The following is a 60,948-nucleotide window of genomic DNA, read 5'->3' as shown; positions in this document are numbered from 1 at the left end:
TGCCCTGCAGCAGGAGCCCCAGGAGCAGGCAAGACCAAGCTTCTGCCCCTGCAGGAGAGAGCGGTGGGCGGGGGCGGAGAAGAGCTGGCGGGGCCTTATTGCAGCCCAAGCAGAGCAGGCTGGGCCGGGGCCCCTTTGGAGCCTCGGCCCGGTGCCATGGCACCACCCAGTACTAGTTATGGCCTCTAGCATTTGAGCCAATTTGTAAAACTAATATTAAATTATAAATAAATCATTACTGACAAAAAGTGTTGCATATACCCACTAAAGATTTTCAATAAAAGGTGGATTTATAATACAGCTTTGGGACTATGAAACAAAATAAATGCATATCAATGTTATGACATAGGTGCAAGTTTGAGTTCCATCGATGCATAAGTCTTCTTTTTATGATTGTACAAGGGTGGAAATACATAATGAGCTAGGTAGAGAGATTAAAAGATTTAAATAATATTTTCACTTAAAACAGTATAATTAAATACAACTTACATTAATATGACATTTGTTAGAATTTTAAATACAAACATTTAGATATCCACAAGTTATGATTTTCATAGTAACCTTAATCCACATTGCACGTATGGGGAATAATCCTACAGATGCTAGTTGGTCAAAACTTTCATTGTCTACACTACATACTGGGTCTGAGGGCTTGCCTTCACTATTGGGGTAAGTCGACCTAAATTATACTGCTACATGAATAACGTAGCGCAGTGGTTCTCAACTCTGGTCCACCACTTGTGCAGGGAAAGCCCCTGGCAGGCCGGGCCGGTTTGTTTACCTGCCACGTCCGCAGGTTCGGCCGATCGCCGCTCCCACTGGCTGTGGTTCGCCGCTCCAGGCCAATGGGGGCTGCAGAAACCGGCGTGGGCCGAGGGATATGCTGGTCGCCCTTCCTGCAGCCACCATCGCAGCGAACCGCGGCCAGTGGGAGCTGCAATTGGCCGAACCTGTGGATGCAACAGGTAAACAAACTGGCCCGGCGCGCCAGGGGCTTTCCCTGAACAAGCAGTGGACCACAGTTGAGAACCACTGACGTAGCTGGACTCAACATAGCTTAGGTTGACTTACCCCGGTGTCATCACGGCGCCACGTCGACGGGAGATGCTCTCCGGTCGACTTGCCTTACTCTTCGCATACCGGGGTCGACGGGAGAGGACTCTGCCATTGATTTAGCGGGTCTTCAGTTGTCCCACTAAATCGACCCCTGCTGCATCGAGTGTAGCAGCGACGATCTCCCCATAGTGAAGACCAGCCTTGATTCTCCACTGTCCTGGACTTTATGTAGTCATTTATACCTGGGCAATGTGAATGCAAACTGGATGTAAAATGCTATCATTTTGTATAGGTATCATTTTACACCCAATATGCATTCACTCTGTGCAAGTGTAAATAAATGCACCAGTTGCAAGGCAGTGGAAAATCAAATCCAGTGGTTGCTTGGTCATGTATAAAACATGACTGCTGTTTTTTCCCCCTTAATTTCTTGGCAACATGATGGTTGATTTATAATAGGTGATAGCTAGCTAGCTGATCCAGAGGACATTCCCCATCAAACTGCAGCAATTTTAAGAGCGAGTACAGTTTTGTGCGTAAACTACAACTCTTCAGCACCCCATTAATTCACTTGTAGGCTCTAGCCTATTAAAATGGAATTTCTTTGCATTCGTTATATTAAGATTTATTATGATTGAAAGTCTTCTGGATAGACTCTAGCAGCATATACCATCTTTATGCTGAAAGGTGCTATTGGATGCCATCAAACGGGTTTGAGGTGTGGTCTACGCTTAAACATTAGATTAACTAGTTGTGTTGCTCAGGCTATGAAAAATTTTGCACCGAGTGCGGTAGTTAGGTTGATCTAACCCACACTGTAGATGGTAGATTGAAGGAAGAATTATTCTGTTGACCTAGCTACCACCTCTCAGAGAGATGGATGAACTACATTGATAGAAAAACCTCTTCCATGGATGTAGGAAGCATTAGCTGCAGCACCATGGCTATGTTGCTGTCGTGGCCGTAGTGTAGACACAGCCTGAACCAAAGACTATCAAAGAGTTGTTAAAAATCAATGTGTGTGCCAAGCACTCTCGAAGGGTGTGTTTTTACAGTGAGACAATTTGTTAGCTATTCTCATAGTGAAATTCTAGTGGAGACACAGCTCTACAGTTTTTAACATAAAGTAACTAGGCAAGGTCAAACCGAAATGTGGGGTCTAGTGTTGACCTCTGCTAGCTACACTGCAGTAAAAGCTGCCCGTGCCTTGGCTCCATTGGGATTTTATAGCAAAATAGCTAGCAGGTGTCAGTGATTTCTATAAAACCCTACATTTTTTGGCTGTGAAGACATAGCTCCAGACTCAATGGAAGGAGCAACTCCACTAGAGACAGTTACAAAGAATGGAGGACTACCAAAGCACAGGGCAAGTCAGAGTGGAGCTGTATGGGCTGAGGGCATTCCCTGATTGCAAACAGAGGGGCTGGGATACTGGTTTTGCAGCCTGTGTGCGTGCTTACAGGCAAAAAGCCTGGAGAAGCAGTTGTGAGCAGGATCCTCAGAGGAAGCAGAGAGATAGCTTCTTGGACAGTTAGCTTGCTGGTGTGGCAGAATTGAAGATTTCTGAGCAAGGAAACTGCCTATTATTATTTATGTCTGCCATGTTCATGGAAATGGGACTTTGATGTAATCTTATTTACAAAAATGAACACAAAGACCATAACCTGGCTCATATTGTTGATTTTCCCCCCCTCCTAACAGAAACAGCTCTGCAACATCCCAAGTATTAGCTGCTTGGGCCGAAGGGCAACACTATATTACACATTTTTAGTGTAAAAAAATATAGTTTATAACTGAAGCTCATTCTTATACCTATCCTACAACAGTATAGACAAGCAAGGCTAGATTTTACATAATACAGTTTTACCTTTCCAAAATACCAGAAAACTAGTTTTGTGGGGATTTTTATTATGAGCCTGACTCTGTGAGCTCAACTCCTACTGCAGTCAATGCCTGCAAGATCAGATCATATGTAATTAAGCATCTTATGCTATCTGCAAACTGTACCTCTTAAAGCCAAAATTTACTTCCATTTTCCTAATTTAGCTCCCTAACTTTCCCCGCTTCACAAAATAAATAAATATTCAGGAGTGTGTCCCAAATCCCTTTTTTCCTGTCTTTGTTATTTCATTGACTTACCCTTGTTATCGAAACTAAACACATATCACTCTAGAAAATCCACAAGGGAAACAGTTGGAGGAGGTAATACAGTTAAGTTTTGGCCCTGATCTCAGCTATCCATAACAGCATCTTGTAAAAGTGTCTGTTACATGAACACAGTAGTTAATTTTGCAAGGTACATGGCAATGCAAGACCTTTTGTCTCTGAGGCTAAGATCAAATTCTTAGGCACCAGTAACAACAAAATAATATAAATCCTTCAGATAGCAATTTCCCTCAGTATAGGAAAGAACACAGCTGCATACCCTGAGTGAAGGGATTGGCAGGAAAGCAAGGCTGAAACAACGGTGACAAACTCAATAATTTCCATGGGCAGCACACTGTAAGAGGCACATGCTCTAAGGCAGGGGTTCTCAACCTTTTTCTTTCTGAAAACGTTGAGAACATGCTGTAAAAACTCCAGGGCCCATCTGTGCTACGACAACTACGGAAACAAAACTGAGCTCTAAGATGTCTGTCTGTCTGTTCGGTGGCTACACTGAACCTTATCCCAGAGCCCCATGTTTTCTGCATATAAAAGCTAGAGCCAGTGTTAGGGGGTAGCAAGCAGGGCAAATGCTCATGCTTCTGCTTCAGCCTCGGGTGGTGGGGCTCAGGGCCCTGGACTTCACTCCATTGTGACAGGTTTCAGAGTAGCAGCCGTGTTAGTCTGTATTCGCAAAAAGAAAAGGAGGACTTGTGTCACCTTAGAGACTAACAAATTTATTTGAGCATAAACTCATGTGGTGGGCTTCTGCTTTCTGCCCTGGGCCCAAGCAAGTCTAACACTGGTCCTGCTTGGCGGACCCCCTGAAACCTGCTTGCAGTCCCTGGTTGAGAACCACCACTCTAAGGCATATGGTTTAGAGGGCTGTAGGCCCAGATCCTCAGAAGTATTTAGGCTCTTAACTTCCATCAGATCCCTTAGGCTCCTAAATATCTTTAAGGATCTGGGCCTAGAAGTCAAAGCTTCTTCGTAAGGAATATTACTATGAAGAAACAACTTTTTGACCCACTCACACTTTGGCTTTTTGGTTGTTTATTAGAAACCAGTCTAAAGGAGCTTAATTAATTTTTTATTTTTAGAGAAAAAACATACTTTAAAATGTCTCAAACAATTAAGCTTTTTTCATACTTCTTGGAAGACTCTTCCATAGAGTAACCGATTTCCAAGTCAGGACATTTGTCTGATGTTCAGTCTAAATATCTCTTCTTAACTTCAGTTCATTACACCTACAGCACCCTGAACAATCCGTGTCCTTCATTGGAATTTACACCTTTCAAATGCTATGGTCACCATGCAGAGGTGGATGTAAGCTCCCCGTTCAATGGGTGCATGGCACTGCCCCCTCCTTGCCCCAGCAATGGGGCACCAACCACCTGCAGCAGCACGTTCCCTCTTGGCACTGCAACCCTGATCCAGCATCGTGCTGAAAGGAGGCCTGGGGGAGGATGGGCTGCAGAGTGAGCCCTCCCTGCGCTCACCCCACAGCGTTGGCACCTGTGCTGCTGGGCTGGGCCTGGCTCCCCACTCCAGGCATGGGGACTCTGATGGAGGATTGGTTGGGCCAACTTGAGTGGTGCTGCAACTTCAGGAACCAGGCTGCAATGCCCAGAGCAGGGAGCCAGGCCCAGCCCGACTGGACAAGAGCCACTGCTGCAGGGTTTGCTCTCCAGCATCTCCTTCGGCCCAGGGCTCCCCTCCACACTGGATTTAGGGTTGTGGTGTAGTTGGTACTGCTGTGGGTGATCAGTGCCCGCAGAGCTGGGCCCAGACCCATGGGGCAGGAGTCGCCACTGCAGGATTTCTGTGGGCACCATTGCATCTGTTAGCACCCTAATAGAGCTAAAGCCACCTGTTACCACGTCTGTCAACTTCAGATCATTATTTAGCTGAGCTATACATATCATCTCATCCTTCCCCATAATCAAATTTTCCCCTTTGTCTTTTTGGTTACTTTTCTCTAAACTCTCTCCATTTTGTTTCTGACAAGAAGCCCAGATCTGAAATCTGTATTACACATGTAGTCTCAAGAATAGCATAGGGAGATTTACCTCTTTGCTGTGTGATGTGATGCCTCTATTTATGAAGTTCAAAATTACAAAGCTGTTTTTGCACACTGTATTGCATTGCCTATTCAGACATAAAGCACTGTTAAGGCTACTTGATCTCTTGGAGAAGTCAGTAGATACATGCAACTACCCACCAAGGTTCAACTCTCAGTATTTTGCAGTTCAAGGGGACAGTAATGATCTTTAATAGCCTGAACAGTCTGGAATCCTATTAGCCGAGGACTGTCCCTCTCTCTCAGTTCATCACCTTGGTCACTCTTGCAAATGGCCGTACAGTAGAAGTCTCCAGGAATAGCAGTTTTTTTCACTACTTTGGAATTCACTACCTTTAATGGGCCAACAAAATGAGACGTGAAACTTAAGGCATGGCATAGGAATAATTTTTGTTTTGACTTTTTTTTTTTTAACTTTAATAGGAAAAAAAGGCAAAGACCATTACATTTTATGGTGCCAAATTTATAACACTGGTAGTTACTTTCAAGGGAGTACTCCAATTTAAACTGAGCAGGTTAGTTGTCCAAATCAAGTTCCTAAAACACACAGGTGGTGCCTGTAACAGTGGGTGGCAGGGCCAAGGGAGAGCTGAGCTTAAACCCCCCCAGTGACAGCGAGGGCATCAGCTGTGGCAGACAATACAGTAGTTATAGCTTCTCTGCCTCCAGCATGGGCCTCAGCCCTTCTACAGGGCTAGCTGCATTCTCCAAGCTCAGCCCATCTCCTGCCCATATAAACCTGGCCCTCTGGGCTAGGCAGCTGCTCAGAGGCTGCGCTACTCTATCAGCCTCCCTCCTACCCCAGCCAGGAACTACTACCTTCCCACCCTCCCCGCCCCTATTCTGCGCATGCGCTTCCCTTTCTGCTCGCTACACCAGGCGCATGCGCACTGCCAGCCGGGTGGCGGGAACACAGGAGCGCTTTTCCGACACCGGCTCTGTGGAAAAAACGCATGCGCACTCCGCATCTCCTCCGGGGTGGCCCGTGCGGCTTGCGGCGCATGCGCGCTACCGCGCTGTCTGGCGCGGGGCACTGTGGGAAGGAGGCGGCTCTGTCCCGGCGGAGGGTGGCGGTGAATCCTCCCGGCCGCTCACAGCAGTGTAGAGCCGCTTCCCCCACCCACCCCCGCGGCCGGAGGGAGCGCGGATTTAAAGGGGCAGAGACCCCGGCACGGGGACCATGCCGAACTTCTGCGCGGCTCCCAACTGCACCCGCAAGAGCACCCAGTCCGACCTGGCCTTCTTCCGCTTCCCCCGGGACCCGGTCAGGTGAGACCCACGGGCGGCCCCGCTCCGGCCAGGCCGCGGCCCCCGCGTGCGGGCCCGGCCCGGCCCGGCCGGGAGGAGACCCGGGGAGCGCCCAGCCGGGGCTGCCGCGCTCCCGCTCTGGGGCCGCTCCTCACCTGGGCGCCGGGCCGGGCCCTCCCCGCCAGGCCGCCGTGTGGGCAGGGACGGGCTGGCGCCTGCCCCGCTCGCCTGAGGACTCGGGAGGCCTCGCGCACTGCTCCCGGGGGGCGGGGCCCCAGGCCACCCTCCGCCGGCCTGTGGCTGGGAGGCGGACGGGCGGCTGCGCAGACCCGTGCTGGGGGGCGGGGTGTCTCGGGGCGCGCGGGGAGAGCGCGTGTCTGAAGGAGCCTGGGCGGGGGGGGGCAGAGCCGGCGAGCGGGGGAGCGCTGGGGGTGGATGGAGGGGTGAGGCGGGCAGAGGCCCGGCGTGGGAGGGTGAGGCGGGGGCATGAGAAGTGCGATAAAAACAAGGAGGAGTCCGGTGACGCCTTAAAGACTAACAGACTTACTTGGGCACAAGCTTTCGTGGGTGAAAACCCCACTTCTTTAGCTGCTTGGCGTCAGGTCGGAGGGGGAAGGTGATAGTCATGAGCTCCCACGCAAGAGCTCCCGTGTGACACAGGTAGACACAGGCTCCTTTGTGAAACACAGATACAGGCTCCCTGGAAGCATTTAACTTCATTTAACTCCATAGTCGTGGATCTTGGTACCCGTGGGCTGTGCCCTTCAAAGGCCGATGTTCTGTTTTCTCTAGTCTAAATTTTCACTGATTTGGGTTCTCTCTCTCTTCTTGGTTGCTTGCTTGGGCCTCATTTTCAGAGGAGTTGCAACTCTAGATGATTTCAGTGGGAATTATGGATGCTCAGCACTTCTGAAAATCAGTCCCAGACTGTCCCAAGTTGAGCACTCCATAACTCAAGTACTCGAAGGCAATGGCCACTTTTGAAAATGTGGTTCTAAGGGAGATTGTCAAACTTGCCCAGTTGAATATGATGCTGTCTATTTAAACTAGGGTGGTCAAAGTGCATTCCACTCGTCATATACAGACTGCAGAATTCTGTAATGCAATCTGGCAAATCTACCCTTTAATATACTGGAAGAGTTGTCTCCTTGAATCAACAGTCCTCTGCCTGCTGAGCGCGCATCATCTCTACAGTCTGCCCCTTGACTCAAGATGGAATAGTGCTTGCTGAGACCCATCATCTCTGCGGACTACACTTTCCTACTAAATTACAAAGCTGGCTGCAATTTCTGCAAAATGGAGGAGATTTGGTGCTGTCTGTTGAGTTGCACTGTTAATTTGCCAGGAGCCATTGTTGCAAGGTCTGGATGATGGCAGGTTGAAAAAGCACATGTGCAATACAGCTTTTATATATACATACATATATAGTGTGTGTGTATATCTTCCCCAAATTCACTAACTCATACACATTTTTTGATTGCTGGCTATTGAGTGGCAGTTCGATATGGATATGCTCTGTGTTGGCAGTATAGATGTTTTTGAAAAACATACAGTTTACCCTGGATAGTATGCCTGTTAGAAAGTAGTATATGTTAATGTGTTTGAATATATTTCAAATTAACAACACTACCCTTTGCAGTTTTTGTTTCACGTGAAAGTTATCAGTTGTTTGAAATCCCTTAGAAAAATAAACTATATTGTATCTCAACTGTAATGTGTCATATATCTGTTCCTGTTTAAAGCAGACACGTATAAAAATTAAATGCATTAGTTTGCTTTTAAGTTGAAAGCGTTATGTGTATCTTGGTTGCTGCACTTACATCCTTTTTGTACTCAGGTGTAGTGTAGTTATAGATATGAACGTAACTGTAGGTGTTTTGGCACATTCTGTCTTCAGTGCCATAAACTCAGTACTAACTACATTTTATTGCAAATCTGTTTGTTCTAAAATAGCTGATCTTCGTGATTTGTGCCTGTTCATCTTGGGTTGTTGTACTGTGCCTAGAAGAAAGAATAATGAGGACAGCTGTCCTCCCATTGTGCACAATTATAAGAAAAGGGGCTAAGTATTATCGTGATTGGGGGGGGATTTCCTTTGAGAACTGTGCTCTTTGGAAACAAATGTAGTAATGTAGGCCCCAAATCTGCAAAAACTCAGGCATGTGCTTAACTTGACATACTGTGTGTAATCCCACTGAGGTCAAGAAGACGACTTGCTTTGTGTAAAATTAAGCAAATATATGTTTTTTTGCATCATCAGGATAATAAGTATTTGAGCTGAGTCTTAATAGTCTAATTGAAAAGTGATAGGAAGAGGCTGGAAAAGGATTTTAGTCTAATACGTTAAAATGACACTGAGTTTTACCATATTTTTAGTGGAGTGTCTATAATTATCCCCTTCATAAGAATATTTGTTTCGTGCTTCAAATTTTCCTCTTATCTTCCACTCAATACTTTAGCACTTAAGAAAGGCATACAACAATTATGTGACCCACTCAGAAAACTGGGAGGTAGGTAGTGTGTCATGCAAGTATTACATAGAGGTACCTTTCAACAGTTTCTATTTTTTCTGAAACCTATACAGTTCTGCTTTGGTCACATTTTTCATTTTAATTATATTTAATATTTATATAGTGCTTCCAAGTCATAGAATCATAGAAATGTAGGGCTGGAAGGGACCTTAAGAGGTCATCTATAGCCCTCTTCCTGAGGCAGGACCAAGTATATCCAGACCATTCCTCTTTTGGAAGTCCTTTTTATAATTATCAAGTAATTAGAATAAATTCATTTTGTTTTATCACTCTCTCTTTTTATTGCTAAAGCAACTTTGTTCAGAGGTTCCCAGATTGGTCTTTAGAGTAGTGGTTTTCAAACTTTTTGGGGGGGGACCCAGTTGAAGAAAATTGTTGATGCCCATGACCCAGCTGAGCTGGGGATGAGAGGTTTGGCGTGTGGGAGGGGCTCAGGGCTGGAGCGGAGGATTGGGGTGTGGGGATGAGGGCTGCAGGGTGGAGCTGGGAATGAGGGGTTCAGGGTGTGGGAGGGAGCTTTGGGCTGGGGGAGGGGGTCTGGGCTTGGGGTACAGGCTCTGGGGGGAGGCTGGGGATGAGGGGTTTAGGATGCAGGAAGGGGTTCTGGGTTTGGGGGGAGCTCAGGGCTGGGACAGGGGATTGGGGCACAGACTTACCTCTGGTGGCTTCCAGTCAGTGGTGCAGCTGGGGTGCAGAAGCAGGCTTCCCGCCTGTCTTGGCACCGCGAACCGCACTGCGTCCCGGAAGCAGCCAGCAACAGGTCCGACTCCTAGGCGGAGGCTCACGAGCGGCTCCGTGCGGCTCTCGCCTGCAGGCACCACCACCCCCAGCTCCCATTGGCCGATTCCCGGCCAGTGGGAGTGCGGATCTGGTGCTCGGAGTGGGGGCAGCGCATGGAACCCTGTGGCCCCCCTGCCTAGAAGCCGGCCCCCCTGTCTAGAAGCCAGACCCGCTGCTGGCTGCTTCCGGGGCTCAGCGCGGTGTTGGAATAGGTAGGCACTAGCCTGCCTTAGCTGAGCAGCACCACCGACGGGACTTTTAACGTCCCGGTTGGCGCTGCTGACCAGAGCTGCTAGGGTCCCTGGGTGCTGAGCAAGGCAACCCAGTGCCTTACATGCAACGACCCAGTACTGAATCGCCACCCAAACTTTGAAAAACCGTGCTTTAGAGCACTTATTGGCCTCTGGCAGGATGGTTAAAAATCAATGATTTTTCTTTTTTAAAAAAAAAATTTTTTTTTAGTTTAAATTTATAATTTATTCCTTTAAACCTGTTCAAAATGAAATCTGAATTTAATACAAAATACGTTAAGGCCTAGACTTGTATTCTCTCAAAACATTTAAATAAAAAATAAATAGGCTGAATCCATGAACCTCTATCAAAAACCTTGAGTTAACAGGTGCTTTTCTATATAAAGAAAGAATTGGGGGAAAAACATTTAACAGTAGGTCATGCATTCTATTAAGGGCTTGTTTTGTTTTAATAAAAAACACAAAATAGCATATCAGATTATTTAAATTTCAGTTACCATCCTAAAGCAGTTTGATGCAAATTGTGAGTAATGCTGCGAGTTTGTCACAGACTCAGTGACTTCTGCAGTGGCCACTGTGATTGGCTTCAGGGCTGCCCAAGCAGCTCAGACAGCCCCTGGGCCAGTCGCAGTGGCCACTGCCTACCCCACCCCAACAGCGGCAGGATGAGTTTGGGTGTGGGAGGAGGTTGAGTTTGGGTGTGGGGGTTGAGGTGTGGGCAGGGGTAAAGGCTCTGGGTGGTGCTTACCTCTGGGGGGCTCCCCTGAAACAGCAATGTGTCCCTCCTTCAGCTCCTAGCTCTGTGTGCTGCTTCCACCTGCAGGCCCAGCTCCTGTTGGCTGTTGTTCCCGGCCAATGGGAGCTGGCAGAGCTGGGAGCTTAGGGAGGGACATGTTGCCGCTTCCGAGAAGCTGGATAGTGAGCCTGCCAACCCCCACCTCTGAGACTGCCCCCCTCCCAGCACCTGTGCTGCCCCTTGGGCCACCCCAGCACCCATGGCACTCCCAAGATTTAGTCAGGGGTATGGTACAAGTCATGGTCAGGTCACAGTAACGGGCCGTGAATTTGTTTACTGCCCGTGACCTGTCCATGACTTTTACTAAAAATACCCATGACTAAAACGTAGCCTTAATTATGAGTAAAAGTATAAGTAAGCAATTTATTATTCGCCATTTTCTAAGGTACTAAAAATCTACAGTTAATAAGAATCTGAAAATATTAAGCGATATCATTTTTTAAATGTGTGTATAGTTATAGTGTACCCTCTTACGTTGCAAAAAGATGTACTAAATCTAATGTAAAGGTTGTAAATGAACTTGTATTAATGGTTATATCAACCAGTGCGAATGCAACTTTTTTTAGAAAATAACTGAAGTACAAATGGAAAAGATTATTTAAATTGAGGCTTCCACTTGGTGATTTCAATCAATCATGCACCTTGTCTGTGGAGAGCTGACTTGGGAGTTACGACTAGCTCTACTCCATCTTTCCACCTGCGAGAAACAGAACAGGTGGAAAAGGGAGAAGGAATGAAAAGTGAAAGTGGGCAGTGTCCTTAATTTAAAAACCTAAGACACTTGCTACATTAAGACATTTAAAATACATATGTACTTGCTTAACATAGATGTAAGCAATGGCTGTAGTTGCTTCAGTAAGGATATTTATGTGGTTCCAAATGAGATGGGAGATGATCCATGGGACAATCTTTCTGTTTGTGACTCCTTACTGTTCTTCATAGCAGACACGCTATGGCTTTAGATGAGGTGTAAGCAATAGGAAAAGAAGAACTCCTAAATAAACGATCCTGTTTTCATGCTAATAAGGCAAGAGAAGCAGAACGGATTGATGTAAGTAAATCAGTTATTTGAATAATTGGCTTTAATCTTGTTTTTGAATTTGTATTCTTTTTAGTTATTTTCCTAAAGCAAGGTTGATTCTTGGTGGTTGGTAACTGTTAAAACACATTGTCTTGCTTCTAAATATAGCCTTTATACTAAATTTGGTACTACCACCAGTTAACCAGGAGAATAAACTATAGTTATACGTTTAAGCAATTGTATATCTTCACATAAATTTAGTCAAATTAATTCCTCAGAAAATGGCGAATAATACACTTATTTACTAGATAATTATTCTTTTTACTTATAATTTGTGTCAAGCTCTATTTGGATGGAAATTTGGAATTCGGTTGCAAACGCACACAACAAAAATTTGAAAATTGTTTTTGTTTAAATTAAAACTACCTGGGATGTGCTGGATACTTTTTTCTTATTGATCAAAACACATTTTAAATGTAAAACATATCTGTTTATTAAACAAAGAAAGTAGGCAGTGACTTTAACTGATTGTATCCTCTTACCACTTGTTCTTAGCTTGTATCCTCTCACAACTAGTTCTTATTTGAAGATTGGAATTGGGGAAAACCAAGCTTTCCTGATCTTTCAACTTCCAGTCAGCTTCTTAACTTTCAGTGACCTGGTCATTGAATTGAATTAGTTGTGTAAACTGAAATGAAGAAAATATTCTCTCTGCATCTGCAGAAGAGGCTGCTGTCAAAACCTGATTGAGCGCTTCCACAAAATTTGATACCAAGTGCTTTAGGCAAATATGTATAACTTAACACCATTTTTATTTAATTTAAATGGTTTTAATAGATTATGGTAAATTAAGACATAAACAGGTTATTAAAATTTAATTTTAAATCATTTTAAAAAGAAAATTGTTTTAATCTGATTTTTTTATCATTGATTTTTATCCACCCTGTAGAGAAATAATTTATACTTCATCCGTCAATAGAACGTTTCCTAAATAAAATGGTCTTTCACTCTTTTCTGAGATGTCATCAGATATTTAAAAACAATCCTTTTAAAGATCCATGACTGAAGAAGAGGTTCTCAAATCATAGAGCTAAAAAGACTGGTAATCAAAACAACAGTGCAGACTCTTGTGGTAAGACTGGTCTTGTTCTGTGCCAATGAAGCACTTACAAAACAAATGCTGCATGATTACAGGTGTACCAGTGACCATCTATGTTTATTTGCTGCATGAATTGTCTGGTACCACTTGGTTTAACAGATTTCTGTACTAAGCTACTGATTGTGTTCTTTTGAACTTGAAAGAAAGTTTTGCGTTTTCTGGCATCACCTAAAATGTGTGGGTTTTGCCATGTTTCCACAGTGGTATATAAATGAGCTACTTACTGAAAGTATCAGTACAAATTTTCTCCATTCTGCTAAAAGAAGCACTTTTTAAAATTAATTGCTGTTTGGGAGATACACTGTCACAGGTATGCTGTGTAGTTACTGGGTGTTTGAGTTCTAGGCTTCTGCTGTGTATTTTTCCTGTTTTGGTTCCTCAGAGTTAGCCTGTTCTACTTGAGACTAAGGTTTTCTCTCCACGGAATAGAGAATGCATCCTTTAAACCTCTTATATCTGAACCAAAAGTTACTGCAGAAGACTGACATCATTCTTCTGATTGAATACAGGACGGGAACAGGATACATTAGTGCTGAAGTGGAAGTAGGCAGTGACTGTAGGATCTGCCACTTCTGCTTCTCTTCACCCCCATACCTCCTGCAAGTCAGTTTATTAAAAGTAGTCTGTGTATAACACCACAGATTGCACATAACATTCCTTTCACATTCTTTACACCTTCCACTGGTATGTCACCAATCTATTGCACCTACAGCATGTATGGAACTTGAAACTGCTACAGACATTATGGTCCAAAAAGAGTGCAAGCCTAATTCTTTCTCATTCAGCCTAATAAATCTAAGTCTCTTGGGCTCAGTGACAGAAACTTCAAATTTCACATGCACCAAACAGCCAAACTTTTGGACCTCTCATTCTGTAGTTTATAAAGTAGGGTGAGGGTGGAAGGATGAATTAATTGAATCTGGGAGGGTCCTGAGGATAAGAGAAGTCAGCAGAGATAAGGATATTTCTCATTACACTTTGAACTAAAGATCCTTAGCTTGTATGCCATTTTTTTATTAGTTATCTTGCAACATGTTTGTTAATATTTTCCCCTCCTTTCCCCCAATTTTGCAAAAAGTACACTTTTCTTAACAAGGACTCTGTATTTACTTTTTGAAATTGTCAATTGTAAGTGCAAAGCAGGGATCTGAGGGGTTTTTGTTTTGTTTTTTTTCCAGTGGACTGAAGATTTTATTTTTAATAGCTGAATGGATTTCAGTAGTGAATAGACTGAGGTAGGATGCAGTGAATTTTAGTAAAATTGTATATATTTTGTTTGTAAATCTCTACACGCTCTTCCTATAACTTTTTGGAGAAGGGAATGTGTCTTCTATGTTTGTGGGAAGGACAGTCCCATGACCATTGGGGACCAGAATACAAGCAATAACTTTTTAAAAGAGCTCTAGACTAAGTGTGAAATTTGAGCTCCGCTTAAAACTTGTGGGGAGTGGCTAGAAGTTGGATCAGTTGAAGTAAAATTGTCACTGAAAATGAGAGTTGTAATGAAAATTCCTTCTGAGTTACTGCTATAGTGTCCGTCATAATGCTGTAATTCTATATAGTCATCTGTGGTCCTCTTTGATTTTGTTTAGGTTGGCGCATACGTCAGGGAGGAGCTGGTGGATATAGAACAGCTAATTATAGGATTATGATAGTGACCCAGTCATTACTCTTGTATGGGAGTTGTGTAGGTTTTCAGGCATCATATTGTATCTCAAAGGCTGAACATAAGAATGGCCATACTGGGTCAGACCGGTGGTACATTTAGCCCAGTAGCCTGTCTTCCGATAGTGGCCAATGCCAGGTGCTTCAGAGGGAATGAACAGAACAGGTAATTGTCAAGTGATCCATCCCCCATCACCCATTCCCAGGTTCTGGCAAACAGAGGCCAGGGACACTTCACGGCAGGGGTGGCCAACCTGAGCCTGAGAAGGAGCCAGAATTTACCAGTGTACGTGGCCAGAGAGCCACAGTAATACATCAGCAGCCTGCCATCACCTCTCCCACCCGCCAGCAGCCCTGCTGATCAGCACCTCCCTGCGCCTCCTGCCCACTGTGATCAACTGTTTCATGGCATCCAGGAGGCTGGGGGTGGGGTGAGGGGAGGAGAGGGGGGAGGGGACAAGGACCTGACAGGCTCGGGGAAAGGGGCAGGAGCCTTTGGGGAAAGGGTGGAATGGGGGCAGAGCTGGGGGTTGAGCAGTGAGTACTTCCCAGCACACTGGAAAGTTGGCGCCTGTAGCTCCAGCCCCAGAGTTGGCACCTATGCAAGGAGCCACATATTAACTTCTAAGGAGCCACATGTGGGCCACCCCTGCTTCAGAAAAGCATGGTTTGCATGCCTGACTAAACTGGATAATAGCCATTGGTGGACCTATCCTCCAGGAACTTACTTAGTTCTATTTTGAATCCTATTATAGTCTTAACCTTCACAGCATCCCCTGGCAAAGAGTTCCACAAGTTGACTGTGTGTTGAGTGAAAAAATACTTCCTTTTGTTTGTTTTTAAACCTGCTGCCTATTAATTTTATTTGGTGACCCCTAGTTCTTATGTTATGAGAAGGAGTAAATAACACTTCCTTATTTACTTTCTCCACACCAATCATGATTTTATAGACCTCTATCATATCCCCCCCTTAGTCGTCTCTTTTCAAAGCTGAAAAGTCCCAGTCTTCTGATATGGAAACTTTTCCATACCCCTCATTTTTGTTGCCCTTCTCTGTACTTTTTCCAGTACATCTTTTTTGAGATGGAGCAACCAAATCTGCACGCAGTATTCAAAATGTGAGCGTATCATGGATTTATATAGAGCAGTAGTTCTCAACCAGGGGTCTGGAGCCCACTAGGGGGCCTCAAGCAGATTTCAGGGGGGCCTCCAAGCAGGGCCAGCATTAGACTTGCTGGGGCCCAGGGCAGAAAGCTGAAGTCCCACTGCATGGGGCTGAAGCCCAGGTCCCGGAGCCCCGCCACTTCGGGTTGAAGCTGAAGCCTGAGTAATGTAGCTTCATGGGGGCCCCTGTGGCATGGGGCCACAGGCAGTTGCCTGGCTTGCTATCCCGTAACGCCACCCTGGCTTTTATATGCAGAAAACCGCTTATTGCGGCACAGGTGGGCTGTGGAGTTTTTATGGCATGTTGGGGTAGCCTCAGAAAGAAAAAGGTTGAGAACCCCTGATATCGAGGCAATATGATAGTTGCTGTCTTCTTATCTGTCCCTTTCCTCATGATTCCCAACGTTCTGTTAGATTTTTGACTGCTGCTGCACATTGAGTGGATGTTTTCAGAGGACTATCCACAGTGACTCCAAGCTCTTTCTTGAGTGGTAACAGCTAATTAGATCCCCATCACTTTGTGTGTTTAGTTGGGATTATGTTTTCAAATGTGCATTACTTTGCATTTATCAACATTGAATTTCGTCTGCCATTTTGTTGCCCGGTCACCCAGTTTTGTGAGATCCCTTTGTATCTTCGCCATCTGCTTTGGACTTAACTATCTAGAGTAGTTTTGTATCATTTGCAAATTTTGCCACCTCACTGTTTATCCCTTTTTCCAGATCACTTATGAATATGTTGAACAGCACTGATCCCAGTACAGACCCCTGGGGGACACCACTATTTACCTCTCTCCATTCTGAAAACTGACCATTTATTCCTACCCTTTGTTTTCCTATCTTTTAAGCAGTTACTGATCCATGAGCAGACCTTCCCTCTTATCCCACGACCGCTTATCTTGCTGAAGAGCCTTTGGTGAGGCACCTTGTCAAAGGCCTTCTGAAAATCGAAGTACACTATACCCAATGGATCACCCTTGTCCACATGCTTGTTGACCCCCTCAAAGAATTCTAGTAGATTGGCAAGGCATGATTTCCCTTTACAAAAAGCATGTTGACTCTTCCCCAACAAATTATGTTCATCTATGTGCCTGACAATTCTGTTCTTTACTATAGTTTCAACCAATTTGCCTGGTACTGATAATTGGCTTCTGTGGTGTCATGCAGTGAAGACTTCATAATACCAATAAGCATATATCTATAGATTATACTCCTTCCATAGAATTCTATTTGTTGGTAGAGTCAATTTTTTAGAAAATAATAAGATATAATAGCTGCCAGAAATTGTTGATTTAATGACATTTTTCTGAGGGACATGCACAAATGAAATAGCAGATGAGCTTCATTATAGTAATTTTGCACTCAGTCTTGTGCATGTGCTGGTTCAAAAAGTCCTTGGCAAAGACTTGATTAAATATATCCATTGGGATAAATGGAAAGCCAACTAATACGTTTATATCATTTGCTCCTTAACATGTCTTATGCACAAGAGAAAATACTGTCTTCCAGATTTAAAAGGGGTCTTATTAAGAGCAAGACTTCTTCCAAGCCCTATGATATGTGGCACAAAAGTAAGCAAGGTTCTTGAGATGGCACAAAACCAAACGTTTTATAATATATATAGTGTATGTCTATTGAAGATTTATTTCAAACTGAGATGATTCTCTGGATTGCCTGTCTTCTACTTTAGTGTTCAAAGGTCCATTGTAAATGTATAGCTTTGCCCTTGGAGATCACCAACAAGAAAAATACTCTCAATTGTATTTTGTGTCAAAAAATCTACTTTTTAAAAACTTGTCAGATTTATTAAGAGAGGAGGGAAATGGTTTTTCTTCAGGAATAAAATTTTTGCATGTCTTCACTCATGAACAACTGCACAACAAACCATTGTGCTTCTGAGGTGTAGTTAGAAAAATATTGCTTAGAGGAAAAGATTGAAATATTTAAGCATCTGAGGTGGCGTTAAAAGTGAGTAAAGAAAAGCAAATTTTTACAATGGTTCAAACAGGAACATGTTTGGGGTTCCCCCCCCTTCCTTGTAATTTGACTATAATCCCAAAACCCCACCTGAAAATGAATTAAAAGGCTAATTTCAAACATTAATGTAAAAAAAATGTTGTTTATGGTGATTGTCTTAGAAATTATAGGGGGCTTTTTTGTTTAAACTTAAACTATTAAAGTAACTAAAGTTTTGTGTTTTACATGCAGATGTCAGAGGTGGGTGGAGAACTGTCGAAGGGCAGATTTAGAAGATAAAACTCCAGATCAGCTGAACAAGCACTACAGATTATGTGCCAAACACTTTGAGACCTCTATGATATGTAGAAGCGTAAGTAAAGGCAACTAAACCTCTATTTCACATTGTGTAAAATGTACCTAAGTTCATTTTCCTGCTTTAAACATTAACCTTAGGATCAAGAAGTCTTTTTCTACTTTTTTTTTTTAATAGAGATTCATGTCTTATCAAAGAGAAATTTTTAAAGCGAAGATAACTGTTTCACTCCGAATTTTATGTAGTATCTTTAGCTAACGGAGTAACATCTAAACTGTTCCCATGACCGTGGGAAATAGGATCATGGGTTTCGCAGCAAACTTAAATCTGTGGGCAGAATTCTATTTCTTGATTTTTAGTGCATGACTCATAGAATCATAGGAAAGTAGGGTTGGAAGAGACCTCAGGAGGTCATCTAGTCCAATCCCCTGGTCAAAGCAGGACCAACACCAACTAAATCATCCCAGCCAGGGCTTTGTCAAGTCGGGCCTTAAAAACCTCTAAGGATGGAGATTCCACCACCTCCCTAGGTAACCCATTCCAGTGCTTTGCTACCCTCCTAGTGAAATAGTGTTTCCTAATATCCAACCTAAACCTCCCCCACTGCAACTTGAGACCATTGCTTCTTGTTCTGTCATCTGCCACCACTGAGAACAGCCAAGCTCCATCCTCTTTGAAACCCCCCTTCAGGTAGTTGAAGGCTGCTGTCAAATCCCCCCCCTCACTCTTCTCTTCTGCAGACTAAATAAGCCCAGTTCCCTCAGCCGCTCCTCGTAAGTCGTGCCCCAGCCCCCTAATCATTTTTGTTGCTCTCCGCTGGACTTGCTCCAATTTGTCCACATCCCTTCTGTAGTGGGGGGACCAAAACTGGATGCAGTACTCCAGATGTGGCCTCACCAGTGCCAGATAGAGGGGAATAATTACTTCCCTCGATCTGCTGGCAGTGCTCCTACTAATACAGCCCAATATGCTGTTGGCCTGCTTGGCAACGAGGGCACATTGCTGACTCATATCCAGCTTCTCATCCACTGTAATCCCCAGGTCCTTTTCTGCAGAACTGCTGCTCAGCCAGTTGATCCCCAGCCTGTAGCAGTGCATGGGATTCTTCCTTCCTAAGTGCAGGACTCTGCACTTGTCCTTGTTGAACCTCATCAGATTTCTTTTGGCCCAATCCTCCAATTTGTCTAGGTCACCCTGAACTCTATCCTTACCCTCCAGCGTATCTGCCTCACCCCACAGCTTAGTGTCATCTGCAAACTTGCTGGGGGTGCAATTAATCCCATCATTCAGATCATTGATAAAGATGTTGAACAAAATCAGCCCCAGGACCGACCCCTGGGGCACTCTGCTTGATACCTGCTGCCAACTAGACATCGAGCCATTGATCTCTACCCGTTGAGCCCAACAATCTAGCCAGCTTTCTATCCACCTTATAGTCCATTCATCCAATCCATACTTTTTTAATTTGCTGGCAAGAATACTGTGGGAGATGGTACCAAAAGCTTTGTTAAAGTCAAGATATATCACGTCCGCCACTTTCCCCATATCCACAGAGCCAGTTATCTCATCATAGAGGGCAATCGGGTTGGTCAGGCATGACTTGCCCTTGGTGAATCCATGTTGACTGTGCCTGATCACCTTCCTCCCCTCCAAGTGCTTCAAAATGGATTCCTTCAGGACCTGCTCCATGATTTTGCCAGGGGCTGAAGTGAGGCTGACCCATCTGTAGTTCCTCACGTTCTCTTTCTTCCCTTTTTTAAATATGGGCACTATATTTGCCTTTTTCCAGTAGTCTGGGACCTCCCCCGATCACCATGAATTTTCAAAGATAATGGCTAGTGGCTCTGCAATCACATCAGCCAACTCCCTCAGCACCCTTGGATGCATTAGATCTGGACCCATGGACTTCTGCACGTCCAGCTTTTCTAGATAGTCCTTAACCTGTTCTTTCACCACTGAGGGCTGCTTACCTCCTCTCCATACTGTGGTGCCCAGTGCAGCAGTCTGGGAGCTGACCTTGTCTGTGAAGACCGAGGCAAAAAAAGCTTTGAGTACTTCAGCTTTTTCCACATCATCTGTCATTATGTTGCCTCCCCCATTCAGTAAGGGTCCCACGCTTTCTCTGACCACGTTTGTGTTGCTAACATACCTGTAGAAACCCTTCTTGTTACCCTTCGCATCCCTTGCTAGCTGCAACTCCAATTGTGCCTTGGCCTTCCTGATTATACCCCTGCATGTTCTAGCAATATTTTTATACTCCTCCCTAGTCATCTGTCCAAATTTCCACTTCTTGTAAGCTTCCTTTTTGAGTTTAAGCTCACCGAAGATTTCACTGTTAAGCCAAGCTGGTGGCCTGCCATATGTGCTATTCTATGTTTTAAATGGGCTTTCAACCACATAATGTTACTTAATATAAAAATATGCAAGGCAGAGTTTTAGCTCTGGGAGTCAAAGCAGCCAGTGTCCGAGAAAAAACTATTTTAGGGACTAATATGTAATCAAAATTGGAATTTCCTGAAGTTTAGTTTGGATGATTTTTTTAAGCAGTAATACATATTTGAGAGTGAGCATCTGAATCCAGTTGCTAGCAAAATATAATCAGTTTTGCTAGCTTATGTTTTCTCTATATAGAATACTGTACTTAAAGAGCATCTGATGCCTTATGCAAAGCTATGAAAATATATTCTGTACAGGAATGTGAGCAGAAAGTTTTTCTTAGTAGAGACATTTGTATGAAAAAACTATGTAGAAGACTTCTGCTACAGCTTATTCTGCAATTAAAATCATTTTTTGTTAAAATATTCCACTACAGCATCAAACAATCAAAGCGAAACTATCTGGAAACAGACCAGCCTAGCTTTAATGCCCAAGTAAAGTTCAGAATGACAGACTTCCAAATATAAATGGTAAAATGTAAGCCTAATCTTTGAAATTGTTATTTTTAATAATTTTTGTACTGAGACAGAACATTTTTTTTTTAAAGGAAATTTCTGATCTAGACATCTTTCTCTTTACAGAGTCCTTACAGAACAGTTTTACGAGATAATGCTGTGCCAACTATATTTGACCTTACAAGTCACTTGAACAATCCACACAGCAGGCACAGAAAGAGAATAAAAGAGTTGGTATGTTTAAATTGAATCTTCTTGTACTAAAGCAGTAAAAGCAAGCAAGTGCAAATAAGAGATGCCCAAATAACAGCAATACCTTGCACTTGTGTATCTTTCTGAGTGTCATTATGAAGAAAATATCGTAGTGGGCATTATTGGAAAATTTAAATACTAAAATCTTAAGCTAATATTATAACTACTTATAGAATTAGGGAAAATCTAAGGAAATGAAAATAATAAAACAAAGAAGTGTTGCTCAGAGCTGGTTTAGAAGAAACTTGATACCGATTATGGGTGTATTTCATAGATTTTTTTCCACTGAAAATCTTGCAGTATGTGGATTTGCATGATCACCATTTTACCTTCTAACATTTTGAACTAGGCAGAATTCCAGAGTTATGGGTTTATGGTTTTTTTTAAGTTCATTTTTGAACAATAGTGACCACCTTTTTAAATGCTTGAAATCAGAAGTAAGCAGCTTCTGCTGAAATAGCAGATTGCCAATGGCTCCATCGTATGTTTCACAGAGACCTTGTCTGCAGGTTTTGTGTGGCCTAAATGTTTATGTGTAACGGAAATTAAGAGCTATAACATTTCTTAATTATAGTGGCATTTGCAAAACATTACAGCTGATTTCTAAAAATTTCTTTATCGTTTTGATAAGCCTACGTAATGATGATCAAATAAATCCTAGCAATTAGAATTGAAAAAGTTCTGCTAGTTAGTACATCTCCCTGCCAGAACAAAACTCTTCCATAAAATTTTCTGGTTCTTTCGAAATTACAACTGTACAATGTTTTTAATGACAGGGCTCCCTCCCACTTACTTTGGGGTACTGTTCCACTATGTGATAGATCAACACATCTTCAGATAGACTTGACATTATTGCTGTCCCCTCACTGAGAGATATCTGAAAACATTCAGATTCTTATGAATGCATAGTACCTGTCTAATAAGTATTAGGACTCTGAAAACAGCTTTATTTAAAATTTTAGTAGCTAGTCTTGAAGTTCTTCAGCAATTTGAGACCATATGCCAGACAGTATCATAACTTTTTTTTCTTCCCCAAGAGTGAAGATGAAATAAGAACACTGAAGCAGCAAAAGAGTAAGTGGCCAATATATTTAAGTTTGAGTTCGTAGTGATGAATAGACTTTTAGGTATAGCACTAGCTTAGGCAAATAAGGTAGTGTGAAATAAATTATTGTTAATTTGTACAGTAAGGATAGGTAAAACACTTTAATTCTGTTCAAAAATATTACAAATAGTGTCCCACACTGACACTGTTTAATTAAAATGTAAATACTATGGATTTTCCAGTCAGCAATTGTTTAAATATAGTTGTTGTGGGGGAAGTAAATGCTGCAAACTTTCTATATGAAGAAGTCTTAGGCTTGTGATGTCTTTTTCATTTTGTAGTTGATGAAGCCTTTGAACGGGAACAGGCAAATCAAGAGTTGAATGAGAGCAGTGCTCAGAATACTGTTTCAGAAGAAGGAGGAGAAGAGCAAGAAGAGGAAGTTGTTCCTCTAACGCTGGAAGAGAGGGAAAACAAAGATTACCTTAAATCTTTATTTGAAATTTTGATCCTCATGGGCAAACAAAATATTCCTTTGGATGGCCATAATGCTAATGAACTTCCAGAAGGTATCTTCACCCCAGATAACTTTCAAGCTCTGTTGGAATGCAGAATAAATGCTGGAGATGAAGTTCTGAGAAAACGATTTGAGATGGCTGCAGTAAATCTGGAGTATTGTTCTAAAACTCAACAGAAACAGATGCTTGAGATCTGTGAGAGCTGTGTAAGAGAAGAGACGCTCAGGGAAGTAAGAGACTCCCACTTCTTTTCCATTGTCACTGATGAGGTAGTAGATATAGCAGGTGAGGAACATTTACCAGTGTTGGTGAGGTTTGTTGATGAGTCCCACAATCTGAGAGAAGAATTTGTAGGGTTTTTGCCTTATGAGGCAGATGCTGAAATTTTAGCTGTTAAGTTCCATACAACTATTATTGAAAAATGGGGTCTAAACATGGAGTACTGTCGAGGTCAAGCCTATATTGTCTCCAGTGGATTTGCTTCAAAAATGAAAATTGTAGCTACAAGACTCTTGGAAAAGTATCCACAAGCTGTGTACACGCTCTGTTCCTCTTGTGCTCTAAATGTATGGTTGGCAAAATCAGTCCCTGTTGTTGGAGTTTCTATTGCTCTAGGGATGATAGAAGAAGTTTGTTCGTTTTTTAATCAGTCACCACAGTTGTTAGTAGAACTGGACAATATAATCTCTGTTCTTTTTCAGAACAATGAGGAAAAGAGTAATGAACTGAAAGAGATTTGCCATTCTCAGTGGACAGGTAGACACGATACTTTTGAGATTTTAGTGGACCTAATGCAAGCACTCGTACTGTGCTTGGATGGTATAAGCAGCGATGTGTCTGTCAAGTGGAGTAACTTCGTTGTTGGTCGAGCATTTGTACTTTCAAGTGCATTAACAGATTTTGACTTCATCGTCACTGTTGTAGTTCTGAAAAACATTCTGTCTTTTACAAGAGCCTTTGGAAAAAATCTCCAAGGCCAAACATCGGATGTGTTCTTTGCAGCCAGCAGTTTAACAGCAGTGTTGCATTCGCTGAATGAAGTGATGGAGAATATTGAAGTTTATCATGAATTTTGGTTTGAAGAAGCAACAAATTTGGCCACAAAGCTGGATGTACAAATTAAACTCCCTGGAAAATTTCGCAGGGCACAGCAAGGTAATTTGGACTCTGATGTAACATCAGAAAATTACTACAAAGAAGCACTTAGTGTTCCAACTGTAGAGCACATTATTCAGGAATTAAAAGATATATTCTCAGAACAACACCTAAGAGCTCTTAAATGTTTATCTTTAGTGCCCTCAGTCATGGGACAACTAAAATTTAATACATCTGAGGAACATCATGCTGATATGTATAAAAATGACCTACCTAATCCAGATACACTCTGTGCAGAACTTCATTGTTGGAGAATCAAATGGAAGCATAGAGGAAAAGATATAGAGCTTCCAGCTACCATTTATGAAGCGCTTCATTTGCCTGACATAAAGTTTTTCCCTAATGTGTATGCATTGCTTAAAGTTCTGTGCATCCTTCCAGTGATGAAAGTGGAGAATGAGAAATATGAAGTAGGACGAAAGCGCTTGAAGGCATACCTGAAGAACACCTTGACAGAACAGAGGTCAAGCAACTTAGCTTTGCTTAACATAAACTTTGATATAAAACATGACTTGGATTTAATGGTGGACACCTACATCAAACTCTATCCAGACAAAGTAGAATTTCAAGAAGACTTTCTTCCCTCAAACAATTCAGAAGTAACTGAAGATGCTTAGAAAAAAAAATCTTTAATCAGTTTATTGAAACAGTTTTTTTGTTTAGACTTTAACATCAAGAGGAAAAACTATAAAATGTATGTAACCTACTTAATCATTGCAATTGTATTTCCATTTTAGACCTCAGATTGAACAAGCAGTGGCCAGTGACGCAAGTTATGTTCTGTTGATCCACATTAAAGTACTATTATGTGAACAAAAACACCTTTGAAAATAAACCAGTGTGCTTCACAAAGACAGTACTCAAACTCTTCGTCTGATTTGACATGACTAGGTGCTCATTTTTGTTGTCATTTTGGAAAAGTAATTTGTGATCACTGTGGATCCGATGGGGTTGTTTCATACTTATGCATAAAAAATGCAGGAAAACAAGGTAGAATGAAATCCATTGCTTACCAGTTACTAGGGTTTTTGGTTTATTTGGAAACTGTTTAAAAAATATGGAAATGGTATATTTGAATAACTTAGCGGAGAGTGAATTCTTCTATCACAGTCATCACACTGTGGACTCTGTTCAGCACATCAAGTGAATATTAATGAGTGTGAAGGTACGTTAAGGTTTCTGTGGAAGAGCTAGCCTTTTGCAATCACCTGGTTGTATTGTTTACATTCCTTTGTGTGAGCCACACAATTATTTTTTCTTTTTAAGCTTTTAACAAGTATGAATTGAATATTAAATCTAAAATCCTGAAAGATGCTGACTGTAAAAATTATTCCATAAGCATCTATACTTATTTGTTTTTGTCCTTACTGTTACACACAAGTGTATCTATTGCCTCCATCGTTATTTGTAAACATACCCTGGAAAAATTAGAAATAAGTTTGTTTGTCAAGATGTGACTTGGAAAATATTGCTGTTATTTTTGGCACAAAGTAAACAATTTTGTATAGTTTTATTTCAATCTAAAATAAAATGTGAATTTGCTTTTTTTTTTTTTTTAAAGTAGTCCTGATATTTATTAGTAAAGCAATGTTTCCTGAGGGGGGAGAGTGTTTGTTTTTTATAAAGTAATTTTTGTCTTATATTGTTCATACAATTCCATCCAGCGGCATTACATTAAAATGTTAGATGGGAGTAAATTTCAATTTCTCATTAGTTTGGGAATGATACATGTAGTATCACTTTTCATGTATACGGTACTCTTACATTATGTAAGAGTTTTTAAAAATTTCTTGTAGCATAGCTTTAAATATAACATTCTTCAGTATAAAAATACTTTATTTGAATGGGACATGTGGTCATCTTTAAAAATTATTAAAATGTAACTTTAGTTACTACACCTGAGTTTCCCCGGCCAGTTTTTGTAGGTTTTTTTTTTTACTTACGGTCACACTTAATTTCTTTTTAAAAAGAAATAAAAATGTTTCTCTCCCAAATTGCAGTGAGAAAGATTCCCACAAACAAGGAAAACTAACTATACATGAGAAAGTGTGACACAACGTACATAGTGCTATAAAACATACAAAGTGGAAAAACATGGAGAAAGTAGCATTTTCCCATCTTAATCATTATTATAGGAATCTTAAATCTCTCAAATCAATGCCAGTACCATTGTTCCCAGTTTTGGCAGGCATTGCACATGCCAACATCAGGTGAGACACTGCTGTGATCTGGGAGTACAAGAAGATCCTGGCTGCTACACCAAGACCTCAATTCACTGCCACTCTTGCATCTCAAATCCAGGAAGCCTTTCTGGCTCCATGTGTCAATGTAACAGGTCAACGTAAAGGATGCTAGCACTTGCTGGCTTGAATCATGGGCTGTTTGTGATGTCCCAGACGAAGACTTGATTGAAGATCCAATGAAAAGTCCCAGGATTCTGCCTTCCTCATAGGCAGTGGGCTGAAGTCAATCACAGTCAGACAACATATGGAAGGTGTAGATCTCTCCTCCACAAATGGAAAATTAGAGAATCACTAAATTGTGACTGTGGTGAGGTACAAACCATGCAACACATCACGGACAACTGCCCCCGTTCACACTTACAGTGGTGGCACAGGGGCCTTTTTGTTTGGTGGTTTTGTATGCGTTTTGTAACTGATACTACTTTATGAGTGGAACCTGCATGTCAAAAATCATGACATATTTTTGAAAACCTGTTGAACTTGGACCATCTCTGGTCTGACCCTTCCTCATTTTTATTAATATGGGAAGGGCAAAATGATCATGTCCCCAAACTGACTTATCTTAATCTCCTTTAAAGAGCATTTCCAATTTTAGTTATTTGGTAAAAACTTATGAGCATTTTCATTTGTTTTTCAGTGTTGAAATGTAGCTATCTAACAAACTGAAGAGCAATTCTGGTGACATTTATTGAGTTCCCTGATGCACAATATCAGGCAAAGTTGTTTTGGTGGGATATTTTTTAATGCACTGTATGTATGTTAATAGAATGCTGCTAACACCATATAATTTATGACCAAAAGTGAGCTGGAGAGAGCAACTTACAGGCCCCTTAAAAAAAGAATTTTAGCAGGCAAGCTGAGACGAAGGATTAGTGAGCAGAAGGGGGAAACAAGTGGCCTGCTCCCTCTGAGCTGCTGAAAGAGTTTATATACAGTAATGGCAAAACACAGGAGGTAGAGGAATGAGGGAATGGCAAATCGCCATAGTAGGCCTCCTGACTTGGAAGACTTGGGTGGAAATCTTTTGTTTTGTTTTCTGCATAATCAAATAACTTGCCCATTTCAACCAATTTAAATATAATTACTCTGATAGTCTGCTTTCACTGAGATATAGAGGATGAATGTCCTAACTCACTAGTTGATTCTAACTTAGCTAGTCCTAGCTGGTTGACTTCTGTTAATGACAATAATTCTTGTTTTAAGAATATGCTGCTTTTATTTCCTTTTCCTATATCCATATCAAATACTTCACCACAGCAGAGAACTCCCATTACAATTCAATGTTCTTTGAAAAATAGCACAGAGATTTTTATCTCCTGGAACACACTTTCGAACACTGACTAGAAAACCTTTCACTTCTTGTTTGGCTGCTAGAGCACGGCTGCAAAGGAACAGAGAACCAGAACCACTTAATGATTCTAGATGCAGCTGTCTGGTTGTAAGTGCACTCAAAAGTCGCTGTGAATACCAGACCAGAGTTGCCAGAAACAGCCAAATTACTTTAATATAGATGAAAATAAATCTCTTTACTGGATCAGTTTCAAGAAGCAATTACTAACTTAAAAATAACTAAGTGTGATCCCAAAGTAGGTTTAACGTTAGATAATGTCCAGACCTTTAATACTCCCTCCTTCCCCCTCAAGGAAAGAGGTCTTACAGTATGCACATTATAATTCCATATGTCTTGCCTGTAAAAGTAGCAAGACATCGGAAAGAATTAGTAGGTATATTTATAATTTTTAAAAATTATTTTAAAGTATTTGATACAGCTTTTTAAAAAGCTACTAGATACAGTATTTAAGAGAACATACATATTGCATGGTTAAGCACTCAGTACAATAAATGCAACCTGAATGCTGTCCTGTTTTGTATATTCATTACAACAGTTTTTTAAATTATATGATTACATTATTAAGTAGAAAAATTTGTATAATACTCTTATAATAAATATACATGTATCCTAATGAAATATTTTGGTTTTTATACTTGTTAATTGTATTGCCATAAGGGTCCAGCATATCTTTGAATTAAACCTTTTGTGGTAAGTTCTCTTCTTTAAGATTGGTGTCACATTTCCCCTTTTAATTCAGCAGCACAGTGGTCTTAAAATGTAATGCAAAGGATGAGGCCGGTAATTGTGAAACTCATTAACTAGACTGAGGAGGAGGAAAGCTATGGAGATACCTATTTCTTCTGTCCCCAGTATTGACAGCAGCCATTGGGAGGTAGGAGGGGGAGTGCTGGACCCCATGCCTCACCCTGTTAGGATTTGTTGTGCAGGTGTATGCAACTTTTGTGGGGTACTTTTTGAGCTGTGGGGAAAAAATTCTACTTTATTCTACTTCTACTGAGTATGAGATTTTCAGTGGCAAATACTTTGGACAAATTGAGCCAGTTTATTTCGGAACAGGCATTGCTTCTTAATAAAGGGTCAGGGCTATTTTTCCCATGCTGTATTTCACCTTCCACACTTCAGCCATTTTGGCCACGTAGTGCTCGTCCTAAAAATAAAATAAATGGGAAAAGTTGGATTTCTTTTGCTTTCTCCTCTCCCACTGTCTTAGCATTCCATAATTTCTATAACATTTTTGTTCAGACCCCCCACCCCTCCCACACACACACATTTTTATATATAAATTCACCTTGGGGCAGAGGTCAAGCCTGGAAAAATTTAGCTCAGTAGTTGAAAAGTTTTAGAAAGTTATGAATGACTGAGAACCAGAGGCTAGAAGATAAATTGTTATGCAACCTTAACTACAGGGGTTACGGCAAACTAATAAGGGACAGAAATTTGTCATAATTCTGAAATCAGAAATGTCTGAAGCTATTTCAAAATTGTCATCTGAATGGTTGCTGTTGGATTTCTTCCAAATGTAATAATATTTTCATTTTAATGAGCTGTTTTATTATGGGCACCCCTTCTGACTAGTACAAGTGGTTGTACTGATATAGCAGTCTGGGTGAAAACCGAACAGTCCCACCTATCTGCCCAAATTTGAACCTTCCCATTGGCTTCACCATAACATTAGAAATGGCAGATTTAATATAGCTTTTATCTAATTTGGGTAATTTTAGGCCAAATCAATGGGATTTTCATTAATCTGACAGAATTGAAGATATTGGTGTTTGTTAATACAATTTTATTATAGTAGCACCTAGCTAAGATTGGGGCCTTATCATGCTAGACGCTATACAAACATGCTAATGGACAGTCCATATCCTGAAGAGCATCTTCCTAGAAATCAAACAAAAAACCCAACAACACAGGATAAATTCCTGCAAACTGATTATCATGGGCAGATCCCTACAGCCACAGAGAACCCCAGACAAGTATAGACTCAGATGTCTGCACACACATATTGGCTTACAGGATTTGGCAAGAGTTCATTTATCAAGCGTTTTAGATATGCAAGAGACCTATACAAGGTACAGTGTTCCGTCATCCAGGTTGCGATATCTGTAATTTAAACAATTACAAGTATTTTATCCCACGAGTCCCATTGACTTCACGGTGATTGCTTGTTTTCTAAGGGTATGTCTATGCTACAATTAGATGCTTGTGGCTGGCCCATGCCAGCTGACTCGGACTTGCAGGGCTCGGGCAAAGGGGCTGTTTAACTGCAGTTTAGATGTTTGGGCTTGGGCTGCAGCCTGGGATCTAGGACGTTCCCACCTCACAGGGTCCCAGAGCCCAGGCTGCTGCCTGAGCCTGAATGTCTACACAGCAATTAAACAGCCCTTAGCCCGAGTCAGCTGACTTTGAGGCAGCCACGGGTTTTTAATTGCAGTGTAGACATACCCTAATATACTCTTCAATGTGAGCAAGAGTATCACAGACTGGCCTATATATATTTTTTTTTTTCTCTTGAGGAAATACAGGCTGATGATACAGTTGTAGGAGTTGTTTGGAACACTGGACATTATAAAGGAATCTACCAAAAAGGGAGAAAGTAATTTTATAATAAAACTAATGGAAAGCCATCAGAGCCAGGAACTTTACTGAGAAAAGAGGTTTTATAGACTAAAGTGTTTCTCCTGCTGTGTAATAAGCTCTGAAAGTGAACTTTCAGTAAATTGATATTTGGACGATATCTGAAATAACTAGTACTATGAGTGCTTGCTCATGTCCATTCCACGGTAGATGTGTGCATACTGCTTGCGCTGTTGCCAGAGATTTTTTTCCCCTCAGTGGTATCCATCAGGCTGGCTCTGGTACTGCACGCTTACGTGCTGGTATAAGGGGTGCCACCAGCTCCGCACCCTCTCCTTTCCTTCTTGCCGCCTGTGACAGTTGCTGTAACATCTCCTCTTGCGTTAGCAGAGCGATTACCAGCGGTTTCTTTCTGTTTAATAGTTTAGTGTATATATTGTAAGTAGTTTTACTGTAGATTAATACTTCTTCCCCTGTTACTAAGGGGCTCCCTTCGCCCCTGGGGCAAGCCTTCTGTGGCAAGCCTATGCCCATGAACAACCCACACTCTAGTTGTCTGAAGTGTGTGGGAGACTCTTACATGAAAAACTGTTGCCAAATTTGTTGGGACTTTGAACTTGGTACAAATGACAAAGTAGTCAGACTTAAGGCTATCTTAATGGGAGCTGCTCTTAGACTGGCTTCGGAAGCAAGTCACTTCGCTTCAACACCGGGCACTTAAGCCTTAGTGTGAAGCATGCCTCTGGTGCCGAGAGAGAAGTATAAAAAGCAGCACACCAACAGGGCTCTCGCCGGTGCTGAAGAAAGGCAAGCCAGGAGAAAGCAGTGGAATACAACCTGCACTGGGTCACTCCTCCACCCTGGTCTCATGGTGGCACCATCAACTTCATTGAGATCGTTGAGTCCAGTGTGGGACGTAACACCGGGAATTCATGGTGGTATCAATGGAATTGTGATGCCTTCAACCTAAGAGGCCTTTGCAACAGCCAGACACTTGTTGTCATTCTCAGTCCCACTGACCATGATAGGTCAGCCACCGGCTTCATCATCCTCAAGCAGGAGAGAGCTTGGTGCCCTGAGCTCCTTCCTGGCATCAGGCCTACCAGCTCCTTCTAGTGGCAAGCCGACTCTTCTGTCCTCTGTGAGGTCAATCACTGGCCTGCTATCTGTCACAGGACCCTCAGCGATGATCAGAGGCAGTGAGAGGTACCGCTCTTCTGTGGTCACCTAGGGAGGATTCTTCATCTGAGTCTGATGCGGAGCCCTGTGTTCAACTTAAGGGTCACTGGTACCCATCCTACATGCCACTAGACCTTGGTGTGTATCCCCTGCTGGTACCTGGACAGGAGGACAGAAGCCTATGCAATAGCCATTCTGGAACCTTTGGGGTTTCCCCCAGAACCAGGTCCACTCTCCCATTGTTCATACTTGGTTGCTTCCAAGAGGCGGGTTCAGCACCGAACCCCGATTCCAGTACCAACCCTGCTACTGAGTTGCAGGACGTGGCGCCTATGAAGGTTATTGAGCCTGAAGAAGAGGAAGAAGCCCAGTACAGAACTCTTCTTCCTCCTCCTCCTCCTCCTCTTCCCCAGACAAGGCTGTCTCGGGGCCAAGCAGCTTGTTTCCCCAAGATGTCTTTCGGGCTCATCAAGAGCTTCTAAAGCAGATACAGCTAACCTGGGGCTTGAGATTGAGGAGCTCAAAGAATCATTTCACAGCCTCACTGACATTCTGGCTGTAACCAGCTCCATATAAAGTGGCCTGACCCACTAATGAGGTGGTAATGGGTCTGGTCAGAGCCTTGGCTGACCCCATCTTGCCTTCCCCCTACTTTGGAGAGGGCAGGGAAGAAATGTTATGTGCAAGCCTGTGGGTATGAGTATCTCTGCTCTCACCATCCTCCGGGGTCGCTCGTGTATCAGCAGCTAATGAAAGGGAGAAACCGTGTCAGTCTGAGCACCCCCAAACAGAGGGATGCAAAGAAACATGTTCTGTTTGGGAGTCAAGGTTATTTGACAGTGGTCTACAGCTAATTATCTCAAACCAGCAAGCCTTACTGGGGAGATAAGATACAATTTGTGGGACTCCTTGGCCAAATTAAAGGACTCCAGGCCCCAAAACTTAAGGCAGGAATTCTCAGCCCTCTTCTAAGAGGGAAAGAATGTTGCCAGAGCCTATCTCCAGGCAGCACTGGACGCAACAGCCACGGTGGCCTCCACTGTCACCATGAGACAATGCTGTTAGCTGCAGTCCTTGGGACTCCCTCAGGAGGTCCATCAGTCTATCCAGGACCTCCCTTTTGAAGGCTCCTCGCTATTTTCAGAACAGACGGACATGAGGCTACATGGCCTTAAGGACTCAAGGGTTACTCTCAGGTCCCTGGGCCTCTATGCTCAGTCCACTTTGAGGAAGCACTTCAGGCCCCAACAGCTGCCACGCTTCTCAGCTCTGACTCCAAGACAGGACCCCTATAAGAGAAAAAGGAGAGGTTACAAGCGCCGTCAACCGCTTCTGTCCACCTCAGCCTCCCAGCGGTGGTCACATAGGTGCTATGGTGGGCCCAAGCAGGCCTTTTTGAAGGTGCACCTGAGGGTACTTTACCAGTTCTTGCTTCAAATCCTGCCTCCCCTTTTATTTTTGCAGTGACTGCCCCACTTCAGCCTGGCATGGTCCTGCATAACCCTTAAGTTTTCATCCATACCTCCCTCCTACCCCATCCCTCTTCAGGGACCCTTCTCACAAGTAACTCCTTGCTCAGGAGGTGCAGGTTGGGGGCTGTGGAGGAGGTATCTTGAAACTTGAGGAGGAAGGAGTTTTACTCTTGTTATTTCCTAACCCCAAAGGGTGCCTTCGTTCCCTCCTGGACCTGTCACCTGAACAGGAAACTGAGGTGCCATATGGTCTCCCTGTCTTCCATCATTCCCTCCCTGGATCCAGGGAACTGGTATGTCGCCCTAGATTTGAAGGATGCTTACTTTCACATTTCTATCTTCCATGGCTGCAGAAGGTTTCTCAGGTTTATTGTAAACCAGACTCATTACCAATTCACTGATCTTCCCTTCAGCTTGTCTGCAGCCCCCCGGGGTTTTCATGAAGTGCATGATGGTGGTAGCTGCCTTCCTCTGACCGCAAGACATTCAGGTCTACCCATATCTTGAAGACTGGCTGATCAAGGGTCGTTCAGAGGCTCAAGTAAAGAACAGCATTAATCTGGTCCAAGCCACCTTTCAAGCACTGGGGCTGTTGATAAATCTGCAAAAGTCAACTCTTAAATTCTGTTCTCCGAATTGGAGTATCGGGACAGGGCTCGATTCTATCCAAGCCAGAGCCATCCTTCCTTCCGGAGGCCCGGTTCCAGACTGTCAGATTTGATATCCAAGGTCATGGTGCACTCAATCATGACAGCTCGGATTTGACTCAAGCCAGTGGGACACATGGCCACCTGCATGTACGTGGTCCAGCACGCAAGGCTACGCCTCAGGTCCCTTCAGACATGGATAGTTTCAGTTCACTCTCTGAACAGACACCACTTGGACTCTGCGCTTACTGTTTCAATCCCAGTCCTCACCTCCCTCGACTGGTGGAAGGACCCATGGTCGATGATGATGGGAGTCCCCTTTGTTGCTGCCCCTCCTCTTACCCCCCCTACCCCCAAGCCATCAATGTCCCTAGTCTCAGATGCATTGGACCTAGGTTGGAGAGCGCACCTCAACAGCCTCTGGACTTGAGGCCCGTGGTTCCAGGAAAAAAACTCCCTGCATAAAGACATCAGGGAGCTCAGAGTGGTCTGCTTAGCTTGCCAAGTGTTCCTTCCCCGGATCGCAAGCAAGGTCGTGCAAGTTCTGATGGACAATACCACAGCCATTTTCTACATCAACAAGCAGGGAAGTGCTCACTCCTCCGCCCTCTGTCAGGAGGCCGTCCATCTATGGGACTTGTGCATGAAGGTTTCAGACTTTCCGGGAACCCAGAATGCACTGGCAGATCACCTCTGCAGATTCTTCTACTCTCACCATGAGTGGTCCCTTTTGTTACCCCTCTTTGTTTAATATGCGGGTGGAAGGGGTTGATCAGGTCTGAGGCCTGCACCTTCACCCAGAGGTCACCAAGGTTATCTTCCAAAGGGAGAGTCTCCCCAGGTGGACCTGTTTGCAGAACAGGAAGTGCCATCAGTTTTGCTCACTGAGCGGGCACAGCCTGGCCTTCCTCTCCAATGCCTTCCTGCTTCCTTGGATAGAATTCCTATTGTACGCATTCTCCCCGGTTCCTCTGGTTCACAGGGTCCTTCTGAAAATCAAACGCAACAAAGCGAGAGTTTATTTGTAGAGCCCCGACGTGGCCGCGCCAACACTGGTTCGACATGCTGCTAGATCTACCAGTAGCAACCCCATTTCCACTCCTGCTCCATCCCGATTTGATCTCTCAAGACCATGGTCGGTTACTCCACCCAAACCTCGGCTCCCTTCACCTAACTGCCTGGATGTTATATGGCTGAACCCGGAGGAGCAAGCTTGTTCAGAACAAGTTTGACAGGTCTTGCTGGGTAGTAGGTAGCCCTAATGGATGGCTTCCTACCTCACCAAATGGAAGTGTTTTTTGATAGAGGCATCCTAACGAGACCTCTCTCTGACTTAGTCTTCCCTTCAGTCTATCATGGACTACTTGCTCCATCTTAAGCAACAAGGTCTGGCCCTTGCATCTATCAAGGTGCATTTAGCAGCAATTTCAGCTTTTCACCCACAGGTGAACAGCAGGTCAGTGTTCTCTGATGAAATTACAGTCCGCTTTCTTAAAGTCCTGGAGAGATTCCCCCCCTCCCCGGAAATGTGTTGAGGTTCATGGGTCCTCCCCAGACGTTGGCATCATGCACTCTACTGCTTCTCTCTTGGAAGGTCGCCTTCCTGGTAGCAATCACCTCAGCCAGAAAGGTCTCTGAAATCAAGGCCCTTACACCAGAGTCACTGTACCCGGTGTACTTCAAGGACAAGGTCCAACTGCGCCCCCACCAGACCTTCCTACCAAAGGTGGTTTCGCAGTTCCATAGCAACCAGGACATTTTCCTGCCAGTCTTCTTCCCGAAGCCTCACAAGAATTCAGAACAGTGGTGGCTTCACCCATTAGATGCTAGGTGTGCCCTCACCCTCTGCCCTCTTTCGCAGATCTACAGCACTCTTTGTGGCAGTAGCAGAAAGGATGTCAGCCCAGAGATTCTCATCCTGGATAATGTCCTGTATTCAGGCATGCTATGAGCAGATGAATGTCCCACCTCTAGCTATCGTGATGGCTCACTCTACGAGAGCTCAGGCCTCTTCAGCAGTGTTCCTCGCCCAGATTCTGATCCAAGACATCCGCAGGGCCGCAACCTGGTCGTCAGTGCATAACCTGTCATCCTGCTATGCCATCACCCAACAGGCTTGAGACTGATGCTAGGTTCAGGAGAGCTGGTTTGCAGTCCCCATGTTCATGAACTCTGATCCCACCTCTGGCTACTGCTTGTGAGTCACTTAACATGGAAAAAATGGTTACTAACCTTTCTGTAACTGTTGATCTTTGAGATGTGTTCCTCATGTCCGTTTCATAACCCATCCTCCTACCCCTCTGTGGGAGTTGACTGGCAAGAAGGAACTGAGAGGGTGCGGGGCCGGTGGCACCCTTTATACCCGCATATAAGCGTAGGGCACCAAAGGATGCTAGAGCCAGCCCAATGAATAGTACTGGTAGAAAAATCTCCGGCAACAGTGTACGACATCTAACGTGGAATGGACATGAGCAACACATCTCAAAGAACAGTAGTTTAGGAAAGGTTAGTAATCATTTTATTTAAGGAAGTTACATATTTGTCTTGCAAAAGTCAACTTTGGTTAGTGACTCTAATTAAAAAGTAGGTTTATGTGGAATCTACACAGCTTGTTTCTAAGATATTTAAAGCACACTATGCAGGCCCTTCTGTACCCTTTTACTGAAGATCTGAGATCTCAGCATTGTTATGCTAGCAAAACACATGAGTAGAAAAACATGGAATTTATTAGATTGTTTCTGCTTCATAGTACTGAAAGATTGTATAAGTATGCAGTCGAGCATTGCTTTTAAGACTTTCACCAAGTACATGATACAGAACTATAGATCCCACATCAGTGTCATACATAATATAGGGTACCCTGGTCAGTATCAGAAATTATTGTGGAAAGCTTGAAAGAATTACTTCTTAGCAGGTGAGCAGAGTTCTCCCCATTTAGCTGTTGTTGTAAATTTTAATCTCGTAAGTAGATCAGCTTTATAGAAGAGATATTTACTGAGAAATCTGTGGTTAGGGTAGAGACCTTGGCATTTGGTAAAGTGCCATTTCCTGTTACTGTAAAAGCTTGGTTTGGCAAGTACTTGGTATGTGTACAATTTAACTTAATGTATTCTAGTTTTTCCATAGTTTTTCACATCTGACTTAACAGCCATTTTATTAGTATGAGATTTGCCAGTACGATCCAACCTCTATACCTCTCAGGCAGCAAGACGAAGCCGAGTCTGGATGTAACTGGCTGGTTGAGATTTCCCCTATCAATGGGGAGCTCTCAGCAGGAATAAAGCCTGCAGAGCCAGCTCTGGCTCTCCATTGGGATGTTTGGATGTTGATCCTCAGCTGTCATATGGTCCTTGAGGGCTGACTATTGCTCCATCGAGCTTGGTAGCATGTTCCAAAAACAGTGCCCTGTATTTTCAAAGAAGGTGAATTTTCCTCAATATATTGGGTCCGTTTTGTAGGACTGGGTGGAACTTTCCGGATCCTCATTGACTTATGCCTACAGTAATGTCCTGTAAGGTCAAGATTTTGGAAAGTGGCTAATAATGATTTTTGGGGTGCCTAACTTGAGACTCTGTAAAGGGGCCTGACTTTCAGAAAGTGCTGAGCACCCTCCCTTAAAGTTGTGTCAAACTGGCCGTACAAAATCCGAGACACTGAAATCACTAGTCACTTTCTAAAATCCTTGCCTAAATTGTTAATTCAGCTAGTGAAGTTGTAAATGTTTTCCCTATTCGTTTAAAACATTAAATATTTTTAGCACCCAGTCTTGCAAACCTCAACATGTGCCTAACTTTACTGTGACAAACAGGACTACTCATGGTAAGTAAAGCTAAATGTGTGTAAATCTTTGCAGGATCAGGGCTGTGTTTTGCTTAACTACCTGAATATTATTTGAATTGCACAGGTTGATTATAGTATGTATTTTGATGATGAAATCTCTTTAATCTTTTTTAAACTTGCTGCCTTGAATGTCAAATGTCTCCTTTTATTCTCTTTTTAATCTCTTTATATGTAAAACCGTATCTTTTCTTCCCTTCCTCATAATACTGTAATCCAGGGGTTCTCAAACTGGGAGTTGGGACCTCTCAGGGGGTCGTGAAGTTATTACATGTGGGGTTGCGAACTGTCAGCCTCCTCCCCAAACCCCACTTTACCTCCAGCATTTATAATGGTATTAAATATTTTAAAAAGTGTTTTTAATTTATAAGGGGGGGAGGTCGGATTCAGAGCCTTGCTATGTGAAAGAGGTCACCAGTTCAAAAGTTTGAGAACCACTGCTCTAGTCTTTCCTGTTAGCCTTCACTGAAGCTTTCCTATTTTGACTGACCAGTTTGAGAGATGGTGATCACTGTAGCAACGGTAGGAAGTATGGATGGGCATGAATTCTATAATACAATTATAATTGTTTCTGCATAGATAGCCTTTATTTTCTTCGCGTAACAGTCATATTTCTGGCTGCTAAAAACAGATGCTACATAAGACTGAAGAAACTCATGGGATCAGTGGCTAATGGGAAGAGAGGTATAGTAACTCATCTCCTGGCACTTCCATGTGCTGCAGCAGGGATGCTGTCCTGGGGAGAGAGATGGCCAATGAGAGGGGAGCTCGAGCTGGGGCCACGGGCTTGGAATCCGCCCGAAGGGGCAGTTGGAAAAAGCTGTTGGAGGAGGTGAAGAACTGGGTTGCTGAGCTAGTGGATGAACCAGAGCCTGGCTAGGCGGTGAGGGGATACAATAAAAGAAGAACAGGAGAATAAAAATAGGGGACTGGGAAGTGAGAAGGAGGAAAGAAGGAAAATAGGAAAGATTTCAGGTCAGGAGAAGCAAAAAAAAAACAAAAAAACCAAAAACAAAACCTGGATACGTGAGCAGACACTTAGAGAAGAAGAGGGAAATAAACTCTTAAGACTTACCAGAGAGTGAGCCTCAAGGGGAAAAAACTGAAGGGAAACAGAATTGGTGAAAAAGGTAATTGATCAAAAAGTTGGGTTAGATGCAAACATCCTGGAAGCAATAATGAGAGCCGCCCCACCCCCCCACCCCTAAAGTACATGAACAGAGAAAATTACTGAACATCTGTTGATGGAATACAGTTCAAAGGTGACTAATGGACAAGTGAGAACCCAAGAGGTGAAGAAACCCCACTTGTGGATAAACTCGGTGACAAAGAGGTACAGCCACATGAACACTGAATCTAAGGAGCAATCTGAAGAGAAGCAAAGAACAGGACAGCAAGAGTGGAGTTGGACTTACAGTCAAGGAGAGGAAAAGTTGGTTCTTTGAAGTGACATAGTATATTGTAATCTCTTTTGTTCTTGTTAGTAACAATGCATTTGGTACTAACTGCCCACCAGGTAAAAGCTCATAAAGGTTAATGAGTTGGTAACCTATAGTTTATTACTATAAATAGTAAGTCTTTTGGTAACGTTTTATATTATTGATGCTTCTGGTACAATTTTGGGGTTTTCCTTTTATAAAAGTTCTAAAAATTTAAAATGATCCCTTTTGTCTTGGTTTGCCCCTTTTTCACAGCCCAGCCCAGCCTAGCCTAGCCAGGTCACCACAAATTGACACGCAACCCTACAACCCCTAGGCCTCCCATCAAAGAAATAGTAACATTTAAAAAAAAAGAAGAAACTCTGCAAGACCTTACTAACAAAAGCAACAATATCAATGTAATCCTCATAGTTTCTTTCCCCATAACAGCTCTTTGCTTTTCATGGTTAAGCCTTAATATACAATGTGAGCTCTTTAGGGTGGAAATTATGTCTTCTGTTTCTCAAGTGTCATGTACATTTGTGGTATGAGGTTTCACCATACAGTAATTGCCCTTTTGAACTTTGCTTTATAAAATATTGCAACCTCCCCAGAGGAGAGATTGCTACATTTCAGAATGAATTTTCCCTGCTTTTTAAGTTTGCAGTGGGTCTTACCATTGTGCATGAATAATCTCTGACCTTTATGCTGAGACTTAACACCTATTCAAAACACACACAAAAAATTGTCCATACTGTCTAAGCTGGATGTTTTGTGTAACATTCCTTTTAGCAACTGCAATTGTAGAAGATCATAGAATACTCCACAGGCTAAACTCTTCAAAGTTTCTTCAAGAACCATCATCAGAGGTGAGGCAACTTTTCGCTGTAATGGACTTCGATTCTTACATAATGAAGCAAATTCTGTTGGAGGGCACTCCTCCACAATGAAACATAAAACTCCCTTTACCATCAGCCTTTTCCTGATAATAGGTGCATTTGCAATAACAAACAAAAGTTAGAATCCATAAAAAATTCCCAGGCTTGACATTGGATTGTCCCTTAAGTAAATCCTCTGCTGCAAGTACAGGAAACCGTCCATAGTATGCAATTATATCCTGTGTATCACTTCTCCCAGAGGACACTGTTTGCCAAGTATATGAACCCAAACCATTAGGATTAAGTTGGAACAGCTAGTTCTCTTCCTTACTCAGGTTGCTTTACTTGGTTGATTGGCCTGTTTTTTCCATAGAAATGCATTGCCTATTATTTAAATTAAATACATGGAAAACTGTCCTGAATGGCTGAAAAGTAATTAAGTTTCTACTTGTTTATCTCCACAGCAGTCAACAATATTATGAGGCCTGGGACAGTATCAGCCACTGAGGTCATATAGGCAATCAACTGAAGCATGAGTTCATGGAAAAGCATTAGAGTGATGTGGAGCTGGGTCAGGTATTTTAACATTCAAACCTAAGTTTCATTAATGCGATCTACTTCACCTCCTCTCCACATCCCCCAAATTTCTAACCTATTCTCCCCTTTTAAAATACTGATTTTTATTAGCACTCTTTAACCTCCTATACCCCTGCATAAATTTACAAGCGTTGTCATGTATTATCTGTCTATGGCCTTGATCACTATAGTATCTGAACACATCACAATCTGTGATGAATTTATTCTCACAACACCCCTGCGGTGTACAGCAGTGTTGTTATCCCCAATGTACAAATGGCAGAGTGAGGCACAGAGAGGCTAAGGCCCAGGTTGTCAAAGGTATTTCAGCTCCTAACTTCCACTGGTTTCAGTAGAAGTTAGGGGCCCAAGGACCTTTTGAGGACCTGAGTCTTAAAGTGACTTGTCCAGACACACAGGAAATCAGTGATGGAGCATGGAATTGAATTCTAGTCCCAGGCCAGCACCCTAACTTCTGGACCATTCTTCTTATTGTAACAATACAGTTGCTCTAAACATCAGGTTTCTGTGGTTCCCCTTGCCCCAATAATTCCTTAATAACATAAGAACGGCCATACTGGGTCAGACCAAAGGTCCATCTAGCCCAGTATACTCTCTTCTGACAGTGGCCAATGCCAGGTGCCCCAGAGGGAATTAACAGAACAGGTAAGCATCAAGTGATCCATTCCCAGCTTCTGGCAAACAGAGGCTAGGGATAACATCCATGCTCATCCTGGCTAATAGCCATTGATGGACCTATCCTCCATGAATTTATCTAGTTCTTTTTTGAATCCTGTTACAGCCTTGGCCTTCACAACATCCTCTGGCAAAGAGTTCCACAGGTTGACTGTGCATTATGTGAAAAAATACTTCCTTTTGTTTGTTTTAAACCTGCTACCTATTAATTTCATTTGGTGACTCCTAGTTCTTGTGTTATGAGAAGGAGTAAATAATACTTCTTTATTTACTTTCTCCACACCAGTCATGATTTTATAGACCTCTATCATATCCCCCCTTATTCATCTCTTTTCCAAGCTGAAAAGTCCCAGTCTTATTAATCTCTCCTCATACGGAAGCCGTTCCATAATCATTTTTGTTGCCCTTTTCTGAACCTTTTCCAATTCCAATATATCTGGCATTGGCCACTGTCAGAAGAGAGTATACTGGGCTAGATGGACCTTTGGTCTGACCCAGTATGGCCGTTTTAATGTTACCAACTTAAATTAGAACATAAGTGTAGGATATTAAATCCTGACCACTAAATCAGAAACCCATCCTCCTATATTTATCCAGTTACAAACTGTAATACAGTCACTTCATAATTTTCAACAAATCAGTATTTCCTGCAGGATCATGACATTTTCCCTGAGCATTTTAATTTACAGACATTCTTAAAACCAAACTGGTAATATCTTATTACATATAAGGATTGTCCTAGCTTAGATAAAAATGTGTCTTGGATTTTTCTAGCTATGCTCAGAGATCTTACACAGTACACTGAATATGCCACTGTGTCAAGGAACCGTGAGGAAACTAGCATTAAAAAGCAGCTTACTAAATTTTTTAGAGATCTCTGATTATAACGTAAGTAGTGATATAGTAACAGCAAGTAGCCACTCCTAGGGCTTTCTGGCAGAGAACGTGGGAATTGTTTGGCTGCTCAAAGCTAACAAAATCCAGCCTGTTTCCTTAGCATGCAAAAGCAGATCTAATCTTCCTTCAGCTTTTTAAAATCTAATTAGAGTGTTGTTTGTGTGTAATGAGTAAGTCTGTTGGGCTCAGGATTTTTATTTGCTTGACACAATTTTTACAACCATGTGCGTTGCTCAGGTGGAAGGACATTTTTAGTGTTTCTTTTAACTCCAGGAGAGAGATCTTTGTGGTGGAGCAGGGAAGGATCAGCATGGTCTTTCTTTCTTTCTTTCTTACTTACTTACTTACTTAAGAGGCTGCATCAGTTCCATAGAAACAAATGTGGCAGCAGCATTCCTCTCACCAGTAATGTAATGCAGGTGGATAGTTCTGTTTCCAGCTCAGGTGAAGCTTTGTGTTGCAAGATCTTGAAATACATTTGAGGAATACTTTCTGATTATCTGTGTGTGCAAATTTCCTGGCATTTCTGAGCTCAATTCTGTAAAGGACTCTCCAGATGCTATAGTTGAACCCTAAGGAACTGTAACTGTAAGGTTTCAGAGTAGCAGCCGTGTTGGTCTGTATCCACAAAAAGAAAAGGAGTACTTGTGGTACCTTAGAGACTAACAAATTTATATGAGCATAAGCTTTCATGAGCTACAGCTCACTTCGGCTGTAGCTCACGAAAGCTTATGCTCAAATAAATTTGTTAGTTTCTAAGGTGCCACAGGTATTCCTTTTCTTGTAACTGTAAGGTTATTCTATATTTAAGATTCTGAATGGAATGCAACACAGGCAGACCTAGTTAAGGAATTTCAGCCGTCTATAAACCCATCAGTAATTTATTTTCCAAGCTTCCATCAAACCGATGTTGAAAAGCAGCTCACTATAGTTGTGCATAATATGTGCATTTGATGTTAATTTGTTGCATTACTTCATTATCATTTACCAATTCACTTCAGTGATGTCATTCGGCTTATATTTAGCTAACTGCATGTCTGAATATGTAGATTCATGTGATGTTGGCCAGCTATTTAAATGAAAGCATCTGTGTTAGAGAAAAAAAATCTAATGACCAAGAATAGAATAAATCATTAATTGTCTTTGAAGGGTCTTACCCTTATTTTGCAGCAGTGCCCAAAATGTGCCAGACACTATACAGTACAAACATACGGCAACAGAAAGGCAAAGTGACCAATGTTACATTAGACACACGTCTTTTTAGTTCCCATTTGGTTTTTATGAATTTTCTTGTGGTTTTGTTGCTTTTATGTATAAACTATCTCCAATTATGTATGAGATAATGCCCCTGAACCTAATCATAGCTAACATGTGTGAGCTATCCTGCGGTAAAAACACAGAGAAGACAAAGCATTTTAGTTTCATGAGGTAAACTTGTCAAGATCAGCTCCAGGTGGGGGAATAGGACTGACCGTGGTGAGTTTATCTCGTGGTAAAACGAAAGCGCTCTGTCTTCACTTATCCCGAGGTAAAAAACTTCTTTTTTAGCAGTGAAGACAAGCCCTTTCTGGGATGTGTCTCTCTGCAGAGATTGGTTCTCACTACCTGGGCCAGCAGAGAGTTGTCAAATGTTTCATGTTCTTCTCAAGCTATCCCCATCCCTATCCAGCACTTGGGGAAACACTCATAAGCTTCAAAGGGAACAACTATTCTTCCTTGACAAATGAGAGAATTGGTCTGAAATCAACAAGATGAAATTCAATAAAGTGTAAGCTACACTTAGGAAGGAAAAATCAAATGCACAACTACAAAATGGGGAATAATTGGCTAGGCAATAGTACTGCTGAAAAGGATCTGAGGGTTCTAGTGGATTACAAATTGAATATGAGCCAACAGTGTGGTGCAGTTGTGAAAAAACTAAGATTCTGACACCCATTAGTAGGAATGTCGTATGTCAGAGGTAGATATGGGAGGTAATTGTTCTGCTACCCTCAGCACTGGTGAGGCCTCAGCTGGAGCCTTGTGTCCAGTTTTGGAAGCCATGCTTTAAGAAAGATGACAAATTGGAGAGAGTCCAGACTAGAGAAACAAAAATGATAAAAGGTTTACAAAACCTGACCTATGAAGAAAGAATCTGGGCATGCTTAGTCTTTATAAAAGAAGACTGAGTAGGGTCTTGATAAGTCTTCAAATATGTTAAGGCTGTTATAAGAGAACCATTTTGATGAGTATACGAAGCATCTAATGCTGTTTCTGGATTGCAACCTAGTTTTATGGTAACACTACTGGGTTGCATAGAAATATATATATAAAAACTGGTATATGAATATTCTTTTCATTTTTAAATGTAATACCCATACCTGCATTGGAAAACCCAGTAGGAGCTATATGTAAAATTGATTATTCCCAGTAGGCCGCTCAAATTGAATTAGTACATCTATTCTAAAGGAGTCAAACTTACAATCAAGTTGTGCAGGATTCTCTTCAGCATGATTGAATTATTCTGGCATATTGGTGTTTGTCTCTATCTGATTGCTTCAAATTCATCCTTGACAACAATATCCCAGAAAGAGTCACAGAATGCTGACAGCGCTTATCAACCCCAGCTGCTGAGGAAGAACATTGAGTGTAGCCAGCCTACAGTATGTCATGGAGAAAACATTTCCTTATTCTGTGCTTTCCAAGTCACTGATGCTGCTTCTATAAAAAACAGACAATGGTTACTTCATGTTTGGCAGCCTCAGACGTGACAAAAGAGAGTACTCTGTAAATCAGCTTCATAAGGTTGTTACCCTTCTCTAAGTATATTACCCTTCCTTTCCTTTATACAGTTAATCTCAAACACTACAGAAATGAGGTTTCTTTTCTCTTAAGTCAAGAAGCAAAGCTTTGATCACAGATTAACTTGCCTCAGTTTAAACACCAAGATTTTCACAAGTAACTAGTGATTATGGGTTCTCCATTTTTGACTGCTAAATTTGATTCCTGAAAGGAGCCTGATTTTCAGCAGTTGAGTGCTTCACTCTTCCTGAAAATTGGTCCCCTTTAAAGTGTCTCATTTTGGGCACTCAGAAATGTAGGCACCCCCAGCACTGGTCGCTTTTGAAAATATCACTCATGCGAGAATGCACTTAGCTAAAGGTGCCTTGAAGTTTTTATAGTGAGATGACTTGATCAATTAAAAAATAAACAAAAAAGCAAAATAATAATAAACACCCAGCCTCACATTTAGGAGCCTAAAGTTATGCACTTAAATTCATATTTAAGCACCTAAATAAGTGGCCTGGTTTTTGGAGGTGCTGAGAAAATTAGGGGCCTATGGATTAAGATGCACAACTTTAGGCACTCAAGTGTGAAACTCTGGGCCTAAATCAATACATTACGAGTGGCTTAATGGCCTTAAACTTGTATCTCAAATTCCTTGAGTTTAAAGAAACACTGGGAAATGTATCCTTGTTTTAGCTCAATACTGTAGTTTATTATTTGTATTTTTGGTAGAGGTCCCGATCAGGGAGTAGGGCTCCATTGTTCTAGGTGCTGTATGCAAACATAGCAAATAGATGATCCTTGTCCCAAACAGCTTACAATCTAAGTATATGAAGAGATGCATCAAATGGAGGCAGCAGAGAGGAACAGCAAGATGATGATTATTGGCATAATAAGAAGCAGTCGTTGTGGTTAAGTGGGCTTGTGCTGAAGGCCTTCGGTTTTATCCTTTACTTATGGGCCTGATGGATTCCTGGCTTTCTTGCAGAACAGCACTCCAGATAGGACTTGAGCTCTGTGAACCTCAGAAATAGTCCTCCTGTCTAGCTTCTTTACTGAGTTTTCAGAATGACATACTTTATTATAAAAATAATGCTAATAAATTGAAAGAATAGATTCAAAGACAACCTCGTAAATATGGGAGGCTCCCACACTTTAGCCAAGAGTTTCCCAGCATCTCATGGATCTACACCACAAGAACATGTTCAATAACATGTGAGAGAAGGAAGAGGAGGGTTCGGGGAACAGTGGCTGGGGTTGTCCATTGAACGCCTTTATTTAGGGCCTGATCCTGTGAGGCACTGAGATCCCTGAACTCCTATTGAAGTAATGATTTTAATGACAAGCACTGCATTTGCTGGGAGTTGATGCTCAATAACTCACTAAATCAAGCCCTTACGCACATGATCCAAAGACAGTTCTGAAAAAGTATAATCTGCCCTCTTCTCTCCAGACTGATGGTTACAATTAGAAATAGACCTGAACCAAGAGCCCAGATTTGACAATATCCGACTCTGAGGGAGACTGGCTCAAGAGCTTAGCTTGGTGGCTGGTCTTTCTCCCTATAATGGGCCCAAACAAAACCCTGCCTGTGGACATGCTGATTTTTTTTTTTTTTTTTTAAGTTCAGTTCCACACTTTGCATCTCAGGTCCAGCTCTGTTTCCAGGCTTTCGTTGCCTCGTTCCTTCTTGGCTTTCCTGCTCTTCCCCTCTCTTTTCCACATGCCATGCTAGCTGTCAAGCAGTTGCAAGGTGAAATATATTGGGAGCAGAGGGAAACCTCCTTGGGATTTTCTTAGCTGAAGGTTCCCACCTCCAGCGTTTTGAAGCTGAAATACTTGACAGGTGGGAGAGAAATATTTTGCTATATCGAGACTGCATTCAGAATGCACAAAGCCTGTCTTAGCCCTGAACAAAGGGTCCCTAGCTCATACTTGTTTTATCTGAGTAAGGCTGCAGGATTTCTCCCTTCATTTGGGATTCCCCTCAATGTCCCAACCAAAGGCAAGTATATAGCTGGGGCATCCATCCAAATCCTTTCACTGTCACTGCACAAAGGACAGAAAACTGCAGTGTGGATACAATATTAAGGTGTGCTCGGACTGTGACCCCCTTGATGCTGGAAGTGTTGATGGTGGCTTTGCGCTGCTGTGGCAGGACATCTTCTGGACTCCCCTTCCCTGAAGGCATTTAAACATATTTATAGACAATTATTACCTCATCCATGGAAGAAGTATTAAAAGCCTAGTCAATCTCTAAAATACAATACAGCTTTAAGGCCCAGTACTGTAAGCCATAACTGAATAGTCCTTATTCATGTGAGTAGTCTTACTGAAGTCATTACTCATGAAAGTCAGAGCTATAAGTAAGGACTCTCAGAACTGGGCCCATATTTAATGCAAACCCCCCTGTAACTAGGAACTTTAACTGAGAAAGGTGCTAATTTTGTATCAGGGCACAGAGGGTAAGTCTGATCTATCTGCATAGCATATGTCATCTGTAGCTATACTCAGCCTGCTGCAAAGTGAGGGGGTCTTCAGCCTGATTCCACCTTTACCTGTCTTGCCTGACACTCATCTAGATTTATTTTGTGGAGGGAAATTAAATATTTGGGTCAAGCCCACTTTTGCTTACTCTTGGATTCTATTCTCCATATAGAATCCACTCAACCACTTCCCTCTTGGGTATCTGGCAGTGGTGCCTGGCGCAATGGCACATGCTCGCATTGATTCTCTGCACTGTTGTACGACACTTTGTACTGTTGTTTATTTGTTCTTTCCTAATCACTTCTTAGCATCATTTCATCCAATATCCTTTGTTAGGTACATTTCGGTTAAATTCAAGGCTTTGCCGCGTAGGTCACGTGTCTTGTCTAGGCTGGTCATTGAAAGCTTGGGTGATGAAGACATTGTAAAGCAAAAATAGGTAAGGGAACATTGTAGAAATCAGATTAGATCCAGTCCTGCTATTTTCCGGTGCTAAGAGAATAAGTTTACTGGACCACTGACACTTATTTTTTTTTAAAGAAGGGAGTGTTGATTAGTTTTTAAAGCACATCTAGTTTCTTTTCCCAACTCCAGCATTGGGTCATATGTGACTTTAGGCAAGTTACTTAAACTCAAATTTTCATTGGGTAGAGGTCTACTTGAGTGTAATTGCATGTCTACATTTGTGGGGACAATTGCACACAAAAATGAGTAATAGAAGAGCCGACTTCCCTTTGCATGTACATTTGCAGTAATTGTGCACACAATTACATCAGCTACATACAGAAATATTGGCTTTTGCATAATGGCATTACACTGGGGGCTAAATGTTTAGTTTTCAAGACTGTTTGTTTGTTTTCCACATCCCAAGATATTTAAAACATTAAATATGAATGGATTATATCTATGGTTGTCTACAAACCATTTACAATTCAATTGAAGACAAGAAGGAAAGAGGAATTACCACACTAGATCAGACCCATGCCCAGTATTCTGCATTAGAGAGTGGCCAGCACTAGATGCTTCAGAGGAAATTGCAAAAAAAACTCTGTAGCAGGCAGTTATGAGAGAATCTGCCTGGACAGAAAGTTTCATCCTGACCTGCAGGATTGAGAGATTGGCTCATGTCCTGCAGCATGAGGATTTATAGCCTTCCCTGAATTTAATATTGACTGTAATAACTCTGGATAATTTTGTTATCCGTATACATGTCTAATCTTTTTTGACTCCTGCTAAGCTCTTGTCCTCAGTGATATCCTGTGGCAATGAGTTTCAGTTTCACTGTATGGCCCCTTAATTACCCACATAGGGAGAAGATACTTGATATCAGAGGGCTCTTTAACAGAAAAAATGCACAACAAGATCCAGTGGCTGGAATTTTGAAGTCAGCAAAGTTCAAGATGGAAATTTTTTAACGGTGAGGGTAATTAACTTTTGGAACAGATCAGCAAGGGGTGTGGTGGATTCTTCATCACTTGGCTCCTTAAAATCTAGATTGGATGTGTTCCTAAAAGATATGTTCTACATCAATCACAGTTTGTAGAGCTAGCTGCAGGAATCACTGGGTAAAATTCTATGTCCCATGACATACAAGAAGTCAGGACAGATGATCATAATGGCCCCTTCTGGCCATCTTAAAATCTATGAATAAATTTAATTGCATGTCCTTTTCTTTTTGTCATCTGAGAGGGTGAATAGAAATTCTTCTTCGAGTGCTTGCTTATGTCTCTTCCATTCTAGGTGTGCGCACGCCCACGTACATGGCCGTTGGAGATTTTTGCCTTAGCGGTACCCGTAGGGCCAGCTGTGGCGCCCCCTAGAATGCTGCATTCATGCCGCGGTATTTCAGGAGCCACCGGCACAGGTCCTCTCCGTTCCTTCTTACCGCCCAAGGTGGTCAGTCGGAGCGCCTCTCTTGCTTGGCAAGAGCTAATGTTTTTTTCTTCCTTGGACTTCGGGCCTTCAGGCCTTTTGTGCATCACTGATAGTGTTAAGTAGTTGTTAAGAGTTCGTTAGTTAATAGTTAAGGTCCCAGCAGAGACTTTGCCCCAGGTGGGCCATGCCCTGGGCTCCCAGATTTAAGCCCTGCTCGGACTGCAGCGGTCCAATGCCTGTGAGTGACCCCCATAACAGCTGCCTTAAGTGCTTGGGGGACTCATACGTCAAGGAGCATTGCTGGATCTGCAAGAACTTTTGGCCCTGCACCCAAAAGGAGAGGGATATTCACCTCAGGGCTCTCCTGATGGAGTCCACCCTCTGCCCAGCTTCCGAGCCTTCCATACAGGCTGCACTGAGCGCCTTGGCCTCTCACAGCACGCCACTGGCACCTGGCTCTTCCCAGCACCGTTCGCTGTCGCCGGTACCGAAGAAGAAGGCTAAAAAGCACTCTCCGGCACTGAGCAAGAAGGCCCAGGGGTCATCCAGCAAGGACCCAGGCCTGTCTGCCAGCCTTCTCCGGAGCTGCATGAACGTGCCTACATGTTCGGGGGGTTCTTACCCCCTTAAAGTTCCACCAACTCCTGGGAGCGGTATGGGACCTGCAACTCTGCCTGCACCATTGTCATCCCAAGCCCAGGTGCAGGGTGAGTACAGGTCTTCACCTGCTCCTATGATGTATTTGGTGTCACAGGAGTAGGCTAAGGCTCCCAGAGAGGGCAAGCCCACCGTTAAGGCCCCTCAGGGGGCAAGAGAGCACTGCTGGTCGCCAGACAAGAAATGCCGATCTCCACTGTGCATAGAATCCCAAGGCAGGTCCCAATTATGTTGTCAGTCACCCGGGCACTCCTCCTGATCTCCTCGGCGCTACTCTCTGGCACGGGGTCAACGCTTCCCATACTATGAACGGTGTCATTCACCCTCTCGCCGTCAGTCCCGATCTCTGGCACCATGGGAAAGTGCCGCATCTTACCACTGTTCTCCATGGCACCAGTCCCCCTGGCACTCTTCCCCCCCGACGCTGGTCTCCCCAGCACCAGGACCGGTCTCCCCAGTAAAGTCACTGATCAGTTACGCCTGGCCAGCGATCACCGGTAGCCACGACCAGTAAACAGACTCAAGCATTGATGGCTTCTCCCTGGTTGCCAGAAGGTGGTTCCTCTGGCATGGAGGCCCAGTCTCAGTGACTGGATTTGGCACTGAAGCTTGCTCAGTTATCCATGGCACCGCAGTGGCAGCACGGCCAGTGGCCAAAGCAGTGGCCGTATTGGGGAGCATGTAGCGTTCTGGTGATGACGATGCCCCCTTCACATTGCTCCTCGGTGGCTGCGTCAGAGCAACGGTCAGCAGCCCCACCAGCACTGGGCCCGGTACCAGAAGCCCATTCCAAGATCGGGGTAGAGATCCTGTACCCACCCACCCCTAAACCTCTCTCTCCAGCGGCAGCCAAGCCCTCAGTGCCTCCACCAGTGGCCAAGTCTTCCTCATCTTTCCCGGATGAGGGGGTAGCAGGACCTTTCAGGACTAGCCCCCCCGGAGGACTTTAGGGAGCCTCAAGCCCTTCTCCGGCGGGTGGCTGAGAACTTGGGGCTCGAGGTGCAGGAGATGGCAGAGCAGGAGGACACCCTCTTCAATGTCCTCTCGGACTCCACAGCCGTCCATGTCACCCTGCCCATACACAATGGGGTCCTCAAGATTGCCAGGTCACTATGGCAGACCCCATCCTCCATCCCATCCACCTCAAAATGGGCCAAGAAAAAAATACTTTGTGCCAGCCAAAGGTTTTCAGTACCCACCCATCCCCGGCTCACTGGTTGTGTCTGCGGCCAATTGAAAGGATAAGCAGGTCCCCACCGCCTTCGCTCCCAAAAATAAAGAAGCCAAAAACACTCAATTTATGTGGCAGAAAAATTTATTCAACAGCCAAACTACAATTCCAGGTGGTAGACCATCCTGCTGGGCCGATATAATTTTAATCTTAGGGACGGTCTTAAAAAGTTCCAGGATTCCCTTCCTCAGTGTCAGGCTCAACAGTTTGGCACCCTGGGGGAGGAAGGTACCGTGGCAGCCAGATGCTCCCTGCAAATGGCATGGGACTTGGCAGCGAGGGTGGTCGCATCGGCTGTGGTCATGCAACACAGCTCCTGGCTCCAGACAGCGGGCCTCTCCCAGGTGATGCAGGCCTCAATTCAGGACCTAGCCTTTGATGGAGTTGGGTTCTTCTCCGATCAGACTGACACCAGCTTACATGGGTTGAAGGACACTAAGGCTACCCTTCACTCATTGGGCATGCATTCCCCCCCCAGGTGGCCAGAAAGCCATTCCGGCCTCCGCAACCCCAGCAGGGATCTGTGAGGAGAAGGGACACTGGGTTTAGCCATCACTGCCCCTCTTCCTCCCGCTCGCCAGCACAGCTCGGACCCACTAAGCACCTGGAGGCCCCAAAGTGATCACTTTGAGGGTGCGCTCAAGAGCGATGCCCCAGTCATCCTGCCGAATCCTGCCCATCCTTTCCTCAACCGCCTTTCTTCCTACTGCTCGGCCTGGTCATGGGTTATGCTGGACTGCTGGGTCCTGGACATAGTAGCTTGAGACTATACCCTGCGGTTGGTGGATACTGCTCCTTTCTGCCCTACCGCTTCCCTCTCCCTCTTCAGCGACCCCTCTCATGAGCAACTCCTGGTTCAGGAGGTCAACAAGCTCCTCCAGTTGGGGGCTGTGGAGGCAGTTCCTCAGGAAATGGAAGGAAGAGGATTCTATTCCTGATACTTCCTAATCCCGAAGGCCAAGCGGGGCCTCAGATCCATCCTGGACCTCCGTGGCCTCAACAAGTCTCTCAAGAAGTTGAAGTTCCGCATGGTCTCCCTGGCCTCCATTATCCCTTCCCTGGATCCGGGGGACTGGTATGCCGCTCTTGATTTAAAGGATGTTTACTTCCATGACTCCATTTTCCCAGGGCGCAGACGTTTTCTGCATTTCATAGTGGCCGGGTGCCACTTCGAATTCATGGTGCTATCCTTTGACCTGTCCTTGGCCCCCAGGGTATTCATGAAATGCGTGGTGCCGGTAGCACTTACCTCAGGCATTGGGGGATGCAGATCTTTCCATATCTCGATGACTGGCTCATCAAGGGCAGGTCTCCGGAGCAGGTGCACAGAATCCTTGATCTGGTGTGCTCCACCTGCAGCGATCTGGGCCTCTTAATAAATATAGAAAAGTCCACGTTAATGCCGGTCCAGCGCATAGTTTATTGGAGCGGTTCTCGACTCCACGCAAGCCAGGGCCTTCCTTCCGGAACACGCTTTCAGGCCATGTCGGATCTCATTGCCCACATAAAGAGGGATCCGATCACCACGGCACACACGTGCCTGTGGCTGATGGGGTCACATGGCAGCATGCACGTACGTGGTCAATCACACTCGGCTTCATCTGCAACCCCTGCAGATGTGGCTGGCAATGGTCTGCATTCCCAGCAGGCACCCCTGGACCATGTGGTCACGGTACCAGACTACGTCCTCTCATCCATGGACTGGTGCCTAGACCCCAAGTCAGTGCTGCAGGGAGTTCCCTTTGTGTCCCCATCACCGTCGCTCACCCTAGTCTCAGATGTGTCAGAACTGAGCTGTGGGGCCCGCCTGGGCGAGCTCAGCACTCTCAGGGCCACTGGCTGCAGCACGATCTAGCCCTTCATATCCGCGTCAGTGAGCTCAAGGCAGTGTGCCTGGCCGGTCAAGCGTCCTTGCCCCAACTGACAGAAAAACTAGTGCAGGTTCTCATGGACAATACAGCCATGATGTATTACATCAACAGGCAGGGTGGTGCCAAGTCTTCGGCCCTATGTTTGGGAAGCGCTCAGGCTCTGGAACTTTTGCTTGCAGCATGCAATCCAGCTGGTGGCTGCCTACCTACCTGGAACAAAGAATATCCTGGCAGATCACCTCAGCAGCACCTTCTTGTCTCGCCACCAATGGTCCCTCCATCCAGAGATGGTCTGCCTGATCTTCCGAAAGTGGGGGACTCCCTGTTCCATCTGGACAAAAACAGGTCCACCTGGGAAGTGCCACATCTTCTGTTCTCTGCATTGCAGAGACAAAGGATCCCTGTCGGATGCCTTCCTGATTCTGTGGTCAGGAACGCTGATGTATGCCTTTATGCCAGTGCTACTTATCCACAGGGTCCTACTAAAAGTGAAGCAAGACAGAGCATGGTTCATTTTCATTGCCCTGGTGTGGCCTCACCAGTACTGGTTCGGCATGCTGCTGAGTCTTTCGGTGACTGACCCGCTGCAGTTACTTCTCCGGCCAGATCTGCTGTCCCAGAAGCATGGCAATCTGCTGCACCCAGACCTGGCATTGCTGCCCCTGACGGCGTGGCTGCTGTGTGGCTATGTATGAATGAGTGGGAGTGCTCCGCTGTGGTCCAACAGGTCCTGCTGGGCAGCAGGAAGCCTTCCACCAGGGCTACCTATGTGGCAAAGTGGAAGCGCTTTGCAGGTTGGGTCTCAGACCAGCACATTCGTCCAGAGGAGGCCTCTCTGCAGGGCATCCTGGACTACTTGTTGCGTCTTAAATTCCAGGGCTTGTCATTGTCTTCGGTCAAGATGCACCTGGCGGCCATTTCAGCGTTCCACCCTCCACTCCAGGGCAGGTCGATCTTTGCCTATCCCATGACGGCATGGTTCCTGAAAGGTCTAGAGTGCCTGTACCCACAGGTCCGGGACCCGGTTCCCCCATGGGACCTGAATCTTGTACTGTTGAAGCTCATGGCTGCCTCTTCGAACCCTTAGCTTCCTGCTCCCTTCTGCTGCCCTCCTGGAAGGTCTCCTTCTTGGTCACCATAACTTTGGCCTGGTGGGTATCCGAGATCAGGGTGCTCATGTTGGAGCCACCTTATATGGTCTTCTACAAAGACAAAGTCCATCTGCGTCCACACCCGGCTCTTCTGCCCAAGGTCATTTCCCAGTTCCACATTGGCCAAGACATTTACTTACTGGTCCTCTGTCCTAAGCCTCATGCGACAGATGAGGAGCGCAGGTTGCATTCCCTAGACGTCAGGCGGGTGCTGCCCTTCTACATAGATAGAATGCGGCCGTTCCATAAGTCAATGCAATTCATTGCTGTCACGGACGGGATGAAAGGTTGCCCGGTCTCTGCCCAGAGAATCTTATCTTGGATCACGGCCTGCATCCGCTACTGCTACGAGCTGGCGAAGGTGCCCCGCCAGCAACCGTGACAGCTCATTCCACTAGAACGCAGGCGCCCTTCCTCACTTAGGTGCTGATCCAAGAGATTTGTCGGGCCACCACCTGTTTGTCTGTTCATATGTTTGCGTCGCACTACACACTGACCCAATCTACCATCTCCAGACCAGTTGTTTTGTACACTTTTCTCATGTTCCCTTGCATGCGTCTCCTCTTTAAGGTAAACTGTCTCAATCTTTTCAGTCAGCTGAAAGTTTTTCTGTGCTCTTAATTATTCTCATCAACAAAAGTATGTAACAAAAGGAAGGAAAGGAGCAAAGAGGATGAGGATAACAGTGAGAGGAACACAGTGCTCCAAAGATTAGCTACATGCACATCGTAATGGTTTCAAGTCCATTTAGAACTGTTTTTCCCATTATTATTAGCTAAACAAATCTGTTTAATGTCCATGGGCCTCACCTGTAAAGGAAGTTTATTTTACTTACAACTTAATATCAGTTGGAGTGAGGAAACATGCTACCAAAATAGAAGAGAAAACTTTGAGAACCATAAATAGGACTTAAAAAACCCCTAATTTTGCCTCTATTCTCCATCAAATCCTTTATCTTCCTAATATTTTACAGCAGTCACAGCTATCAAATAACCTGTCTGGTCAGGACTTATTTAAAGACTTATAACTGACTCTTAGCTTTTTCTTGCCTGCGCCACTTCCATGCTGATATAGCAACTGTGCCATTGTGGGCCAAATCCTCAGCTGGCATGAACTGGCATAGCTGCACTGACTTCAAGGGAGTTATGCCAGTTCACACCAGCTGAGGATCTGGCCCTTAGTTCAATAGACACAGACACCGCTTTTATTTTATTTTATTTTATCATAGCAATAAGAAGAAAGCTGCACTTAGAGCAGGCTCGCAATGAATTGTTGCACCATTAATTTTGCAATGTTAAACATCTTGGGCCAAATTTTGTCACTAATGTTGGTGTAAATCCAGGGCACTCGCGCTGAATCTAATGGAGATATTCCGGATTTACACCAGTGTAATTGGCAATAGAACCTGGTTCTCTCTGAGGTTACATTTTGTAGTTGTTTTATTGAGTTCTTAAGAAGATTATTTTTTAATAGCTACTAAAGCCAAATAGTGATTGGTTTGGTTTGTATCCTGTAAAGAATAGAAATAAATGGAACAAGCTGCATAAAGATGTTCAGCGTAACAGGTAACTTGAGTCCTGCAGACAAAAATTCAATGCCATCAAAGCCAAATCTGAAAAGGTCTTAACAGAAACCATATTTGTGAAGAACAGATGGGAAAAATGGTGTTCTGAGCTGTATAACAATATCCCATCAATCAGCTCAACAGCAATAGCATCTATGAACCATCATGCATATCTAAAAGCATAACCAGAACCAGGCATAATACAGACAGCTACGAACTCCTCAGTATGAGATCTAGGAGACATATTGGTAGGAGGTGTGGTGGTGGTGTTTTTTATCTCCAGCCTCAGGGTATGTGAGAACTAGAAATGCATCATTCTAATACTGCATTTTGCAACAGTTCAGTTAAAAATATCACTGAGTTTCCACATAGTCTTTTTTTAGTATTTACTAAAAAGCTCATGGTAGCAGAACTGTCCTTAAGAGTAAAGGGGTATTATGATATGTTTGTTGGCAGTATATTATTTTGCCACTAGATGTCTCTGTTTGCTAAGTAGTGTTCCCTGGTAAACAAGGGAGACAAAGCTGGAACGCAAGTTGTGAGGAAGCCTGGTTGTGCCTTTGGTTTGTAGTAGTTTTCTTCAGTAATATACACCTCCTGTATAAGACAGACTGTGATTCAATATATTATTATAGGTGCTTTCCCTATGCATCCCTGTGGTCATTCACCAACATTCCAGTCCCAAATCACTCATCACCAGCTGTGTAGTTTCAGTGCACCCAGTTCTCCACTCCAAAAGGGTGTCTCTGCTTATTTTTGGGTAATAGACCTATTTATATACAGGATGCATCCCAGCATCCTTTGCACTAACTGTTGTAGCAGTTCCTTTAAATCAGCAGTGCTGCAGCTGCAAAGCATTCTGGGATATCTTGGGTAGCTAAAGGTGCCCAGTCTCTATGGCTAGGCAGAAACTGGCCCCATTCTGGGGGGAAGCAATGACACAGAAAAGGGATTGGGTGGGAGGAATGCCACAGTAAGTGTGTTAATGATGGGAGGGTCCCAAATCCAATTTTTATCAATGTCAGCAATACAACAGTTCTTCAGCCAATTTATTGCCATGTGTGAACGGCACAATTTGTTGAAAGTAACTGATACATGGTGCTGCTAGAATTTTCATAAGAATTCTCTAAAGTAACAAACTAACTCCAAGTTAATGAGCTCATTCATTCTGGGGGATGGTAGATGAAAGGTTTTCCGTGTTGTGTGCTGACTTTCCAGCTGTAAGCACTGGAAGTCATGCAGCTCAGTTTTGCTTCACCTGAATGGTAATGCAGATTATAGTATATCAGGGTATGTTTTCCTAAGGTGTCTTGGTGGTGGTAATAGTAGTAAATATTCCTTTCCTTCTGAAGATCACCTTTCAGTGACTCCTTTTATTTCTTCTTCAGAACAAGCCTGGGAAGGGCACATTTGGCCTTACTGCTTAAAAATGCCAAACAATACTGAGCATAATTTCAGTGCTTCCAGAAGGCTTCTGATAGTGACCTGCAATGCCCTTTCTTTGTGTTCCCACGACAGTTTGGGGCAGCTGCCAATACATAAGGAAATTCCAAAAACATTCTGAGGCATATCTCAGAACCTGAGCATGGTATCAAGTACCAGAGAGTCCATGTTTTAACAGGGCAGCTCTCAGATAACTGTGAGAGTTTGAAAATCTTGTCCACTTTCCATTATATAGCTCAGTATCTCCCTGGAAATTATCAGAAAGGAAGTACTGCAAGGGATAGGTGGGGCCTCAGTAAACAGCATTAGGATATGAATCCTGTGACTAGAAAATGTTCTCACTATATTTGCTAAAATCCAAACTGACAATGCACTTGATCCTTAGTTAGAATCAGGGAACTTACTTACCTGGACAAACTGTAGTAGAACCAATTGCTTCTCTCTCTCATGCTCCATATTGCTCACATTTCTTGTAAATGAAAACATGTTGTCCTGTGGATCTCTTATCTCTTTACCTATTTATGATGATAAAAAAAAAGAACTGCAAATGTGTATGTACATTTAAAAATGGTGTATATTTGACTCTGTCCTTCACCCCTCCCCCAGGTATGATACTTGTCATCTTAGGCCCTAATTTAAGAAATAAATTCCATCCCAGTTCAGGTCAGCACTTAAACATGTGCTTTAAACCAGTGGCTCTCAATGCAGCCCACAATGTGTTACCAGGGCTGCAGGGGCCGGGTGGCAGGACAGTGGCTGCCCCAGACCCCCACCACGTGGCTGCCCCAGCCCCTGGAGCTCTCGGGGCTGGGTGGCTGCCCCTGACCCCGCGAGGCCGGCCGGGACCCCCCAACCCTTCAGGGCCGGCTGGCAGCCCCAACCCCGCCAGGCAGCCCAGACTCCTCTACACCGGGCAGCTGGGAACTTGGCAACCCTGGCACACTGGCAGCCTTTAGCACACAGCAGAGCTGGGCTGCAGCTGTGTGCTAATTGGGCCGTGGGTTGAGAACCGCTGCTTTAAACACATGCTTAAAGATAAGCAACCATTTGTGCTGGCCTGAATTGCAAGGGATTTTTCTTCTTCGAGTAGTCCTTATGGGTGCTGTACTGGAGGTATATGTGTGACCCTGTGCTTCTGATCAGAGATCTTTGGTAGTGTGTCGGTTCAGCCTGCATATGCGCTTTCCCCTCTTGTGTTCTGCCATGAGGCTAATTAGTGCTGCCCAGGCGAACCACCCTTAGTTCCTTCTCAACTTCCCCTGGTTAGAGACAGAGCAATTAGCAGTCTGCTCACTATTTTACTTCTTTAGAAATGTGTTCTTAGCTGGTTTTTAGTGCTTTATTTTTTTCTTAGTCTCAGAGTTCCCTTGGTTTTTTCTTCCCCTGTTTTAAAAAAAAATAAAAAAAATTATTTTCTTTAACCCTTCCCCCCGCCTATCCTGAGGATTGCCCCCAGTCAGAGGCATGTCTGCTTTGACCAAGTTTAAGAGGTGCCTCTCCTGCAGGGAGGCCATTCCAATGTCAGAAGGGCATTCCCACTGTGTCTGTTGCCTTGGCGATGGCCACATTCCACAGAAATGTACCTTCTGTCAGCAGCTGAAGGCCAGATCCCGAAAAAAATGAGAACTGAAACTGAAATCCTTCCTTAGGGAGGGAATTCTTCAGCCTGCGACTGACCTGTGGCCCGAGTCTCCCAGGTGATGTGGGTCATCTCCGCAGCCTTCCACCTCCAAGGATGGTGAACCGAGGAAGAAACCCTCAGATTCCCCACATAAGACCTCTAAAAAGAGAGCTTCGAGACCTCATCGTGAGACCCAAACCAGCTAGAGGAGATCCCTGACAAATTTGGTCTCCTTGGTACCAACAATACCAAAGGCGTCTAGGCACAGTACCCATAGATTGCATGGCCCCCTAAAACAGACACTGCTGGTAAGCCTAAGGACCTTATGGGCACAGGCACCGAAGCAGCAGAACCACCAATCACGGACAGGAGTGTAGGCGGTACGAACTCCAGGCAGATGGCATCGGTACATACACCGCTGGTACCAGTTACTGAGAGACAACCATGATCAGACCGCTCGGTGTGGCCAAGGTCTCTGGTCCCTTTGATACCATTGACTCAACGCTGGCAACCACGGATGGTAACAGTTACTGCGGCACCACAAGAGTTTAGATTCTCTAAGGGCCTCATGATATCTGAGGCACCAGAGTCTCCTCTACTCAGTACCAGGGCTCCAGTACTGAATGCATCTCAAGTCCAGGGTTCACCAACGGCACCAAGCGCTGTACTTCCAGTTTTGCCTCGGCACCACCACTTTCCAGTGGAGATTTGGACAGTGAACAGGAGGAGGTTCTCTAGTTACTCCAACTATTCTCTTTCCCGCTATCAGCCCAGCCCTCCCCAGTCATATTCTTGCTCTGGACAAACCCCATGGTATGACCAACCATGGACTCAGCCACCCATACCTTTCCCACTGCCACAGTGGCCTACTGGGATCCAATGGCAGCCTATAGGCATCATGTTTCCCGGGCGTCTAGTGTCACACGCTGTGAGGCGTTCTTCCACAGCCACCATGTGTAGAGCCTCAGACCCTCCTGAGAAGATCCAGGAGGAGCAGGAGGTTGGACTAGAGGGGGATGTTACACCACATCTCTTCCTCCCCTCCAGAAGAGACAGTTATGCCCCCTCCACCATCTGTGGCAAACAATTTTAAACTCTTCCAAGACCTTACGAAGAGGGTGGCAGATACCTTACAAATACCTCTAGAGGAGGTAACAGACACTCACCATAAGCTGCTAGATATTTTACATATATTCTCCTTGAGGATAGCCCTCCCTGTCAACAAGGCGCTGTTAGATCCAGCTAAGGTTGTGTGGCAAACGCCAGCGTTGGCCACACCAACATGCAAAAGCACCAATTAAAAAGTATCCCCCAAGGATAGGGAATTTTTTTCCCACTCTCCACTTAATTCCATCATGATTGACGTGGCAAATGCCCATGGCCTCCAACATCATTCCAAATCCACCCCTTATGATAGGGATCAGAAGCACCTTGACTTATTTGGGAGGAAGGCTTATGCTTCTGCTACTTTGCAATTCAGAACTGCAAACTACCAGGCCTTACCAGCAAAGTACGACTGTATTAACTATGCCAAATTCAACACCTTGATTGAGCATCTACCAGAGTCATAATTGGAATAATTTCAAGCCCTTATCAACAACGGGCAGTTAGTGGCCAAAACAACATTCCAGCCAACACTTGATGTGGCTTATAGAGTGGCCCATTCCATCTTAACGACAGTTGTGATACAGCAAGCTTCATGGTTGCTTCTTTCAGGTCTCTCAAAAGAGGTTCAGACAACTGTGAAAGATCTCCCCTTTGAAGGCTCTAAGTTGTTTGATGACCAGACCAATGGTGTGACTCCACATGTTTAAGAACTTCAGAGTCACGCTTTGGTCACTGTGGATCTATAAGCCTGGACAAAAAAGAAAATTTAGTCCTCAGTCTTCTCACAAACCGCGTACACCACAGTTCCCATCACAAAGCTGTTACAAACCACAGAGAAAAATGTCCACGTTTCAGAGACACAAACCATCAGGCCCTCAATCCTCAACATTCTACCTCAAAACATAAGTTTTAACACCTTGATCAAGGCCCTGAGAGACCCTCCCTTTGACTACAGCTGCCACTTTCCAACCTCTCACATCCCTTTTGGATGCCACCTTACTTTGTTCCGTCCCAGCTGGAAACACATAATATCCAACAGACAGGTTATAGAATACCCATGGGAGATAATTTCCATCTACTTCACTTTCCTTCCCGCCTCCCCCCCCCCCCCTTCAGGGACCCTTCTGATGGGAGATTGTTATGACAGGAGATAGATCACCTCTTCCACCTAGAAGCCATAGAACTGGTCCTACTTCATCTCCAAAGCAAAGGGTTTTACTCTCAATATTTTCTGATGCCCAAGAAAAATGGAGGTTGGAGACCTATACTGGATCTCAGAGCACTGAACAAATGCACCAATGCTCAAAAATTCAAGATGGTCACTAGCAGCAGTTATTCCATTTTTGGAACAGGGAGATTGGTTCTTGGCCTTC

General features: G+C 43.8%; 1 protein-coding gene across 3 annotated transcripts; it reads left to right on the top strand.

The window, feature by feature from the left end:
• Positions 1–6,237: 6,237 nt before the first annotated feature.
• On the top strand, positions 6,238–25,570 carry THAP12 (THAP domain containing 12). Of its 3 annotated transcripts, none has more exons than XM_037883264.2 (6): positions 6,416–6,550; positions 7,690–7,890; positions 18,104–18,224; positions 21,185–21,292; positions 22,348–22,384; positions 22,697–25,570. In XM_037883264.2, exons 2-6 carry the CDS (start codon positions 7,826–7,828, stop codon positions 24,643–24,645), a joined length of 2,280 nt encoding a protein of 759 aa, XP_037739192.1. In that variant the 5' UTR covers positions 6,416–6,550; positions 7,690–7,825; the 3' UTR covers positions 24,646–25,570. The 3 variants fall into 3 exon arrangements, with proteins under 3 accessions (XP_037739062.1, XP_037739192.1, XP_037739138.1); XM_037883210.2 differs by having other exon boundaries at positions 7,580–7,890; XM_037883134.2 differs by lacking the exon at positions 7,690–7,890 and having other exon boundaries at positions 6,238–6,550.
• The last annotated feature ends 35,378 nt before the right edge of the window (positions 25,571–60,948 follow it).

Source organism: Chelonia mydas, chromosome 1, assembly GCF_015237465.2.
Source record: "Chelonia mydas isolate rCheMyd1 chromosome 1, rCheMyd1.pri.v2, whole genome shotgun sequence".
Lineage (NCBI taxonomy): Eukaryota > Metazoa > Chordata > Testudines > Cheloniidae > Chelonia > Chelonia mydas.
This window is presented reverse-complemented; position numbering and strand designations above follow the sequence as displayed.

What these genes read in the sequence shown, in the direction of transcription:
- THAP12 (XM_037883134.2), top strand. Translation starts at nt 6,462, where the DNA reads ATGCCGAACTTCTGCGCGGCTCCCAACTGCACCCGCAAGAGCACCCAG. An exon ending in CCTCTATGATATGTAGAAGC is followed by an intron (nt 18,225 to 21,184) that starts GTAAGTAAAGGC and finishes TTCTCTTTACAG; the next exon opens with AGTCCTTACAGAACAGTTTT. An exon ending in GAAAGAGAATAAAAGAGTTG is followed by an intron (nt 21,293 to 22,347) that starts GTATGTTTAAAT and finishes TTCTTCCCCAAG; the next exon opens with AGTGAAGATGAAATAAGAAC.